A 71103-nucleotide genomic window follows, 5' to 3' on the forward strand; every position below is an offset into this window, starting at 1 on the left:
TTAAAATTAAAAGGGAAACAAGTAAGTGGGAAACTTTTTTGTAGTTTTTCTCATTAAGGTCTCATATTTAAGATATATAAGTTATTGATTAAAATTTAGAAGATTAAGAACCATTCCCAGGCTTGCAATTATCATCCTTAACTCCTTACTCTCACTTCCTATATCCAGTCTATTGCTGAGTGAGACCTTCTAGCTTTAGACCTATTGTAACATCTCTTGCATACACTCCGTTCTTTCATCTGGCACCACCACCAGCCTGGTACTGGCCCTCATCTCCTCACATCTGGACCATTGCAATAGGTTGCTAATTGGTCTCCCTTTTTCAAGTCTCTCCCCTCTTAACTCTCAAAGTGATCTTACCATGTCACCTACCCCCGGTTCAATAAACTCCACTTACCTCCCATCACCTCCAGGATCAAATATAAAATCCTCTGTTGGTCATCCAAAGTCCTTAATGATCTGCATCCTCCACCTTTCTAGTCTCATACCCTTTTCTCCACCTACTTTGTGATCCAATGACCCTGGGCCCCTTGTTGTTGTTTTTTTTTTTTTAAGCAAGACACTCCATTTCCTGACTCCAAGCATTTTCACTAGCTGTGCCCCATGCTTGGAATGCCCTCCCTCCCCATCTTTACCTCCTGGCTTCCCTTTTTTTCTTTCAGTCCCAGTTAAAATCTCACCTTCTAAAGGAGGCCTTTCCCAATTCCCCTTAATTCTAGTGACTTCCCTCTGCCAATTATTCTCTATTTGCCCTGCACATAGCTTGTTTTTGTATAGCTATTCACATGTCTCTCACCCATTAAACTGTCGGCTCCTTGACAGAAGGAACTGCTTTTACCCTTTTTTGGCATCCTTAACATTTAGTACAGTGCCAGAAACCTAGTAGGCATTTAATAAATGTTTATTGACTGACTAAGTGGTCAAAGGCTATGAGCAGGCAGTCTTCAAAGAAAGAATTACAAGCTATCCTAGTCACTAACAATCAAAGGAATGTGAATTACAGCAGCTCTGAGGATCTACCTCCCACCCATCAGATTAGTGAAAATTACTCCCCACAAGGCAAATAGTGGAAAGCCTGTGGGGAAACAGGCATGTGAAAGCATCGGTGGCGAGGCTGTAGATTAGTTTAGCTATTCTGGAAAGTAATTTAGAACTGTATCTTCAAAGTTATTCATCCATGCAATCCTTTGACCCATCTATACTTCTGCCAGGCATGTACCCCACAAGAGAGCAGAGGCAGAGGAAAAAGATCAGGACGTGCAAAAACATTTTGGACAGTTTTTTTTTCTTGGAAACTAAAGAAGGTGCCCACCTATTGGAGAAAGGCTAAACAAATTGTGGAGAGATGATAAGTGTCTGTAAAAGTAGTTTATATGTGTGTGTGTGTGTGTGTGTGTATACACACATATACATGCATATATGTGTGTGTATATACGTATATACATGTACACACATGAGCATATGTCATGATAAGGGGTGTGTTTGGCTTCAGTACATTAGATTGATAATGAGCAGATTCCTTAGGAATGGAAACAAACTGCTCATTCCACCGGCATGGAAATAAGATAGAGAAATTTGAGCTCAGCTCACCATCTAGTGGTTTATGCAGATATTACACCCTGCGGTCCAGTACTGTTTAATTAATTAATTTTTGAGACTAGGTCTCCTTATTTCACCCAAGGTAGAAATGCAGTGGGCATTCACAGGTCTGATCCCACTACTGATTGGGATGGAAACTCTGATCCACTCCATTTCCATCCTGGACCTTTTAAACCCTCTTTAGGCAGCCTAGTGGCACCTTGTTTCTAAGGGCTCATAATATTGGTGCCAAATTTAGTAAGGACATCCAAATAGCTTTAACTCTACTGCATCTCAGAACTCTTGAACTCAAGTGGGCAACCAGCCTCAGCCTCCCCTAATATCGTGGATTATAGCCATGTACCACCATCACACCAGGACAACACTGAGTGATTGACAGTTACCTGTTCCAAACCTCCATGTAGGCAGGGAAAACCGAGATCCCCATGAAAGGGCCCCATGAACTGCTTATTCTGTCTCTTCCCTTTCTCTCAATCCTATCCTTTCCTTATCTCTTCTGGCACCTTGACCCATTTATCATTCATTGTCCTTCTTATCTTCAGTCTCTTGAGGTCCATTGACTCCTTCCCTACTGCCTATTTGTGTCTACCCTATCCTTTACTATGCTTCACCTTCATTTGACCTTGACATCCCCCTCAATATATACTTTCTGACCTCCTTGGCTCTACAGATTCGATCTGGCTAGTTTTCTTGCCTTCTTCCACTCAATGAGAATGAGGGCCAGAGATCTGTGAAAGCCGAGGCTCTGCTGTCCCCAACCACCAGCCTCTCCTGGGCCCCTAGCTGGGGCATCCGAAAAAGACCACAATTGCCTTTGCCCTCCAGAGCATCAAAGAGTCTTGCCTCTAACCCCTGTTGACTCTGAAATCTGAGCTGTAGCTCTGAATGGTTTTCCTGGGACTATCCCATAGGTTATTTGGTCTCTTAGGGATCATAAGAGATATCTGGGAAACTGAGCAGCCATTGGAGCTGATGCACATATCTGTTCTTATTTACTTTTTGTATATACTAGCAATGGTTTGTATGTTACCTGGGAGAATTTTGCCGCATTGTCACCGCATTGCTGCATCTCCTAAAGGTCTGAGTGATCCCAAGAAAGGAACAAAGTAAGATGGATAGATTCTGGGTCATTTCTGCCATAGGTAAGTGACCCAGAGGGTCATATTAACCACTATCCAACCTACACCACCCATGACAGAAGACGCTATAAAAGGAGAGTGACTATGACTTCATAGCCATCAGCAGAGATGAGCTGATATGAAGGCAGCCCACAGGAGAGGATGTTATCAGGACCACAGAGGGCAGACCTCAGACTTAGAAGAGGAGAAAAAATGAAAAAGGTGCTACCACAGCCATCTGTTACCCAGAACCTGTGGATGACCATGAATAGTTGTATAGTGTCCCCATGTAGCCTTTGGTTGGGCACAGATTGGGTATCTCAGTTTGACGGAGGCAAGACCGATTCAGTGATTATGGCTAGGTTGCCTCAGTCAAACTGGAACCTGGGAAAGACCTTAGACTTAAAAAGGCCAAGGTCTCCCACTGCATCTAGGGCCATCTCCAGTTGTCTTGATTTATATCTTGCCACTGGACCCAGATGACTCTGAAGGAGAATGTGAGGCTGCTGACTTTGCACGGCCCACCCTCACTTAAATCCAATTCACTTGCATCACCTTCCTGATGTCATAGTCCTCTTCAAGAACAAAGGACAAACAACAACAGATTGGTTGACTGGTGACAGATCTTACTCCTCCTCCATCTTTATTAGTGGAGAACACTGCCCACATCCTCCCTCTTCCTCACACTCCTTGAGCCACAGGAATGAATAGGAAACACAGAAGAACCAGAGGGGGCTGGAAGAAAGACCTTGGTGATGTCTTTCCCTGCTGCAGGAGGAGACAGCATCATTTTTCTTTGACATTTTTTGTCCATATTAAACTACAGTCACCTATGCCTATTTGAATTCATTGCATACAGAGAGGTAAGAAATGAAGAGAGAGAAGGTTCCAGGCAGTGTAGGATGAACCAAGAGAATTGAAACAATTGACATTTTAATATTAATTCTTATTATTCCTCATAGTCACTCCTTAGATGTCAACATTGGAAACTGCTGTGGAAATGACAGAACAAAAATGGCTAAAAGCTATTCCGTACCCAAGATAAGTAAGGAAATAGTGAGAGGACCTAGTTGGCCTTGATGAATCAAGACATGAACTACATCCTTAGGTCTTGAACAGCCTGACAGGTGTGCTGGATAAGATGCTTTCAGTAATAGCTGAAAGATCATGAAAGACAAGAGAGGGACCACAAAACTGAAGTAGGACAGATGATCCCATTTGCAAAGAGGAAAGTGTACAGCTTATAGACTACTGAGCTTGACTTTAATTTAGGGGAAAATTCTAAAATGCATCATAAAAGAGATGGTTAGTGAACATCTGGAAAGGGAAGGAAGTGGTAATTACAAAGAAGCAGCCAGCCTGACTTCATCTAGAATGGGTCATTCCCGACAAAACTTAATTCTTTTTTTGACAGGGTGACTGAGGGGAATGTCGTAGACATAATATATCTAGATTTTAGCAAAGCATGTGATAAACTATCTCATATTCTTCTTGTTAGAGGCAAAGGAGTAGCAGAGTGGATAAAGCCTCAGGCTCAGAGTCAGGAAGACCTGAGTTCAAATCCCACCTCAGACACTTACTAGCTATGTGACCTAGGCAAGTCACTTAGCCTCTGTTTGCCTCAGTTTCTTCATCTGAAAAATGTAGATAATAATAGCACCTATCTCCCAGGGTTGTTGTGTAGCTTAAATGAGATAATAATTGTAAGCATTTAGCACAGTGCCTGGCACATAGAAAGTGCTACATAAATGTTAACTATTGTTGTCGAGAAGATGGAGAGATATGGACAAGATGATAATCCCATTAGATGGATTCAACTGGTTCAACAGCCAGATGCAAAGAGTATGTCTATGTGGAAAGGTGTCTTCAGTGGTATGCTCCAGGGAATCTGTGCTTGATCCTATGCTGTTTGATATTTTTGTCAAGGACTTAGATAAAGACATCAATGGGATAATAATTAAATTTGCAGTTTGACAAAACTGGGGAAAATGGCCAATACACTGATGATGGTCTGACTCCAAGAAGATCTCCAAAGGGTAGGGCACTTCCTGAATCTAATGAAATGAAAGTCAACAGAGATGTTGCAGTCTTACATTGTGGCTCAAAACCCAAATTTACAAGTATAGAGTAGGGGAGGCAGAAGTTTGACAAAGACCTAGGTAGTAAACTACCAAATCAGTATGAGTCAACATACTGCAACGTGGAAGCCAAAAAAAGGTAAGATATTCTTGGGCTACATTCAGAAAGATATGGCTTCCAGAAGAAAGTCCCAATCCTTGCACTCTATTGTCCCCAGGCCTCAGTTGGATATTCTGTTCAGTTCTGGGCACCACAGTTTAAGAAGCATATTGAGAAATTGGAGAATATCCAGAGGAAAGCACCCAGGATGGTGAAGGGTCTTGAGTCCATGGCATGTGAGAATATGTTTAAGGCCCTTGGGACATTTAGGTTGGAGAAAACTCAAGGAGGACAAGATAGGCTATCTTTAAATATTTGGAGGAATTCACTTGGAAAAAGGATGAAACTTGTTCTATTTGGCTCCAGAAGACAGAACCAGGAGTGATGAGTAGAAGTTACAAAAATATAGAGATACGAAGAGAGATTTTCATTCTAGGAGTCAATGCTGAGGGTGGAAATAAGGATGTTTGATGGGAGCTGAAAGAGATTTGGGGAAATCCAAGGCATCAAATACATAAAGGAAACTAGCACCCAGTCTTGAGTGTGTGTGTGTGTGTGTGTGTGAAAGAGAGAGAGAGAGAGAAAGAGAGAGAGAGAGAGAGAGAGAGAGAGAGAGAGAGAGAGAGAGAGAGAGAAAGAGAGAGAGAGAGAGAAAGAGAGAGAGAGAGAGAGAGAGAGAAGTGGAGAGGAGAGGAGAAGAAAGGAGAGAAGGAGAGAGGAGAGGAGACTTGCCAGAAACAGGTGATCATTTCAAAATTATTCCTGATATTATCTAAGTAGGAGTCAGTTCTTAGAAGCTTGTTGCTCAATCTTCTTCTGAAAAGGAGGAGGAGTTTAAACAATGGTAACTCTTAATGAAAAGATATCTTACATTAGAAACAACTGGACTGGAAAACAGATCAAGGAAAGATAATTTAAGAATTGAGGAAAGAGAGAGGTGGAAACAAGAAGGCCTGAACTCTCTCCCAAATCCCTTCAAATCCCTTTAAATAATGACTAAACAAATTCTAAAGCAGCAGAACCCACAAAAAGACAACTTAGAAGGTTGGTAGGAAAAGTCTGTTACACCAGGGTGAGAGAGGAGCACAGTCCAATGCAGGCCATGCCAACACAAGCCAAGACCCAGCAAGCCTGGAGCAGGCCTTAGGAGTGACTGAATCAGAAGCAGCAGCAGCAGTGGCAGTGACTGCTTCCAGAGCTCTGAGCCCACAGATGGTAAGGTGATCAAACAACTGGTCAGAAGGAGATTACAAGGGTCTCTTTGCTAGCACTAGGGGCAGGACTCTGTTGCTTTGCCCACACTCAGATCTGGGTCACAGTTCTAGGTGGCAGTCCCAGAGCAAGGAAGAGTACTAGCACACCAGAACTTGCAGCTGCAGGGGCAGCTAGGTGACGCAGTGAGTAGAGCACTGGCCCTGGAGTCAGGAGGACCTGAGCTCAAATCCGATCTCAGACACTTGACACACTTACTAGCTGTGTGACCTTGGGCAAGTCCAATTGCCCTGCCTTCCTCCCTCCAAAAAAAAAATTTAAAAATAACTTGCAGCTGCAGTGAAGTGGGGACTCTCCTCACAATTCCAGGGCAGGAAAGAGTGCTTGTGGTCACTCATAGACCAGAGTGCAGGCCAGGAAAGTAGTAAACACATCCCTCCTTAGATCATATCATGTTGGAAGAACTAAAAACTTACAGGTCCCTAGAGGTATCTCAGGAAAACAGCTTCACAAAACCCCTAAATCTTGGGATAATACACCCTAAAAGTCCCGTAATAGGCTGGGAAAATGAGCAAACAACAGAAAACAATTTTGACTATAGAAAGTTACTATGGTGACAAGGAAGATAAAGACATACACTCAGAAGAAGACAACAAAATCAAAACTCTCAAAAGCCTCCAAGAAAAATATGAATTGGTCTGAGGCCATGGAAGAGCTCAAAAAGAATTTGGAAAATCAAGTAAGAGAGGAAGAAGAAAAATTGGGAAGAGGAATGAGAGTGAGGCAAGAAAATAATGAAAAAAAAAAGTTAACATCTTGGTAAAGGAGACACAAAAAAAAGTCCTGAAAAAAATAACACCTTAAAAAATAAACTAGGCTAAATGGTAAAAGAGGTACAAAAACCAATGAGGAGAAGAATATCTTAAAAAGCAGAATTGACCAAATGGAAAAGGAGGTACAAAAACTCACTGAAGAAAATAATTCATCAAAAATTAGAATGGAGCAAATGGAAGCTAATGACTTTATGAGAAATCAAGAAACAATGTAACAAAATCAAAAGAATGAAAAATTAGAAGACAACATGAGATATCTCATTGGAAAAACAATGAACCTGGAAAATAGGTCCAGGAGAGATAATTTAAAAATTATTGAACTACCTGAAAGCTATGATCAAAAAAAGAACCTAGACATCAACTTTCAAGAAATTATCAAGGAAAATGCCCTTGATATTCTAGAACCAGAGGGTAAACTAGAAATTGAAAGAATACACCAATTACCTCCTGAATGAAATCCCCAAATGAAAACTGCCAGGAATATTATAGCCAAATTCCAGAGCTCCCAAGTCAAAAAGGAAATATTGCAAGCAGCCAGAAAGAAACAATTCAAGTACCATGGAGCCACAGACCAGATAACACAAGATTTAGCAGCTTCTACGTTAAAAGATCAGAGGGCTTGGAATGTGATATTCTGGAGGGCAAAGGAGCTAGGATTATAACTAAGAATCACCTATGCAGCAAAACTGAGTATAATCCTTCAGGCGAAAAAAAAGTATACTCAATGAAAGAAGACTTTCAAGCATTCTTGATGAAAAGACCAGAGCTGAATAGAAAATTTGACTTTCAAATACAAGACTCAAGAGAAGCATAAAAAGAGAAACAGGAAAGGAGAATCATAAGGGACTCAATAAGGTTAAACTGTTTATCATTCCTATATAGGAAGATGATACGTATGACTCATAAGGACTTTCTCATTATTAGGGCAGTTAGAAGGGGTGTAGATAGACAGAAGGCACAGGTGTGAGTTGAATATGATAGAACAATATCTAAAAAAAAAAAATTAGAGTGAGAGAGGAATGTACCAGGAGAAAGGGAAAGGGAGAGGTAGAATGTGGTAAATTATCTCACATAAAAAGAGGCAAGAAAGAGTTTTTATAGTGGAGAGGAAATGGGAGGAGGTGAGGGAGAGAGAATGGACCTTACTCTCATCAGAATTGGCTCAAAGAGGAAATAACCTACACAATTGGGTATAGAAATCTATCTTACCCTACAGGAAAGTAGGAGGGGAAGGGAATAAGAGAAAGGGGGGGGCAATAGAAAGGAAGACAGATTGGGGGCAGTCAGGGGGTAGTCAGGGTAGTCAGAAGCAAAACACTTTTGAGGAGGGACAGGGTGAAAGGAGAGAGAGAATTGAATAAACAAGGGTGGGGTAGGATGGAGGGAAATACAGTTAGCAAAAGTAATTGGGAAAAAATTTTAAAGCAAGTTTCTCTAATAAATGCCTCATTTCTCAAACATATGGAGAACTGAGTCAAATTTATAAAAATGAGAGCCATTCCCCAACTGATAAAAGATTAAAAGATATGAAGTCAGTTTTCAGATGAAGTAATCAAAGCTATATATATATAGACAGAGAGAGAGCGCGAAAGATGTGTGTGTGTGTGTGTGTGTGTGTGTAGTAATTGCACCTGTATGTTCAGTCATTTGCCTTTCTTATTTTCTATCACTTTTATTTTTATTTTCTTAAATGCTAATGGCTGCAGGTATAATTACTACATATGCCTATCAGTTATACTAATATATACATGCATTTTTTATATCTTTTTCCATTTGACCACTTCTTTTTTTTAAGGCTTTCTTCTCTTCATTAGATTTTTGTGCCTCTTTTACCATTTAGCCCATTCTGTTTTTTAAAATGTTGTTTTCTTCAGTACCTTTTTCGTGCCTCCTTTACCAAGCCATTGTTTTGCCGTTGTCTAATTTTGATTTATTTGCTTTTGTGTGAATGGTATCCATGTATCATTACAACTTAATATACATATCATGTGTGAAGAACATATCACATGCACATCACATATGTGCATGTGATAAATTCTTCATATAATGTCAATATTTAGTCACTGAAGTAGTTCTACGAAATGAACCTTTGTATTGTGCTATGCTTTCTTCATGTAATGTTAAACCAAATGTTATATAAATGTAAGATAATTGTTCTAGGTATATTGAATCTAAGGTTTATCAAAATGTTTGCAATGTCTATCTGTAGATGTTCAAGCACACCTTGAGTAATTTTGCAGGGATTGCAACATCTTTAATTTGGGAGGAGGAGCTGTGCAGAGGAGAAGAAGGGAAGAGGAGAATACCTATTTATATAGGCACCATTTGCATGTTTAATCCTTTCCCCTCCCTCTTTCACCTTATATAGTACTTACTATGTGTCAGGCACTATGCAGAGTGCTTTTATACAGATGGTCTCAGTTGATCTTCACATTAACCCTGGGAGAAAAATTCTATTATTATCCTCATTTTACAGTTGAGGAGACAGCAGCAAACAGAGGCTAAGTGATTTGCCCAGGGTCACATAGCTAGTAAATGTCTGAGGCTAGATTTGAATTCAGATCATCCTGGTTCCAGACCTGGTACTATATCCACCAACTGCCTCTAAATAAGAAGAATGCTATCTGGGAGAAGTTTGTTTTATTGTATGCCTCTCTGGATCTCCCAAGGGCCAAAGTGATTAAGTAAGATGAAAAGGGCTAGATAGATTGTGGAATATTTCTAAAAAGACCACCTTGGGGTGAAGGATCAGGCTTATCTCTCCCCACCCCCTACTAGAATAGAGAATATTTAAAAAGGAAGGTTTTTGTGACTCTACCTCCATGGATATTTATGGCCATAGATGAATTGATATCAGAGGAACCAGAGAAGAAGCTTAGTAGGACCATCTAGGGCCAGAGCCTAGTCTCAGGAGAAAAAAAGATGTCCCTTATTACTAACCATCAGACCTTATTGAGAGCCATGAATGGTTATGTTGCATCTGACCTAGCAATCTGTTGGGATAAAACTGAATGAGTCTCGAGACTTTCCTCCACCTTCTTTGTCTTTGGGAAACACTGCCTGTACCTCCCCCTTCCCCCATACTCCATGAGCTTTGGGAATGGAGGGGAAATCCCCAGTATCAAAGAACTAATGCAGGGCGGAAGAAAGAAAGAAGTAGAGATGCTTATCTCAGCTCGAGATGTTTGCAGATGCATGCACAGTTTACTTTCACTTCTATTTTTACTCACATTAAATTGCTGTAATGTGGGCATACTAATGCACTGTTGGGTAGCTATGGATTGGTCTGACTATTTTGGAAAGAACTGACAATTATTCACAGAAAGTGACCAAAATGTCCATACCCTTTGATACAGAAGTTCCACTGCTTGGCATTTATCTCAAGGTCAATGATTTTTTTTGAAAGGCCTTATATTTACCAAAATATTCATAAAGACACTTTTTATGATAGCAAAGAAATGGACACTAAGAGGATTATCTACTGGATAAACAAGTTGTGGTACATGAATGTTATGGAATTCTACTGTGCTGTAAGAAATGATGAATATAAAATGAATACAACAGGAAGACTGATAGCAATTAATGCAAAGTCAAGCAAGCAGAAGGAAAAAATATATACGATGACTATAACTATATAATGGAAAGAAAAACCACAAAACTGAAGGCTATGAAATTATACTGACTAGACTTGGACCCAAAGAAGAGTTATGAAAGGTACTTTCCTCCCTTCCTTGTAGAGGTGAACAGCCCCAAGTGTGAAGCAATGAAGATAGTATCAGACTTGACAATGTGTTGGTTAGTTTTGCTAAACTTGTTTTGGTTTTTGTTCTTCTTTTTCTCTGCTCTTTGTTTTAAGAGATGGTTTTCTGGAAGAGAAAGGGAAATACACTGGGAGATTTAGATGAAGTTAATAAATATCAGTTAGGAAATGTTTAGAACTTTAAAAAAAACTATCTAAAAAAACAAGTTGCGGTAACTTACATACTGCCTGCCTGAATTTATTGAGTATAGAGGGGAGAGAAATTAACAGGGAATTATACCATGGGGTGGGAGTGGGGTGAGCCAAAATAAGTCAGTCAATAAACATTTATTAAGCACCTACTATGTGCCAAACACCGACTAGCTGTTTGATCTTGGGCAAGTTGCTTAACCCTGTTTCTTCATCTGTAAAATGAGCTGGAGAAGGAAACGGCAAACAGTTCTAGTATCTTTGCCAAGAAAACCCCAAATGGGGTCACAAAGAGTAGGTCACAACTGAAATGACTGAACAACAAATGTTCCAGGCACTGTGCTAAGCACTAGGGATAGAAAAGGAGACAGTCCCTGTCCTCAAGGAGCTTAGAGTTTAATGGGGTGGGGGGAGGGGGGAGACAACCAAACAAATATGTATCAACAAACCATATGCAGGGTAAATAGGAAATAATTAACAAAGGGAAGGTGGTAGAATTAAAAGGGGTTGGGAAAGGCTTCCTGTAGAAGGTGAGATTTTAGTTGAGCCTCAAAGTAAGCTAGAGAAGCCAGGAGGTATAGATGAAGAGGAATGGCATTCCAGGCGTGGGGGACAGCCAGGGGAAAGGAAGGGAGTGGGGAGATGGAGTGTCTTGTTTGTGGAACAGCCAGGAGGCCAGTGCCACTGGATCGAAGAGTTCATGGTGGGGAGTAAAAAGGAAGAAGACTAGAAAGGTGGAGGTGGGGTGGGGTGTTATGTTATGAAAGGCCTTTGAACACCAAACAGAGGACTTTGTATTGGATCTTGGAGGTGATAAGGAAACACTGGAGTTTAGAGGAGAAGGGAGATATGGCCAGACTCACAAAAATAACTGTAACAATTTACTGTGCTTAATAATAAGTTGGGTGTCCTGAGGAAGGTGTTTGTGCATCCCAGACGAGAAGGTAGGAGACAGAACATGGAGCTTGAGAGACAGCTTGTTGTCCAAGAGTGCTAGAATACAAAGGTGTGGAGGTGATGTGGAACTAAGCTGAAAAGCCCAACAGGAGCCAGATTGTGGAAGGTCTTCGATGCCAGCCTAAGGAGTTCATATTTGATCATATGAGCAGCAGGGAAATTCGAATGGATTTTGAGCAGAGGGGTGACTTGGTCAGGCCTGTGCATTAGAAACATTACTTTGACAGATCTGTGGAGGAGGGATGGGAGAGGGGAAAAGACTGGAGGCAGGGAGGCCAATTGATGTTAGTCCAGGTAAGATGTCATGAGGGCCAGTTGGCAGGATGGGTAAGACAGGAGAGGGGGGACAGAACTCCCTCTTTGTGCCTTCCTTGGCTTTCCTGTGACCCAGAGCTAGGTCCTAGACTCATGCCCGTTCCTCCTCATTCCCTCTGCAAGATCTATGGACCAGTGCAGTTTGGAAAGGCCAAGTAACACCTGAAGAACAGGGAGGGTAATTGGGAGGCAGTTGGAGAAATAATTGGGGTTCAGTAATCTAATGTGGCCACATTATGTTTAACGAACGAATAAAAAAGAACATGAATTGTGGCCCTGAGTGGGGCTTTCACAAACAAAGTGCTGGGTTGTTTTGAGGCAACATTCCATAGAGGACTATCTGGATACCACATAGGGCAGACCAGAGAGAAGGAAGGAAGTCTTTATTAAGCACTTACCATGGGCCAGGCCCATAATTATCTCACTGGATCCTCACAACTCTAGAAGATGGTGCTGTTATTATCCCTATTCTACACCTAGGGAACTGAGGTGCACAGAGGTTAGGTGACTTGGCTAGGACCACCTAGTTAGTAAGTGTCTGCGGTCACATTTGAACTTAGGTCTTTCTGACTCGAGGCCACTGCACCACCTAGTTGCCTCTGAGATGGCCCTTCTAAGTGGGAACGAGAGGATGGGAGGAGAGGGCTGGAGATAATTTTCTCTGAAATGGGGAGTGACTGTTAAGTACAGGGATGGAGAGAGAAACGGGAGAAGCCCCAGGGCTAAGTAGTGAGTAGCAGATGAGTAGAGAAGCCCACAGTTTCCAAAGAATGATGCAGAGAGATCTGTCCAGTCCGGGTTGGTTCCACATCTGAGGTGGCTGGTGGAGAGGTCAGAGGGCTGGGGGTGGGCTGTGCCAGTCCTCTACGCCCCTCTGTCCCTTTCCTTCTGGGGGACCAGACTGTAGCCTGGCCTGGGTCTGGCTTCTGGCTCTATCTTTTTATGTCTCCATTAAGCTTCAACATCCTCTAGGTCACTATCTTAAGATTCCTTTCAGTTCGGATTTCTGGGTGCTCCTCTGAGGTGTGCGTCTATTGGCTGGGCGCGGTGGTGCTCACTTCCAATCTGTTCTTTTGGAGATGCTGAGCCGGATGGATCCCTTCAGCATGAGAGTTTTAAGCTGTAGTGGGCTGTGCAGAGCAGGTGTCCACGGGAGCAGGAATATGACAAACCCCCAGGAGGAGGGGGACCACCAGTCTGCCTAAGGAGGGTATAAACTAGTCCAGGTTGGAAATGGAGTGGCCCAAAGCTTCCATGACCATCAGCAATGGGATCAGTCCTGAAAGCAGCCCCTGCACTTCCAACCTGGGCCAGATGGGGAGATCCAGGCTTTAAAAAGTGGGGGAGGGGCGGGAAGTATATAATTCCCACAATCTCCGATCATGAGGGTCCTCCCCCAACCCAAACTGGGCCAGGTCTACCTCAAGAGAATAGGTAAGAGCTAAGGTTGTAGTATGGAAGAATTTGGGTACCAGAAGACCTTAGACAACTCCCTTTATTTGGTGCTGGCCCCAAGGAAGGAGATGGGATGAACCAGTAGGAACCAAGGGGAAGGCAGGGGAAGGAGTTCTGCTTACTTAGTGAAAGATTGTATTCAGAACACTGGAAGTACTGAGGACTTTTTGAGTGTGAACTGTTCTTTCTTCCCAGACTGCCTAGCCCCTTAAGCCTGGTCTGTGTCCTACACATTAGGGCCCATGTTAAGGGGAACAAGTGTCAGGCCTTGGGAATAGGCCTTGAATCTTCCTGGGGGAATCTGAGAACAACTGTCTCCTCTGCCTATGCAGAAGGCCGAGTAGATGTGGGTTGTCAGAGGAGGGACTCATTCTGGAGGGCCTAGGCTAGAGGCCAGAATTCAGGGGTCCCCTTCTAGTCCAGCTGCTCTGAGATCCTGAATCCTCAAAACCTTGGCCTACCTTGGATTAAGATTGTAGTCACCCTTGGGAAGCGGCTACTTTGAAGGTACCAGGGGACAGACAGCAGGTGAGGTCTTTCCCTCCCCATGAGTAGTGGCGGTGGGGATGGGAGGGTCAGTAGTAGAGTTAACAAATGCCAGAAATGGGGAGATAAACTTCTGAGAAATTTGAAAAAAGACAAAAACAAAACTAGGTCATGGGTAAAGATTGAGGTGTAGAGACAGTGGCAGGGGACGGTCTAAGCGCTGAGGTGTCCTCAATTGCCTCCCCTCAAGCCCTCCTCTGGTGCATGGTCTTGCCACACCACCCACTTCCTTTGCACAGCCACCTCCTTCAGCAGGACATAGGAACAGGGTGTGTGGTGGTGGTGGGGGGGTGGTTTGGGGTCTTCTGAGCCTATAGGGCCCCTGCCCATCCTATGACCTCCCAGTCCCAGGGTAGGGGTGGCCCCCTCCCTCAGATGCCCCAAAGAAGTTTTTTTTTTTTCCTTTTTTAACAGTTCAATAGTCTGGGGCTGGGGAACAGCTCAGTGGCAGGCGGCCTCCTCCCAGTAGCATCAGCGGAAGTTTCCTGCACACGCTCCTACTTGGTGGCTGAGGCTTTATAAATAGACAGACCATCCTCCCCACCACAGAAATGGGGAGATGGGGGAGGGAGGAGGCAGAGGAGAAGGAAATAAAGGAGGGGGCCAGAACCCAGGAGCCTAGAGTCATCCTGCACACCCCACATACCTCTCCTCCATCGGAAAGAATGTGGGGCTGGGTAGTCTGGGGTCTCAGGTTTTCGCCCTGACTCAGATGCTGACTCACTGTAGCTTCATAAAGTCATTTCCCCTTCTACATCTCACTTTCCCCATCTGTAAAACAGCTAGATTAATACTTGCCCACTCTCCCTCCAGAGTGGAGGTTTAAATGATGTAATAGGACATGGAACTTGGAACACAGATCTTCTGACCTGAAAGGGACTACAACCTACCTTTCCAGCCAGCTGTCCTCCCACCCCTTGTTTCCCAGACTTTCCCTTCCACCTCCTGCCTCCATGTGATGGAGCCATCTTCTCACCTGGACCAAACTTCCTTCCTCACCTTCACGTCTTGGTCTTTCTTCAAGGCTTGGCTCAGGCAGGACAGCTTTCCTTCCCTGATGGCCCCAAGGCCTGGGGTTCTCTTTCCCACCCTAAACTATCCTGTATTTGCTTATCTGACTCCCTGTCCCATCCATCTGTAAACCAAAGGTCCCTTGGAGGCAGGAATTGTTCAGATTTCTGACTTTGGATCCCCTAAACCTAAGCTAGTGACTAAGCCTTTGCTAAATCGAATTAGACCTCGGAAGACGGAGTGATCTACTTAAAACCCTTGATTTTCTACATAGGAAGACTGAGGCCTAAGAAGGAGAAACTAGTTCAAGTTCAGAGGGCCAGATAAAGTATTACTATGATAGTATCATTGATTCATTTAATTTGTATGTATACTCATTGAAGTCCCTTCTATGGTTGAAAGCTAAGAGATGGAAAGGGGGAAGAGATCCCTGCTTTCCCCTACCCCATGATAAATACCCCATAATAAATGATTATTTGGGTATTTTGCATTTTATTTCTCTGCAGCTGTGCTTCAGTTCCAATCTATGAAGCATTTACTGAGTGTCTTCTGTGTGCCAGGCACTGTGCTGGGCCCTGGGGGTGGAATGCCCTCAAGGATCTTCCATTCAGCTGCTCATGAGAGAGTGGCATGTGCCCTGTGCTCCATGTCCCCACCGAGGCTGGCAATGGAACTCTCCTTCCTCTGTCACTGGTTGGGCAAGGATATGGTTTGGGGAGGAACAAGGCCTGAGCATACCACAGGGGAATGCCCCGAAAACTGGGGTGAGTACCCTCACCTCAAGGGAAACCAGCATCTAGCCACAATTCTGTGACTGCCTTGCTTTGTGACTTTGAGAAAGTCCTTTTCTCTCTTTTGGTCTCAATGTTCTCATCTGTAAAAGGGGGATATCATCTATCTCCACTTACACTACACATGTTTCCCTGGGCCAGGTCATCCTGTCTGTTTTTCTGCCTCTATATCTTGGTGTTATCAGACAAGGTCCTCCTTCCTCTAGGGCTTAGTTTTTTTCTCCTTTCGTCCTCCTCAGTCCTTCCAACTACAAACGTGGGTTAGAGATACGTCCTGCTGTTTCTCAGGAAAAGCTGTTCCTTTCTCATTTAACCCTCTCTCGCTCCCAAGGGTCACTTCAACCATCGGGATTCTAATTTTACTCCTCCTCAAACCCAATCACCCCCCACTAAGACCCCCAGTGTCTGTCTATGCGCTCCCAACTGGTTTCCTATATTCCCTCAAACAAACCAAAGATAGCAGCCCGTGCCCAGGTAAGCATTTTGCTTTTTATTTCAGAGTTGATAGGTCCAGGATCAGTTGAGGGCCCTGGGCTTGAGACTTTCACTCTCCACCCAGACCCCACAGTTGTTGCAGGAAGTGTGTGTGTGTATGTATGTGTCTGTGTCTGTGTGTGTGTGTGTCTGTGTGTGTGTGTGTGAGAGAGAGAGAGAGAGATAGACAGACAGAGACAGCGAGACAGAGACATAGACAGACAGAGAGACAGAGACATAGAGAGACAGAGAAGAAAAAGAGGAAAGAGAAAGAGACACACGCAGAATTGTGTGACGCTGGGTGTATTCATGTGTGACTGTGTGATTGTGTAAGAGAGGTGTGACTGTGACTTTTTTAAAGCTTTATTCATGTGCAACTCTAAGATGTATGTGATTTTGGGTCAGAGTGTATGTAGCTGTGTAAGCATGTGTGTGTCATTGCGGGACTATTTCCTTGTGTGCATTTTTGTGTGTGATATCTCTGATATCCCTGAGGTGACTCTCTGTGTGTGTGTACACACACACACATATGTATGTATCTATTTCTATATGACTGTATGTGTATCGTACTGTGTTTGTATAGACTACAGTAGGTGAGTTTCAAGCTTTGGACAGGATCCCCTCACCTGCTTTCCCCTACCCCACGATAAATACCCCATGACTCCCCAAACCCCATCCTGAATATCAGGAAATTCAGCATCACTTCCAGGTTTTTTAGCTAGCCCTCAGGCCATTGCTGGTGCCTTGAATGGACAGACCAGTCCTTTGTCTTACCATGTACTCTGACTTCCACCTACTAACTCTCTGTCTAGTCTTGGAAGCATCCTCTGTATCCCCCAAGTTAACTGCCTGGACCAGGTCTTCAGACATAGTTCATAAAATTGAGAGCTTGGAAGGATCTTAGAGACCATGTAGTATAATCCTTCCATCTTACAGATGGGAAAAACTGAGGTCCAGAGAGGCAGCAATTTGCCCAAGGTCACACATCTAAGATAACAGGATCATTGGATTGAGAGTTGGAAGAAAGCATAGAGATTATCTAATCCAAATCCCTTGTTTTGTAGATGGAAAAACTGAGGCACCTTAAACCATGAAGGCCCCAAAATAGGAGCGGGTCCCATCCTTGACCCTGACCAGTCTCTCTTCTAGCACTCGGACAAAGACTTCCTCACCAGCTTCAAGGTGGACCACACCACCCAGGAAACTGCTGTCCCACCAGACCCTGGCCGAGTCCCCCGCCCAGCCACAGGAGGACCGACGGCTGACCAGCAGCTCCAGCTCCTCGGGGTATCGGGGTGTGCGCTTGTAGAGCCCGTGGGTAACAGGTCCACCAGTCGCTGACCCTTCTGGACATCCAACACCGCCAAGCTGCACCTTTGAGTAGATGTAATAGTAGCCAGGCTGGGTGCACACCAGTGATCCTGCTCGATAGTCCAGATCTCGAAGAAAAGCTAGGCCCAAATGGGCCTCCCAGAGCAGTGGTCCACCCCTCACTGCCAGGCTTGAGTTGGCCCCTGGAGAGACGAAAGAGAAAGAAAATCAGAGAGAGAGAGAGAGAGAGAGAGAGATACGAACATACATAGAGTATAAGTGTATATGTGGTGAGGGAAGAAGAAGGAAGGATGTTGTTATATTCCCCTGGCAAGTAGGGCAGTTTAACTAAGCCCTCTTAGGTAGGAGGACTCAGTATCCATTAGTGGAAAGAGGCTGTGATTTGGAGTCCGAAGACTCAGAAGAGCAGATTTCCAACCCGCCTGTCTGCCTGTGTGTGGATTTGGAGTCAGGGACCTCAAGTAAGTCATTTCACAGATCTGGGTCTTAACATAAAATGAGGTGTTCAGACTAGACAATCTCTAGAGTCATTGGCAATACTGAGATTCTACGATATTAAGGAGGGGGAAGAAATCTAGAAAAATAGAAAGTACCAAGGAGGAATAAGGGATTGTGGGAGGTTTGGGGGAAGTTTGGGGGTTGGTTGGTTGGTTTTCGGCTTAGACTTGTGATTTCATCAGTGTAGGAAATTCCTGGTGTGGAAACTCTCTGTAATTGATGTAGTCTGGAATTTGCTGGGTACCCGGCAGTTATGTGACTTACCCATGGTCACACAGCTAGCATACCTCAGAGGCAGGTCTTGAACCCAGACCTTTCTGACAATAAGGCTGGCCCCTTGTTATTGGTCCCACTATTAATGACCACATTGCGTCTCAAAGGGTTATCTACAGGATCACAAAATCCCAAGGTAGAAAGGACCTTAAAGGTCAACTAATCCAACTTTCTGTTTTACAGTTGAGGAAACTGAGTCACAGAGGAAGGGGATCTCTAAGTCCAGATCCAGTGTTCTTTCCCCACTCTGTACCACTTGTGGGCCTGCCTAGGGAATGTATCCATCCATACTCCTTAGTATGATTGACCCATCTCCCTATCTTTTTCCTATGGGCCTTGGAATTTCTGGAGCAAGTATGTGAGCATAGGAACCTCTGAGGGCACATACTTAGTCCCACACCCAGTCTAGGCCCGCTGGGACCACTTCTCCTCCCCTTCTGCCCTTTCTGCCCCCAGCTCCTTACCTGTGAGGTGAGCTGCTGGCTTGTTCTGATAGGATCTCCGCTCTAGGAAGAGATAGAGGTCAGAAGTCAAAGGTTGGGGCTACAGGTAGCATCTCCAACTTCTTTCTTAGAGCCCCTGTGGGACGCTCCTCCTAATCCCCTCCCCTCTGGGGTCACAGCCAACCCCAGATCCTGAGGTCAGAGGATCACAAGAGCCTAACTCTAGAACTGGACAAGATCGCCAAGTCTTCATTTTACAGGTGAGGAGACGGAGACACAAGGAGATGAGACTGACCAGCCCAGAACCACACAGGTGGTAAGCAGCAGAGCTGAGATTTGAACCCAGGTCATTGGACCCCAAATTCAGTTCCTGCACTTCAGCTCTGAGTAGGGATAAGGTATATTATCTGTTTACCACCCACACTCTCCTACACCCCCCCCAACCCCAACACACACACTCATAACCCTGGGTTATGCAAACTCCATTGGGCAATAGTGTTCCTAGGCTTGGAGGGGGGAGGAAGGAGGAGCACCAATGCAGAAGGGAAGCTGGACGTGGGGGCTGGGGAGGGAGAAGAAAGACAGAAGTCAAGTTGGGAGGGAGGAGGATGGGGGTGGGAAGACTGTGGTCTGAGAACCAGCCTAGGCATGACGGAAGACAGGATGACACTTGGTTGAAGAGCTTGGGTGACCCCTCCCCCTGGACAGTGCTGGCCTTTCTGTCCCTATCCCTTCCTTTAAACTTACCCTGAACCAGCTTCTCCAAGGAGCCCTCCTCTTTCTGAAAAACAGAAACGCAGTGTGACTATGGAAACCACCAGACAAGTGGCACACGCATGCGCACACGCACACACACACATACACACGCACACACCCCACATACACATGCACATGCACATACAGAGGCATGTATATATAGACCTGTGTGTGCCATGTGTCCACACAGAAGCACATACATGTTCACACAAATGCACGTTTGCTCACACAGGTACACACATGGGCACATAAACTGAGCTTGCTCACTCACCGGTAGCCGAAGGCTGAGGGCCATCAGGTCCCAATGGAATCTCCATAGGAAATACCCTTCGATAGCTACACCAGCCAACGCCAGTAGCAGTAGGAGCCCCAGGCACAGCTGTGTTCTCTGACATGTCCGCTGCCTGCTCCCTCCCCGCCGGGGGAGGGGCACATCTGTCTGTCCATCCACAATGAACACTGATGGATGAATCACTGGATCTCCCATGGCTCTTCTGCTCTCTGGAACCACAGCTACTGAGTAAGTCTCCAGCTTTGGTGCCCAATCTTAATGCCCAGGAACCTGCCCAGGCTCAATTCTTAGGAATCTTACTTGGCCTCCAGCCCAGGAAAGGGCCAGTTCTTGTGGCCAGCTCTAATGCCCAAGTAGTGAGGGCCTGGAAAGTACCTGATGTGCGACTTAGAGGAAGCCTGTGATGGTGACGGTGTGGGTATCCTGTTGGCTGTCTGATGAATGCACTGGCACGACCCTGGGGCTATAGGTTCTTAAGAGGAAACCAGCTGCTTACCACATGTGCTCTGGCTAGGCCTCCCTGACAGGTGGGCAGGCAAACCGAGGCTGCTCTGGTCCCAGCCTTCACCCCAAGAGCCTCTTGAAGCCACTCTGCCCCGCCCCGTTCCCCCGGCCGCCCCCTTCCTGCCCCAGTGGCTGGTGGGTGGGTAGGGCTGATGTACTCACACTTTCCGATTTTCCAAGACCATGTGGAACCTGGGTGACCCCTCTCTGGGAAAGCTATTAAAGTATGTGTGCCCCAAGGGCCTGAGGGACACCAAAGAGGGGGCCCAAAGGAAGCCAGGTAGTGGGGCTCATCAAGCAGCAAGTCTGAGGAGGAAGCAGGACTAACAAAGATCATCTGAATGGGAAACGTAATCAAGGCAGAGGACTTTAGAGATGAAAGGGATCTGAGAGTTCCTCAGGCAGCATGGTGAGGGTGGCTAGGCAGCTATGCTTGGCGTCAGGGATACCTGGGCTTATTCCTGCCTGACATATTTACTAGCTGTGTGACCTTGGGTCATTGTCCCCCTACGGGCCTTAGTTTCTTCTTCTGTTAGGTAAGTTATATTAAATGATCTCTAAGATCTCTCTAACCTTATTTCTATGATCCTATGACAGTCCCGCATTGCACCCCGAAACTCAGGATCTTTAGAGACCAGGCTAAGAGGGATTTGAGTTGGATGGAGGGTTGAGGAGTAGTCACAATGTGGTCTCCATTATCAATTCCCATGGGTCAGACATGGGCCTTTTCAAGTGTGGTGGCTATGTACATGAGTATGTATGAATGTGGCAAGTGTGGGGTAGGGGGAGAGGAGATGCAGATGTGGAAGAGTCAGGTGGGAAATGAGGGTTGAATATGTAAGCTTTATTGATGATCTCCAAGTATGTATTCCCCATCTTGGTTTGGAGACAGTGTACAGTGGGAATGGGGCAGCTAAGTGATTCTGTGGATGGAGCGCCAGGCCTGGAGTCAGAAAGACTCATCTTTCTGAGTTCAAATCCAGCCTCAGACACTTACTAGCTAGGTGACCCTGGGCAAGTCACTTAACCCTGTTTGTCTCAGTTTCCTCATCTGCAAAATGGACTGGAGAAGGAAATGGCAAACCACTCCAGCATCTTTGCCAAGAAAACCCCACAAAACAGAGTCATGAACAGTCAGACATGACTGACAAACAGCTGAACAATAACACGGAGGGAGGGAGATCCAAGGGTCCAGTGTCTAGAGCCCTTGGGGTTGGGGATATGTTATGGTCCTTCCAAAGTCTCCCAGCGACCTTAGAGTCTCTGTGTTCAGCCCCGTACTCCTTTCACCCCGACCCAAGGCCAGAGTTGAACTGCAAATCACAAAACCCCCAAACCAAAGATGTTTCCTGGACTCTCTGGCTGGGGACCCGAATACCTGAGGGCTCCAACTGCCCTGTCTCTCACCCATCCACACCCTGTCCCTCCTCAGAGGGTCCTCTATGGGATATGTGTCTTTTCAAGAACCACTTATTAATCACCTGCTGCATGCAGGGCCCTGTGATTGCTGCTGAGGAAGTTTGAAGGGCTTGCTAGGGAGTGCAGGTGGGTGGGTCGGTGCTGACAGTGTTCTACTCTGAGCAGTCATCTTCTGGTTTCTATGCCTCCTCCCACCACTGCCTATAACACCTCTTGTCCAGGCCAGCCCTCCCTACCTCCTTTGAGTCAGCCAGCCAGCCAGGAAAAGTGGGCGATGAGGGAATGATAGAAGGGTTCAAATTCACTCTGCTCTTTGTTACCCATTACTTGAGTAAGCCCTTCCCCCCTCCTTCAAGGTCTCACCTTTGCAATCTGTAAAGTTGGACCACATAATCTCTTGGGGCCCTTCTGGTTCTGACATGACGATCCTCAAGGACCAGAATAGAAGGATGGGGCTTGGTCCCCAAGCCAAACCAACACCTCGAGATGTCCATGAGTATTTGGCCTTTTTAATAATTATAATCCCAACACCCCACATTACAACAGAACTTTGGGATTCTCTGATGATCATTCACCATTCAGACAGAGATGATTACCCTCATTTCTATACATCAAGAAACTGAGGATGAGAGCACAGAAGGAACTTTCCCAGGGCATAGCTGGGATCTGAACCTGACCACCTGCCTCCAACTTCAGTGATGTCTCCATGCATGGTGTTCTCTTGTGGTCTCTCCTCCACCCCTACCCCCTAGGTCTGGGGTTCTGTTCTCTGATTCCCCAAGGATCTCCAAGCACCACACAAGGTGAGTTCATTAAATCCTTGAAAAAAGAGTCTTTATTTAGAAATAAGGTGGGACCTGGCTAAGGCCAAGGATGGGTCATCATTTGAATCCATGGATGGGGGTCAGGTTGCAGCCAGGTTAGTTGGGGCAGCCAAAGGAGAGCATGCCTTCAGAAAAGATCTCCAAATCCTCACACAGTTTCTGGTTTTCTTCATCCTGACATTCATCTTCTTGTGGCCACCACTCCACCCAAGTGTCCTTGCCAATGATGTAATTAAGCCTGGGGGCACAGAGAGGTACACTTAGTGGAGGAGGGATGTCCCTAGCTACAGGACTAGTGGGTGGATGGAGTGACCCGGAGTGGGGAGGGGGAGGGGAATAAGTGTTCTCTAAACCAAGAAGGGGGATCGATGGAATGACCTGGACTAAGGAGGGGGATAGGCAGAATGATATGAAATCTGGTGAACCAGATGGAACAGGGAGATGGTCAGAGAAACCCAGGGTAAGCAGGGGGAGAAGGTGATGGTAAACAGAATAACCCAAAGAAGGGATAAGCAGAATGACTCAGACTGGTCAGGGAATGAGCAGGATAACCTTGACCAGGTAGGGAGATGGAGAAAGAACTTGGACTGGGGGAAACAGATGGACCCTGGCTCTTACTCTGAGTTCATTTTCCATAGGTCAGAGGAGATGCCCCAGATCAGGTAATCCTTGCCCTCCTTTAGCAGGAGGGCTTCACGGCACTTCACATGGCTGATGAATGTTCTACTCTTGCCTTGAGGATTCTCATCTGAGCCTGAGGGGCAAGGTGGAGAATGCAACATGAGGAAAGAATAGCCTTGGGAGGGGGAGGTCGCAGGAAAAGGTCTGAGGGTCTGGGCATGGGACAGGGATGGGGCCACTCACCAGATTTAATGACCTGTTTGACGAACATCTGGTATTCATCAAAGCTGTCAGACTGCTTGATCTTTTCCACCTTAACCTTATATACTGAGGGCAGAGACCAGAGGAGTCAATGTGAGGCAGGAGCACAGAAGCATACACAGATAGGTATGCCACGTACGTGTACGTGGGCACAGAGAGACATGTTTAGTCAGACACAGAAAGACTTTTTTAGTCAGACACAGAGATCCAGAAACACACAAGAATTCACAGGATCAGCCTCCCAATTATACCCACCATAGTCCACTCCAGGCTCACAGGCCTCCTCAGTTCTCTGTTGCCTTGCAAGCTTCTCCTCTCTATGTAGGAAGCAGTTTTCTGCGGGGAGGAGGGAGAGAAGGAGACGGGTTCAGCAGCTAGCCAAGAGAGGGCTTAGATCCCCGAGCCAGGCCATGTCCAACAGCCCTCAGCTGGCTTGGCACTCACCCTCAGCACAGCGGCACACGTCTTTGTGGCAGATTTTATTAAGCAGACCACCTTCTTTAGTTGTATGGTAGAACTTGGTGCAGGTTTCCTCTAAGGAGGGGAGAGGGGGAATAAGAAAGAAGGATCAGAGGCTTCAGCCCCAAGACTCCGAAGCTCAAGGACATGAGCTGGGAGTGAGAGCCAGGGCCCCCTTATTTACTCCAGCCCTTGAACCTGAGACCTTTGGGCTCCAAACTTCAGATACGTCCCGAGACTCTAAGAACTCAGCACACCACAATTCAGACTGGGAAGTCCTCGAGATCTTGCTTCCTGCTCGATGTTCCCATTTCCCCCTCCCTAGCCCCCAACACAGAGGACTCACTGACCCAAGTTGTAGTAGGAGTACACCTTGACGGCCCCAGGCTGGATGAGTCCCACTTCAAAGTATTTGTGAATCTTGAAGCTCAAACATTCCTCTTCCTTGTTGGAAATCTGAGAGGAGGAAGGAAAGGGAGGAATGGGTGTTCATGCAGACTAAGGAGGGGCCAGAGGGAGACCAAGACAAATCGTGAAGAAGAAGGGGAGGGTGAGAAGAGAAGGAAGGTCATAGCGAGGAGGAACAGAGAGAATGAGAGGAATCTAAGAATGGGTTAAAAAGGAAGTGGGGTAAAAGGAGGGAGAGAGAAGGAAGGAGAGGGAAGGAAAGGGAGAGAGGGAGGGAGGGGTAGGGAGGAAGAGAGAAGGAGGGAGGGACAGAGGGAAAGAGAGAGAGAGAGGGAGAGAGAAAGAGAGGGAGGGAGGGAGAGAGAAAGAGATGGAGGGAGGGAGAAAGAAAGAGAAGGGGGGAAGGGGAGGGAGAGAGAGAGGGGAGGGAGAGAGAAAGAGAAGGAGGGAGAGAGAAAGAGATGGAGGGAGGGAGAAAGAAAGAGAAGGGGAAAGGGGAGGGAGAGAGAGAGGGGAGGGAGAGAGAAAGAGAGGGAGGGAGGGAGAGAAAGAGGAAAAGAGAGGGAGGAAGAGAGGAAGGGAGAGAGACAGGCAAACCTGTCAGAGAAGGCAGAAAGGAGGAACAGTGGACAAAATTCGGAGTGGGGATGGGAAGTGGCGAGGATTTGGTTCACTGCTCACCTTGTCCAGGTAAATTATAAGAGTGTTCTTGTCAGACACAGCCTGGCCCAGTTCATACTTGGAGATGTATCTGTCCTTGCCCTTGAGCAGCTTGGGAGGGAGGCAAAGATAATGTGAGAGCCTGGAGCACTTGTCAGGACTCAGTCCTCCCCCTCCCCCGCCCCAGCCAGCCCCGTCCTTGACTCTTCACCCGCATCCTGGCCTCCCTCCCCAGTTTCCTTACTGAATTCAGATCTTTTGTGTCTGGGGAAAAGCCAGTCATCATGGAGACATCCAGAATTGACATAGTTGCATCGGTTTCTCCTTGGTACCTGGATGGGGCAGAACCAAAAGGGGCCCAGGGGAATCAGAGCGGGGGCAGAGGGCCAGAGGGTAAGCCTAAGATTGGGGTTTTGGCCTCTAGCTGTGGCAGGCAGCTGTTGGAAACAGGTTAGACTTCCAAGATGCGCTTCCCTGGAGGATCTTGGGATGAGGGAATAGGGGAGGGCAGAAGCGGCTAGAAGGGAGGAGAAAGAACATTGGTAACAGAAGTGATCCAGGACCTAAACTGGGCCCTTCCTCCAGGCAAGGGGGGAAGACGATTCCCAATGGCCTTCACTCTCCTGGACTCACCTAGTACAGATATCAAGGAACACGCTGTCCTTGGCATCCTCAGGCACCCTTTCTGAAAACAGGTAGGAGAGAACATGTGAGGGTAAGAACTCCTGGTCTGATCCCTACTCCAGTGGAGAAAGGGTATGGGGGGTGGGCATTAGAACTGGAGTAAGGGTGGGTAAGAACTGGAGAAAGGGATCAGAGCCAAGATTTGGAAGAGAGAAAAGGGAAGAGATTAGGATTCTGGGCCTGGGAAGGGGGAGGAGGGCATCTTACCATTTGCTGGGACTGGTCGAGTGGACACTCTCAGGTCAAACATCTTACACTTTATACTGTCTTTTAACTTGGCATTATACACTGTCACAACCTGGAAGTCAGAAGAAAGGAGGTCAGAGTGGACCACAGCAGGAACAGGTAAAATGTATTCTTTGAGTAAGAGGGTTGTGGGGGTCAGGACTGGGGCTGGGATTAGAGCCCAGGCTTGGGTCAAGGTCAGGGGGAGGTTAGGAAGGGGAGATCAGGCTAGACTTAGGTCAAGGGCTAGAGCCTTCTCACCGACAGTGTGCCTTGTCCTTTTCCTTTGACCGTTACGCTAAAGTCTTCGTTTATCTTGGTCTATAGAAAGGAGAATTCAGTTCAACAGGCAATTATTAAACTTCAAGTGCTGGGCATTTTGCTAGGCATTTGGGGATACAAGGATTGAAATAAGATAATCTCTGCCCTTTGGGAATTCACAGTGGGGGGAAATCAGCATGTACACATCTGAATACAAAAAAAGCATACAAAATAAATACAAATTAATTTTGGGAAGGGGAGGCAGAACTACAAATGGGTAAATTGGGAAAGGCCTCTTAGAGGAGGTGAGATTTAATTAATAAATCAACATTTATTAAGCACCTACTATGCACCAGGCACTATGCTAAGCTCTAAGGATACAAAAAGAGGCAAAAGACAGTCCCTGCCCTCAAGGAACTCACAATCTAATAGGGAACATAACATGCAAACAAGCTATACAGGATGAATAGCAAGTAATTAACCAGGGGAAGGTACTGGAATTAAGAGGGGTTAAAGCTATTGCGAGTCACTAATATGTCATGCTCAGACCTGTGTTTTAGGAATATCATTTGGCAGTTGATTGGAGGATGGGTTGGAGAGGGGAGAGAGTAGAAACAGGGAGACAATCATAATAGTCCCAGATTAAAGGCGACAAAGGCCCGAGGTAAGGTGGTGTCTGTTTGATTGAAGAGAAGGGGACAAATGGGAGAGATTTCATGGAGGGAGGATTCATAAGACTCAGCAACCAATTAGATATAGGAGTTCAGGATGAAGGAAGAGACCAGAATGACTCAGAGGTTGAGAACCTGGGTGACTGGAAGGATGATGGTGTCCTCCAGAGAAACAGGGAAGTTAGAAGGAAGAGGAAGGTTAGGGAGAAAGATCATCAGTTCTGTTTTAGAGATGTTGAGCTTGAGTGCTCTATGGAACACCCAGGTGGACAGATCCTCTAAGCAGTTGGTGATATGAGATGGGAGTTCAGTAGAGAGATAGGCTGAATCTGGAGATGTGGGTGCCATTGATGGAGAGATGATGGTTGTCACCGTGACATAGAAAAGAGGAGAGGACCTAGCACAGAGCCCTGGAGTACATTGTACATGGGGGAAGAACAGACAATGATTCTGCAAAGGAGACAGGTAAGAAGAAAACCATAACAGGGCAGTGTCATGGAAATCCAGGGGAGAAAGTATTCAGGAGAAGGGGGTGGCCAGCAGTGTCGAAGGCTGCAGAAAGGTCAAAAAATAGGAGGACAGAGAGAAGTCCATTGGATTTAGCAATAGAGAGATCTCTGGCAACTTTGGAGGGATTGTTTCAGTTGAGTTTGGGGTAAAAAATAACTGATTTCAGGTTGAAAATTGAGTGGAATGTGAGGAAGTAGAGATAACAAGTATGGAAAGTTTTTTTTTCTAGGAGTACGGCTATAAAATGGATGAGAGATACAAGAATGTCACTTAAGGAAATGTTAGGATCACATGAAAGTTTTATAAAGTTGATTGGGAAAGTCCGGGCATGTTTACAGGAAGCAGGAAAGGAGCTGGTGGATAAGGAGAGGTGGGAGATGATCAAATTCCCAAAGGAGGTGAGATAGGATGGGATGTAGAACACAAGAAGAAGGAACTTTGGGGAGGAATCTTGCCATTTCTTCTTCAGAGATTATTGCAAAGAAAGACAGAACGGGGGATGATGTTGAGGTAATCTGAAGTACAGAACTGGAGAGAATTTTTTTTTTGGTAGAGTATGAAGCAAGGTTTACTACAGAGAATGGGGAGCAGCATAGGAGACCTGAGGAAGGAAGAGAAGGTTTGGAACAAATGCTGTGGGGAATGTAGTAGAGAGGCAGTAGAAGGTTGGGTGTGTACCAATGAGGACCCAATTGTGTTTGGATAACATAAATCTGTCGTGAACAAGTCTGCATAGTTGTGGATTCTAGCAGGTTCAGCAGCATAAGAATAGAAGCAGAGAAGGCAAACGAAGGCAAATAATAGAGGGTTGGGTTTGGAATGTAGTGAGTAGCCACAGGACACCGACAAGGGATTCAAGGGGAGAGACCAGTGTAAAGTTGATCATATAGTAAACTATATGGGAAAGATTTCAAAGTGGGGCAGTGAGGCCTAGAACCTGGACAATCAGGAAGGGATAGAGTGACTGGAGCAGGGGTGGGGAACCTGCGGCCTTAAGGCCACATGCAGTCAAAAGGCTGCACTTAAGGACCTAGAAGGCCACATGTGGCCTTAAGGCTGAAGGTTCCCCACCTCTGGACTGGAGGTTGCAGTGGGAACAGAGCATAAATTTGGGAGGCATGGGACAGGGAGAGATGGGCAGATAAGAAGTTATGGTCAGGGAGGAATCTTAGAGTTCTGGATCACGAAGGTAGAACACTTTGGGGCGATGATGTGATGGTGGCTATGAGCATTCCTATATCTGACTGAGGTGGAGTGAAAGTTCACATCATGGGAGTGGAGGAGGCACAGAAATGAGGAAGCAAGGGCATTCAAAGGGATATCAGTGTGTATCCTGAAGCTCCCTAGTACAAAGGCAGGGGTTAGGGTAGAGAGGACTAGAACATCTTCAGGAAGGACACAGAATGACCGGAAGGTCTGAAGATCATTGCCACCAGGATCTGAATAGGGGGTGGATGTCTTCAAGGAAGAGAAGTTGCTGAATGGTGGTGGTAGGGGGAGAGTCTAGAGGTAACAGTGATAAGCTCAGAGCATACCTACTCCTCATCCTGACCCAAGGTGCTGGGGTGGGGATGGGCAAAGGTATAGCCAGAACTGGCCAGGATGGTTAGGAATGCAGTATCTTTTGGAGGAGGCCATGTTTCCATTATTGTAGGAAGATGGAAGGAATGTGAGAGACAGGAAAGGAGAGGGGAGGGGAGGGGAGAGGAAGGGAAAGAGGAGAGAGAAGAGGGGAGGAGAGGGGAAGGGAGAGGAAGAGAAGATAGGAGGAGGAGAGGGGAGAAGAGGGGAGAAGGGAAGAGAAGAGAGGAAGAGAGGGGAGGAGAGTGGAAGGGAGGGGAAGAGAAGAGAGGAGAAGAGAGGAGGAGAGGGGAGGAGAGGGGAAGGCAGGGAGGGAAGAGGAGGGGAGGGGAGAAGAGAGGAAAGGAGGGGGAGGAGAAGAGGAGAGAGGAGGAGAGGAGAAAGGAGGGGAGGGGAGGAGACAGGAGGGAGTAGAGAAAAAGGGGGAGGAGATGGGAAGGAAGGGGAAGGCAGAGCAGGGGAGAGGAGAGGAGAGGAAAGGAGAGGGGAAGGAGGAGAAGAGGAGAGCAGAGGGGAAGGGAGGAGAAGAGAGGAGAGGAGAAGAAAGGGGAGTAGAGAAGAGCGAGAGGAGAGGAGAATGGGGAGGAAGAAGAGAAAGGGGTAGAAATATAAGGAGGAAGAAAATGATAAAGAAGGAAGAGGAGATAGAGAATGAAAGAAGGTAAAGAATTAGAAGAGAAGAGAAAGAGAACAAAAGGAGAAAAGATAGTAAAAGTGAAGCCTCTCCCCATGGTTAGGACCTTTCTTCATCTCACAGAGAGCCTTGGGGTTGGGAGGAGGTGACAGGCAGCCATCATCAGGCCAGCATCGTTCTAGGCTTTACAGCATTGATAGTTCCTCTGGTCCCTTTCACTGTGATTCTCTCTCCCTCATCTTGTCCTTCTCCCAGAGGAAGAAGAAAGGTGACTCCACTGTGGTAGGCTGGAGTGAGGGTAGAACTAAGCATGGCAATCCCCTTTATCTGGGGTACAGTGGCTACAGTGAGTAGGGTGCCTCACGTCAGGGAGTGCCTTACATCAGCTGACCGCAACAAGCTGGCCGACTCGTAATTGATGCGGTAGGTGAGAGCTGAGCTCCTACTGGGCAGATGAACAGAAATATCCAGGTTTAGCTCTTCATGATCCGGCACCTCCTGCTGGTACTGCGCCAGAGCCTGGAACACCATGAAGGTAGCCTAGAACACAAACCAGGAAGGGAAAAAGAGGGTGTCACAAGAGAGCCCAGAAAACCTAGAAAGCAATAGAGGTGACCTAGAACCCACCCAAGGGGGCCAGAATACCATTGACATGACCTAGAACCCAACCAGAAAAGAATGAGAGGGTCACAAGACACCTGAGAATATCAACAAGGCCACCTAGAACCCTTGACAGTGACGCTGTGGCAGAGCCTAGAGCACCATGAAAGTAATCTAGAAGCACAGAATCTTCCATTGGAATTGGCCATTTGCCTAACTCATGTCTGAAAAAGAAATCGTGGTTAGCCAGCCTTTGCTTAAAGACCTCGAAGGAGGAGGAGTCCCCTACCTCCCAAGGCAATCCATTCCACTTTGGAATAGCATGAAGGAAATTGTTCCTGATGTCAAGTCTAAATTGGCCTCTTTTTAGCTTCTACCTGTTCCTTCTAGTCCTGCCCTCTGGGACCAAACTGACCCCATCGAATTCCTTTTCCAGATTAGAGACCTCCAAGAGCTCAAAGATAGTTATCATGTTTCTCCAACAATCCCAGTTCTTTCAACAGAACCTTGTGTGATATGTACTTGAGGCCCTTCATCATCTCGGTTGCCTTCCTTTGGATGCTCTCTAGACTGACAATCCTGAAATGTGGTGTCTAGCACTCAGTATAGTACCCCAGCTGTGATCTGACCAGAGCTGAAGACAGTGGTACCATCACTCCCTGTGTGTATTTCAGAAAACTATGAGTCTTAATGTAACTAGGGTAACCTAGAACCAGGGGGGCTGCTCAAGCCAGCTCATACTGGCTTTCGAGGGCAGATTGTTAAATGTTTATTGTGAACATTTACACCATAGAAATCAGCAAATGCTACAAATTGGGTTTGATTTATTGTTTTGTTGATCATCTAGACATAGGAAAGTCATGGAGAAAAGGCTAATAGTGTAGATTAAATTTAAGTGTCATGTGTGCACCCCCCCCCCCCGATGGAGAGCTGGTTGTTAAATATTTGCCTTACTTAGAACTTGGAAAGAGAGAGGGCCACAACAGAGTTGGAAATGTGAACAACCGAGGTGACCTAGAACCCCCATAAGGGAAAGAGAATGGTGTGAGATCCTAGACCATCAAGGGGACATGGAATATACCCAGAGACTGGTCCCCCTGGAGTCCAGAACTCTACCAAGGAGGCCTAGAACCTATGAAGGGAAGGAAGGGTTATGCCAGAGCCTAAAATCCACTAGAACCCACCAAAAACCAAAAACTAAGCAAACCACTTCAGATTGAGACAGAATTGCAACAAAGCCAAAAAACAATAATCATCAAAGTATACTAGAATCCGGCAGGGGAAGAAATACAAAATATGACCCTGGAGCCTAGAACATCAGCAAGAAGTTTTAGAACCCACTTGAGAAATCAAAATTGCCTTTTGATAGACTCAGCTCTTCTCAGCAATGCAAGGACCTAAGACAACTCCAAAAGACTCATGATGGAACATGCCATCCACATCCAGAGGAAGGATTATGGAGTTGGAATGCAGATGGAAGCAGACTATTTGCCCTCTCATTTTTTTGTTTGTTTGTTTCTTCTTTCTCGTGGTTTCTTCCATTGGTTCTAATTCTTCTTTACAACATAACTAATGGGAAAATGGGTTTAATATGGATGTACATGTAGAGCCTCTATCAAATTATATGCCATTTTGGGGTGGGGGGAGGGGAGAGATGGGGAGAAAATTTGGAACTCAAAATCTTATGGAAGTGAATGTTGAAAACTAAAAAATAATTAATTAAAAAAGATTTTTAAAAAAGAGGTGGAAGACACCATTTAAAGCTTAAAAAAAAGAAAAGAAAAAGAAATCAAAGTTGCTTCAGAGCCCTCTCTCATCCTGGCCCTGTGTCAAGAGCTCAGACAAAGTACGGGGCTGAAGGCAATCCCAGCATTCCCCTGCTGTGCCTGGTTGAAGAAGCCCCAGCTGTTTGCTACCCTTCTCCCCAGTAGTAAAAGCTGTGCATTCCTCTCCATGAGGGAAAGGAAGCTCTAAGGCTGAGAGGGGAAGGAGGGAAACACCCGAGGTTAACCCCACCACTATGGAGGCAATATGCAGGACTCCCAGAGTGGGAGTCAAGCGACCCGGTCCTGGCCTTAGTTGTGCCACTGATTTGCTAATTCTCTGCGTGATTCCCCTTTCCAGGCCTTAGTTCACCATCTGTAAAAGAAGGCGGTAGGTAATCTCTGAGTTTTGACATTCTCTATTCTATGTTCTAATGTCTCCTCTGGGAAACTGAATGCCATAGTGGGTAGAAGTAAGAAAGTCCTGAGTTTGAGTCTCGTCTCTGACATATACTGTGTGATCATAGGGAAAGCCCTTAGCTTCTCACTCCAAGGCCCCCCCCCCGCCCCATATCACCTCCAAGGGCAAATACAAAATTCTCTATGTGGTGTTCAAATCCCTTCACAGCCAGCTTCCCACCCCCATCAATTTCCAGTCTTCTTATTCCTTACGTTCCCCTCTGCCCTCCTCCCAGTCTTTGATGACACAGGCCTCCTTGCTCTTCCTCTACCAAAGACAATCCAGCCCCCAACTCCAGGCTTTTCTCCTGATTTTCCCCCATGCCCGGAACATTCTCTCTCCCCATCTCCACCTCCTGGTTTCCTTCAAGTCCCAGCTAAAATCCCAGCTTCTAAAGGAAACCTTTTCTGATGCACCTTAATTCTATTGCTTTCCCTCAACTGATTATCTCCAGTTTATCCCATGGGGCAGCTAGGTGGCATAGTAGATAGAGCACCAGGCCTGGAGTCAGGAAGATCAGAACAGGAAGATCGCTCATTTACTGACTGTGTGACCCTGAGAAAGTCACTCGACCCCCATTTGCCTCAATGCCTCATCTGTAAAGTGGGGACCTACTGGAGAAGGAAATGGCAAAGCATTCCAGTATCTTTGCCAAGAAGAAAACACCATGGACTTTTGTCCACGGGCTCACATAGAGTCGGACACAACTGAACAGCGACAACAAATTTATCCCATCTATAGCTTATCTGTAGAGTTATTTACATGTTGTGTCTCCACCATCAGACTGTGAGCTCCTTGAAAGCAGGAACTATCTTTCGAGTTTCTTTGCATCCCCAGTGTTTAGCACAGCACCTGGCATGTAGTAGGCACTTAATTGATGTTTACTGACTAACTGACTCCTAGGCAAATCTCCAGGACTATAAATTACAGATGAATTTATGATGAACATTGGTGGAGGGAATTTCCACAAAAGGAGTTCCTTATACCTGTAGAATCATAGAGCTGGACCTCCCCCCACCAAAAAAAAGTCCCTCCCAGCTCTGACATCCCATTCTGTACCCCAAGGACCTCCCCAGCTCTGACATTCCTTGCTCTAAGGACCTCCCCAGCTCTGACATCCCTTGCTCTAAGGACCTCCCCAGCTCTGACATTCCTTGCTCTAAGGACCTCCCCAGCTCTGACATCCCTTGCTCTAAGGATCTCCCCAGCTCTGACATTCTGTGCTCTAAGGATCCCAGACATTCTACATGCTAAAGCTCCAGCTCTTACATTCATAGGTTGTGTGGGGTAGTACCTGGCACAAGCACATATTAGGTGCCTAATAAATATATGCTAAAGTAAATTGGGGGCTTAGAGTTATGTAATTCTATCTGATATTTCAAAGTATTTGGTCTTCTGTTAACAATAATATCACAACTAGGAATGGCTGCAGATGGGATTACAAGTAATGATAATATTAATGATTAATTATAAAGGAAGCATGGCATAGGGGATAGATAGCCAGTTACAAAGTCAGTAAGAGCCGAGTCCAAGTCTAACCCCTAACTAGCAATGTGACCTTGAAAAAGTGACTTAATTTCTCAGGGCTCCAGTAATTCCCTGAAACTATAAATTGCAGATCAGGTGCCAAATTGTATTGGTAAGAGGGAGTTTTCTCACTGGGAGTGCCCTTTACCAATGGAAAAAACAACAGGTCTCAAGGTCCATGCTTACAATTTTTCTGTCCTCTATATTATGCAGTTCTCTAAGATTCTGCTTCTGATGCATAGACAGTTGGAGAGAAGGGGCTGACCTCTCCGTGGATGGGATGATGGCCACAACCAATGCTATTCAGGACTCAGGATGAAAGGAGAGTCGGAGTATGGTTGCCATGCCCCTCTCCACAGACAGCCTGTGGATACTTCCTCTAGGAAGGCCACTGGAGAACTCTGTGTGTGTATGTGTATGTATGTATGTATATATGTATGCATGTATGTGTGTGTATGTGTCTGTGTGTCTGTGTGTGTACGTGTGTATGTGTGCTTGTATGTATGTGTGTATGTATGTATGTATGTGAATGTGTGTGTGTCCCCTGCCTGCCAGGCCTGGGCACCACTTACCTGGGTGGACCCATAACCACCTCCATAGTATCTCTGCTCATTGAGCCATCGGACTACTTCGGGGACTGTGTCATAGTCCTTCAGTGTCAGTAGGGTCAGAAGGGCATAGGATGTGGCTTCCACATTGTACAGCTTCTGGCCTTCCTCCTGCCAGCTGTTGCCATCTGTGGGGGAAAGAAAGCTTAGACATGCTGACTGGCTGTCCCCAGCCTGGAGACTTCCCAGCGTCCTTTTCTTTGCCCCTCCTTCCCTACTCCAAGGGGACTTGCTCACCCGTGGCTGCACTCAGGAACTTCTCCACTTTGGGTTCATCGAGCCTCTCCAGCAGGCTCAGGGCATATCCAGCCATGGCCACAGTGTAGGACCGAGTCAGGGCCTGGTATTTGAAGGCCAGGAAGTCTCCTGCTTTGTTGATACTGCCTTCCAGACTCTGTGGGAAGAAGATCCCGACCCTGCTCAGGCTGGCACTGTGGGGCCCTTCATGCCATATCCTCCTCCCCTGGCAGGTACCACAGACTACCTAGCATGCCCTCTGGCCTTGGAAAGCCATCTTTTATTCCCCAAGAACCAGAGAAGAGGTTTGAGGCAGTAAGGGAAACTTGAATGTTGGGGCACAGATCATAAGACTAAATGGATGTCGAGGACTAGGAGGTTTGGGGAGAGTCTAAGGCAAGGGTACTGGGCACTGGAGAAGGACCAGGACACACAAAGAGATTGGTAAGGGGGAGTCACTTACATTGACTTGGCCCGCACAGATATCTTTTGCTTCATGCAGGGCAATGAGCACAAAGGCTGTGAGGGAGACATCAGCCTCCCCACCCCTGAAGCCACCCTGAGGGGAGAAAAGACCAGGTTATGCACTGAGTTTGAGTCTTCTCAGCCTCTAAACTCTCATTTCTCCTAGAAAGTCTCAGTTCCCCCTGGATTAGACTTTCTGATCCATTAGACTAAGAACTTCCTGAGGACAAAAGCTGCGTCCTCCCTCAGACCCTGAGCTGATACTAACAGGTGAGGGTTGGGGACAATGAGGGGACTGACAAGGTGAGGGTAAATTGTACCCTTCTATCTCATCAGAGGAGATGATACCAGGCCCAGCCTCTGCCATGCAGGCTGCTGTATACTGTAGCTCATGATCTCAACCCCTACTTCCCAATGACCCAGAGCAAGGCTTTTCATGCTATGAATGCCTCCATCCCTCTGGCCTCCTCCTCCAATTGATGAGTTCCTTCTCAGAACTTCTGATTTGAAGAAGCACCAGCACCAGTAATGCCAACTTCCAATCCAGACCAGTCCATGCACGACCTCCACAGGCCATCTTGCTTCCCCTCTCCTACACTTCTCAGCTCCCTTTTGTATGTGGTCTTCTCCCACTAGAATGTAAGCCCCTTGAGGGAAGGAACCTTTTTTTTTTTTTTTGCTTCTGATTGCATTCCCAGTGCTTAACACAGTGCCTGGTAAGTCTTTAGGAAATGCCATGTCTATTTTATGTCTATTTATCTACCTACTTATCTATGTACTGCTAACTATCATCTCTAATTATCTACCCACTCATCCAACTCCCTATCAATCTATCAGTCTCTCTAATATCTGTCCCTTATATCTACTCTATTTGGACTGTCCTACTCTATCTACATCCACCAATCATCTCTCTATCTACTCACCCAGCTATCCACCCATCTAGTGATCTATCATGCTATTATCTGTATGTCTCTCTACTTTATCTATTCTATCTACCTCCATAGCTAGCTATCTAGATATCTGTCCATCTTTTCTACTTATATCTATCCATCCATCTATCTAGCATATATCTCAATTTTATCTACCTCTATCTATCTACCTCTTTCTATCCTACTCTATAAACATCTATTATCTGTCTCTCTGTTTTTATCTGTATCTATCTTCTATTATTTCTTCCCTCTCTCCTGCTCTCTCTCTCCCTCCCTCCATCTCTTCATCTCTCTCTCTCTCTCTCCCTCTTTTCCTCTCTCCCTCCTTCCTCCTCCTCCTCCTCCATCATCTTCTTCTTCTTCTTCCTCTCTGTGTCTTTCTATCTTTCTGTCTTTCTCTCTGTTTCTGTCTCTCTCTGTCTCTCTCTCCCTCCCTCCACCCCCAACCTGGGGAGTCTAACCTTCCTGTCACTGCTGCCTTACCACATTCTGTCTCCCTCTGACCTCCCTAGGTGGAAGGTAGGGGCCTTACAATCATCTCCTGGTGTATCACTGGACCATCCTCTTGGAACATTCCATCTGGTCTCTGCTTTTCCAAGATGAGCCACTTGACCGCACCACAGAGGACCTGGGCATCAATTGCTATGAGGTTGGTGGCCATGGAGAACACCTTTACAACGTAGGCTGTCAGCCTGGGAGACAAGGTCATGATGTCAGCTCACCATGTGAACTTTCTCCTCACAGAGGCACAGAGTTCATCTGGTCTAATCTGCCTTCTAGAGAGGGTGAAATTGAGACCCAGAGGGGTACACAGAGCCCATAAGCGGCAGTCAGGATTTGAACCCAGGGTATCCTGACTACAGTGATCAGGGTATACTAGAAAGACCATTGGACTTGGAGTCAAAAGATCTGGATTCAAGTCTCAGTTCTGCTATTGGCTATGTGGCTTTGAGCACATCATATGACTTCTCTGAGTCTGTTTCTTCATCTGTAAAATGAAAGCATTGGACTAGATGATCTCAAAGAACCCTTTTGATTCTATCACTCTGTGTTCTAAAGTCCCTGCCAGCATCTTTAATATTGTCTATTCTAAGGTCTCTTCCAGCTCAGACATTTTATGTCCTAAGGACACTCATATCTCTGACATTCTCTATCCTAAGGGCCCTCCCCCCTCCCAGCTCCGACATTCTCTGTTCTAAGGGCCCTCCCAGCTCTGACATTCTGTGTCCTAAGGGCCCTCCCAGCTCTGACATTCTCTGTTCTAAGGGCCCTCCCAGCTCTGACATTCTGTGTCCTAAGGGCCCTCCCAGCTCTGACATTCTCTGTTCTAAGGGCCCTCCCAGATCTGACATTCTCTGTCCTAAGGGCCCTCCCAGATCCCACATTCTCTGTTCTAAAGGCTCTCCCAGCTCTGACATTCTGTGTCCCAAGGGCCCTCCCAGCTCTGACATTCTCTATTCTAAGGGCCCTCACAACTCTGACATTCAGTTGGAGGTCTATGCTCTCAATCTTAGGCACCCAAGGGGTACTGCAAAGATCACTGGATTTGGGGCTGGAGGACCTGGGTTCAAATACCAGCTTTGCAACCTTGGGTAAGTCACTTGACCTCTGTGTACTTCAGTCTCCTTATTTGTAAAATGGAGATAAGAAGATTTATACCATTTAATTCCCAAAGATACTGGCAAGTGCTTTGTCCACATAAAGTGTCCCATATGAAGCTATAATTATAATCACTGTTATAGATTGCTGTTACTATAATCTCTGAAGTCACTCCCCTTCTCTAGTCTCAGTGTCTTTGTAACATGAGAGGAATGGACACTACAGGCCCTTTCCACTCCAACAACCTCTGAATTTCTCCACAGTGGGCTAGGAGAGGGAAAAAGACTTCCCTGAGGTCCATCCCAGGCTTACCATGTGCTGGATGGTCGGTGTATAAAGGCAGCATAGGAGAAGTCTCCCTTCTTAAAGGCCAGCTGTTGTACATACCCTGTGGGGAGGGAAAGCGGGTATGGTTTGGTCAGAAAGGGACCATGGGATCATGGAAACAGGTTCTGGGAGAGGCTAGAAACAGGTTAGGGAGTCCGGGGACCTCACCCTTCTTGATAAGTTCTAAGGCTTCCAATCGCTTTTCTGCCCCAAACTTTTCCCACTGATCTGTGGCATCAAGATAGTGGATAGCAATAATCGTGGGAGTCATTCCAATCATGTTCTGCTCGCCACAGCCCGATGGTGTCACAATCAGGTGCTTCAGCTTGCTACCATCTATGGCGTCCTCAACCATCTGGGCCACAGGCGTTCCTGCAGATAGGGTAGAGATCCTTCAGAAGCTCCTTCAAGAGCAGGCCCTTGGCCACTGGGGCTCCCTTTTCCTTTACCCCATAACCCAATATCTAAAGCTGTGCTTTAGAAGGAAGGAAAGAAGGAAGGAAGGAAGGAAGGAAGGAAGGAAGGAAGGAAGGAAGGAAGGAAGGAAGGAAGGAAGGAGGGAAGGAAGATGTCTCCCCCAGGGAAGAAGTGAGGAATCCCTGGACACGCTACCTTGAAATTGGATATTAGTTTCTGATTCAGTTCCTGGAACAATGTCACTGATGTCTGCTGCAGGAATGTCTTCCCTCTGCACTCCATCTGATGGAGGGGGTAGAAGGTTGGGAGATTATGGAGGGTTCTCTCTCCAGTTCCCTTACCCTCTTCCCCCCTGCAGTTCCATTCAGGTTTCCCCACCTTCCTTCCCAAACCCCAACTCACTTTGGCCACGGTTCACCGGGTCCAGGGTTCGAGTGGTCACGGCCTTTGACACTTTCATCCCTTCCGGCTTTGTGGGGGGTAGTAGGGAGGAGATAACTGTCATCCCCAGAATGGGCTTTCTCTCCCATTCTGGGGACAACTGAGACTGGTTCTAGAGGATTTGGGGTGGGTGGGTAGGGGATTCTAGGGCCCTACAGTTCTTGTATTTGAAGGTTCTTGGACTCTAAAATTCTTGTAATCTAAGGTTCTGGAGTCTAAGAGTCTAAACTTCAGAGGTTTTGGGATCCTGCAGTCCTGAGAGGGTGGAATTCCATGGATTCTAGGATCCTCCAGTTCTGAACAGCTAAGATTTCCGAGGCTTTCTCCAAAAGAGGGGTCCATCTAACGTGGACTCCAGGGGAGTGTGCAGGTGAGGGTGGACAAGGCCTTCTCCCCCAAAACTTACCACGACCTTCAGTTTCTTTTTGACACCATCGCTGATAAACTGGTTGTAGACAGCAGCCTTGACTTCAACGTCATGGTTGCCGATTTTCAGGGGCACGATGACAAAAGGTACAGCTAAAGAAGACTTGGCTGGGATGTTCACTATCTGTTGGTAGCGTTTCTTGGAGGTGGCGGCGCTGCAGATGACGGGGTTGTAGAGCAGCTCAACACGTACCTGGTGAGGTGGGAGAGGAGCCTCCAAATGACACTGACCCCTCCAAAGAATGATCTTCCTGTCCCCTGCTCTGCTCAAGAACCCGCCATGGCTCCCAATGTTCTCTGAACCTGGTTTCAAATCCTGGCCTTGCACTTACTGCCTGTGCGACCCTGGACAAACCACTTCTGCTGCCTAGACATGCCCCTCCTCTGTGAAATGAGGAGATATAGAGGATTGCTAAGTTCCTTCTAGCTGTGACATTCAATGCTCCAGGGTCAAACAATCAGAGAAAGTCTGCATTAGAAAGAATCTCAGAGGCCACCTAGCCCACCAACCCAACCTATATCTGAACAATCATCCCTACCATATTCTCCCCACTAAGTGCTCTATTTGCTGAAGCCTTTGCTTAAAGACCTCCAGAAAGCACTTAGCACAAGTGCCAGACACATAGTAGGTACTTAATAAGTGCTTATTTGTGACATAGGCTTTACATTCATTAAGCAGGCACTGAATAAATATTGACTGACTGAGGGAAAACTCCCTCTCCATTAAGATTTCACTTTGGGGCAACTCTAAATCCTAGGAAGTTTGATCTTACATCAAGCCCAAATCGACACCTCTGCAACTTCCATTCAGGGTCAGGTGACACATAGAATAGAGCCCTGGACCCAGAGTCAGGAAAATCTAAGTTCAAATCCTGCCTCAGACACTTGCTAGCTGTGTGACCCTGGGCAAGTCAGTTAACCCTGTTTGCCTCAGTTTCCTCATCTGTAAAATGAGCTGGAGAAGGAAATGGCAAACTACTCCAGTATCTTTGCTAAGAAAAGTCTAAATGGGGTCATGAAGAGTAGGACACCACTGAACAATGACTGAATTGTTATTATTAATCCTAGCTTTGCTTATGGAACCAGCTAGAAAAAGTCCAAGCATTCCATATGATTGTCCTGCAGATTCTTGGAGCTAGCAATCATTTCTTCCCTAGGTTAAGCATCCCCAGTTCTTTCAACCAGTCCTCAGATGGTCTATCCTTGAGGCCCTTCACCGGTCCTGGTTGCCTTCCCCTGGATTTACACACACAAAGCTGCGACATTCTATGTTCCCAAAGTCCCCCTGATATTCTTTGTTTTGTTTTAAGGCCTCACCCCTCTCTGTTATTTTGTGATGTTGTATATGTTTTCTCCTCCTATCTCCACCCCTACCCCTACCTCCTCCCTGAAAGATCTGGCACACTTTGTTAGGAAATGGGGCAGCTGGGGGTGGGGGGGTGGTGGAGGGAGGGCAGTGGGCAGGGTCAGTGAGGTCTCATTGAATGAGTCATCCATTGATGAAGAAGCTCACATACTTCTCCCCCCAACTTGGGAGACAGTAACAAGTGAGGTCGAGGGTGGGGACAGGGAGAAGGAGTGAGAATGGGGAGGGGGAATCCAGGCAGGGCTATCTACGGCCCCTCACCTTGAGCGGGTTCTCTCCATAGTTGTAGAGAAGGGCTCGGATCTCCACCTGTTCGTTGCGTACCACAGAGTACGGCAGGCGAAGGTCGATAAAGAAGTCTTGCATCACAGTGATCTCGTATGGGTCAGCCACACAGATCCCTGCCCGAGTAGGGAACAGGAACAGGGACTAAACAGGCAGCTGGAAGGGGGTGGGGAGCCCTGGCCCAAGAGTCACTAACTCACCCTGTGTCCTTGAGTCAATCTAGCAACCGTCAACAAGTACATATAAACACCTACTATGTGCCAAGCATTGTGCTGGGCATTGAGGATACAAGAGCAAAGAATGGAATAATCCCTCTTCTCAAGGACTTTACAGTTGTTTGTATATGTGTGTATGTATGTATGTATGTATGTATGTACGTACGTATGTATGTATGCGTGCATGTATGTGTATATGCATATATACACATTCATTAGATGCATATACACACATGTATTATATGTACACATGCTATATACTTACTATATATGTATTATGCATATCTAGTATGTACACATTTACTATACGTATTCATTTATATACATGTATGTTTGTACATATATACACATATATAGAGGCACATATACCTACATGTCAGTACATGCTTACATATATAATCCCTATTCCCAAGGACTTTATAGTTGTATGTATGTATGTATGTATGTATGTATGTATGTATGTATGTATATGCATGCATGCATGTATGTGTGGGTATACACATATACATTATCATATACATATATGCATTGTTGTATGTACACATTGTACACATACTATATACGTACTGTGCATATATAGTATGTATACATTATATGTACACATTTATCTATGTGTATTCGTACACGCATATACGTGTGTGTACATACACATACAATCCCTATTCCCAAGGACTTACAGTTGTTCATATGGATGCATATATGTGTGTGTATATATAGATACGCACATATACACGTTCATTATATGCATACATGCATGCATTGTATGTGCACATACTGCACACTTATTATTTATAGATTATGCATATATGGTATGTACACATTTGTATACATGTATGTTTGTACACATGTATGTATACACAGGTATATACATAGATACCTACATGTGTATGTACATGCTTACACATACAATCCCTATTCCCAAGGACTTCATAGTTGTTTGTATGTGTGTATGTATAGATGTATGTACAGATACACACATATATGCAGTCATCATATGCATATCCACACTCATGCATTGTATGCATACATGTCATACACTTACTATACGTGTATTGTGCATATATAGTATGTACACATTTCGTATGTGTACACATTTCTATATACATGCATGTTTATGCTCATGTATCCACATATCCACATATGTATATGCACACATATGTTTGTGCATTCTTACATACACAATTCCTATTCCCAAAGGCTTTATAGTTGTAGTACGTATGTATGTATGAATAAATAGACAGTATACACACACATACACATTCATTATATGCATATGCACAATGCATTATATGTATATACACTGTACACACTTAATATATATAGTTTGTACACATTTACTATATATGTATACATTTATACATATGCATGTTTGTACACACATATATGTACCATATACATATGCTCCTTCTCCCCACCCCCAACCCCACTTCTGCCTTTTCCCTCTCAGTCCTGGCCTCACCTTTGGTGTCTGACAAACTAATAGCCAGAATCTCCCAGGTTGTGATGGAGTCTTTGAGGAACACAGTGAGGGACTTTGTAGAGATTCTGGGAGGGAGGAAAAGAGAGAGGACTAAGAGGGAAGTACTGAGGGGAGGGGGTACCTGTCTCCAGGGCAGGCTGGAGATCTTGAGACTGAGGGAAGGGCGTTGGCATCATCTCGCCAGAAGGAGATGAAATGAGTTCAGAATGACAACTTGGGGATTGTGGAAAGGGAGCTGGGGGCCAGGATCATCTCAGGGGGTCTCAGACTTACCCATACTTGTCGGGTTTCTCTCTCAGTGCCTCCACACTCCATAGCCAGCTCTCTGGGAACTGGCTTCTGGAGATGATGTCTTCTTCTGGCATAAAGTTCTCATCTAGGTCACCTAGGGAGGTGGGACAGGGTGGGGTCATGGGCTTAGAGTAGTAGCCTCTTCTCTACCCTGGGCCCCTGACCTCCTATCTACCCAAACCTCTCCACTCAGGCTGGGGGCCTGGACCTGGAACTCTCCCTCAATCTTGAGCCCTGGGGCTGTGTCTCTCCCTCAGTCTGGGGCCCCAGATTGCTATGCCTCCCCTTCAATCTGGGGCCCTGAGGCTGTACCTCACCTTCAATCTGGGGCCCCGAGGCTGTGCCTCCCCTTCAATCTGGGGCCCTGAGGCTGTGCCTCCCCTTCAATCTGGGGCCCTGAGGCTGTGCCTCCCCTTCAATCTGGGGCCCTGTGCCCATGTCTTCCCTTAGGCTGAAGCTGTGTCTCCTCCAATAGCCCAGGCCCCATCTCCCCGTATCTGTGACAGTCCATTCTTCTACTTCCCATGACCCACTTCCATGTGGTCCTCCACAGGCACAGGGACACTTACTTCGGGACAGGCTGAGGACGTTTTCTCTCTGTTTCTCCAGACGAACCTTGGTGATGTAGTTACAGCAGTCTAGGAAGGCCTTGACACATTCCTCACTCTCTAAAATGTACTTTGTCCTTCTTTCGCAGGAGTAGCCCATGGGGTTCAGCTGCATGCCATCCTCACAGCAAGTCCTCAAGTTTTTATCCTTATACTGGCCAGCTGCAAGAGTCCCACCCCAGGACCCTCAGTTTCTTTTAGGGCCATCCCAGAAACCAGGCAAGATATGGTCTGAGCTTCCCTTCCATTGGATGGGACTAGTGTGGGGCAAGGGAGGGGTCTTCCTGCTGGCAGTGTGGGCCTGATGGGCCCTATCCCCTCACCTTTGTCATTCCTTATCTCCATGAGCTGGACAGAGCGGCGCCGACGCTTGGCTGGCTTCGGGCACTCGGGGTCTGCAAGTGAAGGAGAGATAAGGTGTGAAGAAGAACACAAGATAATCCAGGAAGATTTTGTTGGATCCCCGTCTCTCTGCTCTTCGCTCCCTCACCAGTCAGTATCGGGTCCTGAAGGGGGCCTTTCTGTGTGACTTCCCTCCCAGACAAGCCTTATGGACAATCTGTCTAGACCTTTTACTCCCTCAAGGCACTGTCTACACATACCCCTCCTCCCTTCCCTCAGCCTCACCAGACCGCTGGGCTGTCTGAAGTTTCTTGTTGGTCTGAAGAGCAAGCCCAGCATCTGCAAACACTCCAGCATAGTCCTGTCCGCTGCCTGGAGTACAGCCAATGTCTCCTTTCTCCACTGTGTCCCAGACCTGGTGGCAGAGACAAGTCTAGGCAGGGGCTGAGTGAGGGGCTGGGAATCACTGAGGAGCACGGCGAAGTAGCTGGGGAAAGATTCAATGAGTGGGGGAAGGAAGCTCTGTGAGAGATGGAGTTGGTTCAGTGCAGATGACGATGATGATGATAGCATTTGAATGGCATCTACTGTGTGCCATACTAAGCATTTTACAAATATCCCAATCAATTCTCACAACTCTAGGAGGTAGGTGCTTTTATTATCCCCATTTTACAGTTGAGGAAGCTGAGGCAAATGAAGGTTAAGCGACTTGCCCAGGGTCATGCAGCTAGGAAGTATATGAAGCCAGATTTTAATGTGGGGTCTTTCTGGTTCCAGGCCCAGCATTTTATCTACTGCACCAACTAACTGGGCTTCGTGAGGGGGGTGAAGGGAACTTTGAGGGATGCAGGGGATTCAGTGTGGAAGATGGAAGAGGTTCAGTGAGGGGGACAGATGAGGTTCAATGAGGGGGAGGGAGAGGCTTCAGTGAGGGGAAGGGAGGGGGTTCAATGAGGGGAATGGAGGGGTCTCAATGAGGGGACTGGAGGGGGATTCAGTTGGAGATGGAGGGGCTTCAGTGAGGGGATGTTTCTGCCACAGTCCCAGACCCACCTTGCTCTGGGTCAGTTTATTCTTCTTGTTCAGAACAAACACCCCCTTGTCCACAGCCACAAGCCCCACGAAGGCTCCGGCATCACCCTCGATCTTCAGTGTGGCCTGTTTCCCAGGCTGGTGTGTTCTCTCAGCATTCCCTGCTCCTTTCACCACCAGCTAAGAGGCAGAGAGGAAATTCAGTCATGCTCAGAGGTGTGAAATTGGATATGTCCAGGTCCCCTCCCCAGCAGAGAACCAACAAGGAGGTCGAGTAACAGCCAGCTAGTCCTTGGAGACCTCTGGAGATGGGGAATTCACAAGTTCTGGAGGTGGCCCATTCAACTTTTGAATAGAAACCAAGGGAGACATAAACAGAGAAAGAGGGAAGAAAGAGGTGGAGAATGAAAGTCAAAACAGACAAGAAAAGAGCTAAGACACATGTAGCAGGAGAGAGAGAGAGAGAGAGAGAGAGAGAGAGAGAGAGAGAGAGAGAGAAATACAGAAAAAATGGAAAGAATGGGGGAGAGATGAGGACAGAGATGAAAAGCAAAGAGACTCATGATTGGATAGACAGAGATGAGAGAAAGACAGACAAAGAAGTAGAGACAAAAACAGAGAAAGAGACTTGACACAAAGAGACAGAGAAAGAAACTTCAGGAAAGAAAAACACAGAAAGGCACATTTTCTTCAAATTTTCCTATATTGCTTTGACCAATATCTCCTTTCCCCACTTACACCCATCTTTTATTATAGTCATCTGTGTAGGAATTCTATACCCCTAATAGAATAGGAACTCCCTGAAGGCAGGAACAAGACTCTGTTTTGTTTTTATTTCCTACTCTCAGAACAGGGCCTGACACATAGTAGGATCACAGGATCAGAGGTATAGAGATGAAAGGGACCTCTGAGACCATTTGGTCTATCCCATTCATTTTTCAGCAGAGAAAATTGAGGCCCAGTGAGGTTCATTGATTTGCCTGAGGCCAAACAGGTTGTAGGGGAAAGAGTCGGAATTTGAAAACAGGTCCTCTAACTCCAAATCCAATAAGTACTAAACCAATGTTTATTGAACTAAACTGAGGCAGAAAAAACAGAGGCACAAATAAGACAGAAAAAGAAACAAAAGAAATGACAGACATAACACACAGAGATGGGCAGAGAAAAGCACAGAGATATATCAAGAGAGGTAAAGACAGACACACAGACACAGAGAAAAAGACAGAGAGAGAGACAGAGAGACAGAAAGAGAGAGACAGAGACAGAGAGAGAGAAAGGCTCACAGAGAATCATGGAATCTCACATTTGGAAGGCATTTCAGAAATCATCTAGTGGCTATACAGGGCCACAGGAATTCAAGGTGGAAAGAACTTAAAGACCACCCATAGAATGCCCTCATTTTATGGAAGAAAGCCTGATCAAGAATGATCTCTATAAAGTCCTCAATAAGAGGTCATTTAGCTATTCCTTAAATACCTCTGGAGATAGGAAGATCATTAGCTCTAGAAGCAAGCATGGAACACAGATAGACCCAAGGCTGAGAAGCCAAGGCTAGTGTGAGGCTCACCTTGCCCATGCAAGTATCCTTGACATCCACCCATACAGAGTCAGACACCAGCACCTTCTGGCCATTCAGAGTTAAATGGTAATAGGCCACCACTCGGAAGGAGGGGATGTAGTCAGGCGTGAGGGGTAGCGAGAGCACCACCACATCCTGGCCCTGCTGCCTCAGCTGCCGCCCAGCTTTCAACACCAGCCCCTTGTTCATGATCTGGGAACGACACAGATTGTGGAGGGGTAGGGCCAGCTGACTTTGCTTTCCCAGTAACAGCAGACTGGGGTGGTGGGGGGGGAGTTCTGGGATGAGGAGCAAGGGAGAAGTAGCCAAGAGGGAACAAGGGTGGGGAACAAGGGTGGGGAAGAGAAAGTGGGAGAAGGAAATCGAAGGAGATTGAGGGAGAAGGACCCGATGAGAACTAGGGAAAGAGAGTGATTAAAAGAGGAGAGTCTGGACAAATGGAATAAGCGAAGGGGACCAAGGAAAGGAGGATCTGGAAGATGAACAGGGATATTATGATAATGACACTAATAATAATGATAACTTTTTATAGTAATTCGAAGTTTGCAAAGCAAGTAAGTATAAGAGATAGGATCTGAATGCAGGTCTTCCTGACTTCAAGCTCAGCCCTCTATCAAGTACACCATAGTTCCTTTCATTACAGATGAAGGGGACTCCAGAAGGATGGTGGAGATGGAAGCTGGGAGGAGGGGAAAGGATCTGAGGGTTTGGAGGGGAAAGAAGGGGAAAGCAAGAAGAATCAGAGCAAGGGGGGACCTGGGAGATGGGGAGAGGAAAAAGAAGAATGGGGTCAGGAATTACACTGGGGATATACCACATAGGTGAAGTATTTGATTTGCTGGTTCACAGCAGGCCCGTCTGTTCGCAAATGGAAGTTGATGTTCAGGTTCTCGCCGACCTTGAGTTCGGCTGAGGGCACAGACAGGTGCAGGTAATTGTTGGAGCCAGCTGCGGTTTGATAGGGCTGAGCTACCATTTGCTGAGATGCCTGGCGATTCACAGGGAGGCCTTCCTTGTCTGTCCTCACCTGAGGGTAGGAAGGAAATAAAACCTTAGTCCACAGCACACATTTGCTTTGCATGTGCAAATGAATTTTTTCAGGATCAGATCATTTATAGCCAGGAAAATAGACAGGATGACTTCTGGTCAGGACCATCCAGGAAGCCCACAGAAGACTGGTACTTGTCCAGAGTAAGAAAAGGGCTGGGGTGGTGGGATACTTCAAAACCACAAGAGAAGAGGGCAGTCTGTGTGGAAGAGACATATATACACAGAGGCAGAAGCAGAGAGAGACACAGAGAAAGCCAGAGAAGGGGGAGAGAGAGAGAGAGAGAGAGAGAAAGACAGAGGGAGGGACAGAGGGAGGGAGAGAGGGAGGGAGAGGGAGAAGGAGAAGGAGAGAGAGAGGGGAAAAGGGAGAGGGAGACAGAGAGACAGAGAGAGAGAGAAGAGTGAAGGCGGGAGAAAAAGAGAGGACAGGAGAAGGGGAGAAGACAGGGAGAGAGAGAAAGGAGAGATATAGAGGTACAAAAATGGACAGAAAGAAGAGGGAAGAGAGATAGAGAGAGGGGAAAGATGGAGAGAGAAAGGAGGAGAAAGAGAGAGAGGGAAAGAGGTGGAGAGAGAGAAAAAGAGACAGAGAGAGAAAAAGAGATGGAGAGAGGTGGAGGGAAAGAGAGAGAGAAGTGGGGGGTGTGGAGGAAGGAATCAGCTTTTGCTGTCTCTGGAAAACTGCCAGTAGCATGGGGCGTGGGGCAGGGAGGGAGGGAGAGAGAAGACTATGCAGTATTCCTTATTTACCGCTAGGACATTAACAACAGGAAGAGCCCTAGGTTATAATGGTCTGGGTTTCTCCATCTGCAAAATAGGTAGATGTTGAAAACCTATATAGATAACTAACAGAAATATATCAGACTGAAAGCCATTCCCCAAAAGAGAAATTATCAAAGGATACGAACACAGAGTTTTCTACAAACTATTAGCAACCAAATGAAAGAATGATTCAAATCACTAACAATAAGAAATGAAAAATCAAAAGACCCTGAGTTTTCACCTCCCAACCAGCAAAGTGATAAAGATGACTGCAAATAGAAATAGTTGATATTGGAAGGGATATGGAAAGATGGACACATCGATGCATTAATGGAACTGTGATTGAGTATGATCATTCTGGAATGCACTTTGGAATTATGCAGAGAGTGACTAAAACATCCATATCCTTTGACCCAGAGATCCCATGTCCACTGGTAGGATGATACCCCAAGGAAGTCAATGACAAAAAGAAAGACCAAAATACACCAAAGTATGTATAGCAGCATTTTTCAAGGTAGCAAAGAAACGGATTTCAAAGCCTACTGATTAAGAAACACCTAAATAAATTGTGACACATGAACATAATAGAATATTACTGGGCTGTAAGAAAGGATGAATATGGTGAACGCGGAGAAGCTTGAGAAGACATTATCTGGTGAAGTGAAATAAGCAGAGTCAGTAAAATATCTACAATGACCGTAGCAAGCTGAGTGGACACAACAACAACAAAACAATTGAAATTAAATGCCAAAAAATGATACAATGACCAAGCTTGGTCTGAGACAGGTAAGAGAAGACACCTTTCCCTGTTTCTTTGTGGAAGTGAGCAATCGGGGCTGTGGAACACTACATATGACATCAGACTTTTTTTTAAACCACGTTGGTTAGCTTTGCTGAAGGTTTTCCTTTTCTTCTTTTTAAAAATTCTTTATTATGAGAGCTGACTCTTTGAGAGGGAGTGGGGAGAGAGATGCAGTGGCAAATGGAGGAGATGTACAAACAAAAGACATCCATACAAATTTAAAAAAAAAAACATAAAAAGACCCCTCTTTTCTCCAAACCATGAGCCTTGGTTCTATGTGAGCAAAACCCCCATTAGGCAAGTAAGAGAAGCCTATCATTTCAGGCAAAAGATAAAACCTCAACTATTTAAACAACAGAACTGTGACTATGCCGAGGAAAGACTCTGATTATCCAAATGATAGAACCCCAACAGTGCAGATGGCCGGATCCCAGCACTACATGGGTTCCCAAGATTACTCACTCTGATGGACAAAGGACCACGGCTATTGGGTGTGTTGATTCTCAACTTGACCAGACCATCTTCTTGAGTCATAGACTTGACCTGAGAGTCTAGGACCACCACCGGAATATGAGAGGCTGGGGATCCATCTGGATTAGTCACAAAAACCTGGGAGGTCACAGAACAGAGAATATCTGTGAATGACCTCCTTGAGAGCCATTCTTTATCAGCTATCCCTTCCTCTAGGCCAAGGAAAGTGGCTCTGACCATAACTGCAATAGAAGGCAGTGAGGCTACACCTAAAGGAAGGACTTCCTCCCCACCCCCACCCCCACCCCCACTATCAGCCTTGGGACAGGTGACCTAGCAGGGAAATGAAAAACGTTCCCTACAAAGAAGGAGGGCCTGTGCATTCTATGGGTCTCACCGTGAGATCAAAAGGCATAGCTGGCTTAAAGTGCTTAGGGGTCTTGGTAAAGTGGATTTGGTAAGGAGATGTCACAATAGGGATCCCAGTGTATTCGGCCTCAACCATGTCACTCCCTGTAGAGGGAAAGGAAATGTGAGAATAGAAGGAAAGAGAGAGGGGGCCCAAAGTACACACACACACACACACACACACACACACACAATCTCCCCCATCACTCACCAGTCTGCAGTATAACTGTGACTGACACATACAAGGACTTTCCCACCAAGTTTTGGCCTGGGAACTGTTTGATCAGAGCATTCCGGGTCAGTTTAACCTCTCCATTACCATCTTCAATCTGTGTGTGGTATAGCCCAGAGAGAAATGCTCAGGCTTAATGAAGAGTAGAGAAACTCATAAAAAAGAGGCAGACATGGGTACAAGAAGGGTAAAGGGGGCACAGTGAGGAGGAGAGGGGCTCCCTGAAGAGAACAGAAGACCAATGAAAGGGATATTGGCTCTGTAAGGGTGTAGGCAACACTGTGAATGGGATCACAACTCAGAGAGGAGCATAGTATAGAGGGGGTGGGGTGATCAGGGAGGACATGGGGGCCTAGAGGAATTGGAGCCCAGTAAAGGAAATCAAAACTCAGTGAAGGGGATGGCAGTCCAGTGATGGAATTATGGCTCCACATGGGTGAAAGGGACACAGTAAAGGGATGGGGGTCTGGGTTTGGAGGGTCACATACCACAACCCGGGTAAGTGATTCAGGAATGCTACGCTTAGTTCCTTCATCCAGGATTCCAAAGATGGCAAAGGCAGTGCCCTCCACCATCTTTCCATACAGGAACCTGTGCAGGGAGAGGGGAAGTGGTTTGATTGATTCATCCTTCCCATTGCTTCTAGGAAGAATTGGCCATCCTCTGGGACTCCTCACCTTCCTTCTGACTCAGAAAATACCACCTGGTATCTGGTGGATGAATCTCAATAACCCAGAATTATACTGAGCCCTCCCAAGATCCTCCCTTACCCTGGATTCCGTAACTTAGCATTCACACAGTTCTCTTCCTACCTCTCTCACCATTTCTTTGCTGTCTGTTTCACTGTCTCTTCAATCCACCTCTTGCCTATTTAACACAAATATTCCCCAGTGCAGGGCTCTGTGTTAGGATATCTCTATTTCTGACCTTTCTCCCCTGAGCTCTGGTCCCATATTACCAACTACTTGCAGAAAATTTCTACCAGGCTGTCCCACTGACCTCAAACTCAGCACGTCCCAAACTAAGCTCATCATCTTTCCCTAAACCAGCCTTTACCCACCTTCCTTATTTCTTTTCTGGAGAGGGGAAGGCAAGGCAATTGGGGTTAAGTGACTTGCCCAAAGTCACACAGGTAGTAAGAGTCAAGTGTCTGAGGCTGGATTTGAACTCAGGTCCTCCTGACTCCAGCGCCGGTACTCTACTCACTGCACCACCTTCCTGCCCACCCCCTTCCTTATTTCTATGGATGGTAGTTCACCCAAGCTAGAATCTTGGGAGTCACCTTTGACTTTTCCCTCCTCCTCATCCACCACATTCAATCAAGTGTCAAGTCTTTTCATTCCTACAGACACATCTCTCACATCTCACTCATTCTTTCCCCTCCCATTGCCACTGCCCATCTTTCATCTGGATTGTAATAATTAAGGAGTGGCTCTGTCTCTAGTCTCTCCCCTTTCCTTCCTTCATACCAATGCCTGGGTCATCTTCTTAGTGCACTGCTATGACCACGACCCTCCTCAAACACTTCCAAGGGCTCCCTACTACACACAGAATAGACACCTTACACCATGACTCAAAGCTGTTCCACAGCTTGACTCCAACCAACTTTTCCAACCTTATCTCAAACTGCTCTTCATGCACTCTGTGTTCCAGACAAACCAGACAGGTCTTCCTCCCAGTCTTGCCTTGCATTTGCATGGTTGATGGTCTTCCATCCTTCGAGGCTTATCTCAGGTACTTCCTCTTCCTTGAAGCTTTCCATGGCTCCCTTCCCCACTCTTCCCAAACTCCCTCTACAAATGTTGTATCTCTTCTCTAGTCTCTCTTCCAACTTCTATTATAATTATTTGTTCACATGTCATATGCCCACCAGAGATCACTAAGCTCCTTCTGGACAGAAGCTTTACCATTCCACAGCCCAGAGTAGGTGCTTTCCACAGCACAAAGTAGGTTCTTGATCAATATTTGTCAAGCTGAATTCTGCATGCTATGTGCTGGGCACTCAGTCCTTCTCCTAGCATGGCCAACCACAACCCTACTCAGTGGTGGGAGTCAAATAAATTAACAACCGGTTCTCTACCAGAACTGATCTCAGGCTCTGATGACCAGGTACAGGCCTCACCTCCACTAACAGCCTGTTCTCAGAACTCAACCTAAAATTAAGTACCTAATTAACTAATTAATTAAGTACCTAATTAACTAATTAATTAGGTACTTAATTAACTAATTAATTAGGTACCTAGTTAATAAAGATTAACTAATTAGGTACCTATTAATGAAGATTAATTAATTAGGTACCTAATTAATAAAAAATTAGGTCCTACCAAACCTGTATGAACTGGCTGAATCCCACCACCAACCCTACTACCCCAAATCTTTCCTTGGCATGCCTCATTGCCCCTTTCCCTCAATCCCTAAATCCTTCACAAGCCCCTACCTGGCTGTGATGGAGACTGTCAGACCATCAGGATTGTCAATGTAGAAGAATTTTTCCTCTGGGTGCAGCTTTACCTCAAAGCTTGGCAACACTGGGGTGGGAATAAGGACACCATACTGTGAGTTGTGTGGGTCCAGGCAGGGAGACACTGGGAGCTATTCTGAGGGCTCTGGGTCTGGGAGGAGACACTGGGACCATTCTTGGGGGATTGGGTCTAGAAGGAGGCACTGGGGACACTCTGAGGGGTCTGAGTCTAAATGAGCATATATTGAGGCATGTTCTGAGGGCTCTGGATCTGGGGGGCAGTGGGATATTGCGAGCATATGAGGGCTATACATCCTTGGAGAAAGACATTCTGAAGGGTCTGGGTTTAAGTGGAAAGACCATGGAGGACATTCTTGGGGGTCAGAGTTTGAGGGGAGAAATATAGGAAAACATTCTGAGGGGGTCTGGATCTGGGGGAGATACTGGGTGATAGTCTAATAGGGCTGGGTATGGAAGGAAAAGCCTGGGGGCATTCTGCTATTGTACCCTAGAGACCAAGGGGCCTCTTTATCTTGCTCTACAGCAGAGCCCCCCCTTTAGAATGTGAGCTCCCTGAGGGCAGGGATTGACTTGTTTTACTGTTTGTATCCCCAATGATTAGTTCAGTGCCTGACACTTCATTCATTCATTCTGAGAGATCTGAGTCTGAGATAGGGGAGACTGGGGGAAATTCTTAGGGGTCATGGGGATGGACACCAAGGTGATATTTAGAGATTCCTGAGTAAAAGACACTGAGGGAGACCCTCTGAAAGGTCTGCGTCAGTGATAAGACAATGTGAAGGAGGTAGAATTGTGAGGGATCTAAGTCTGAGGAGAACACGGGGGTGGGTTGGGGTACACACTGGGGGCATTGGAGAGACCTGACGAAAAAAACAGTGAAGGGGCGCTTTAAGGGGCCTGCTTTGGGGAGCTGGCAGGCACCAGGAAGGCATTCTGATAGGAATACTGGGGGCTAAAACTGGGGGACATCCAGAAGGACCTGAGGAACTTTCTTGGGGAACACTGGAAGGGAGGCATACTGGGGGGAAATCTCATCCTTTTTATCTCTAACACCCACTACCCTCCTTACCATACTCCTTCACTTCAAAGTCAGCAGAGAAGTTTTTATGGGGGGAATCGTCATAGTAAGCCACAATTTTCCACTGGCCCAAGCTGGAAAGGAGAAGAGACAGAGACAAGACTGAGAGTAGCCTAGCCTAGGGGGTGGGGGTGGTCTGTCCTAGGGGGCACTCACTGTTAGAAGATGATCAGAGGATTTGGAGGGGACCTCAGAAGTCTAGTACAAACTCCCTCATTTTAATATGAACAAACAGAGGCTTGGAGGAATCAAGTGACTTCTCCAAAGTCACAAAGCAAGTCAGTAGCAGTCAGGACTCCAACCCAGATGCCCTGAATCTGGGTCCAGGATTTTTTTTTTACTCCCCCTCCCCAAACTGAAGCATCTCAGGAGCAGGTCAGGTGGACATGGAACAGACCCAAATCAGGGCTCAGAGTGGATCATCGGGAGAAAAGCTGCCCATGTCCCCCTAAAAGGCTTCCCTCTGGGGCTTGGCCCCCAAGAAGCATAGAGAGACAGACACACAGACAGATGTGCAAGAGTGTGCGAACAGGCACGCACATGCGCACACACACATACACACACACACACACACACACACAGGATTTGGGTCAAGCCACCTACATGGCAAGCTCAGGAATAACCCAGGACTGGCTCAGTATACCATTCTTGTTCTGAGAGGACAGTGGGTCCTTCTTAATGATGACACCATCAGGAGTCTGTGGGCAAAGAGCTTAGGTTAAGGGGCGGTCCAACTGGTCCCTTCAGCCCTGAGCTCCAGGCCCCCTCTCCTCCACCTATGTGTGGATAAGTCTGTGTGTACCCATGTGTCTGTGTTTGTGGTGGCTCTCCAAGCACTGTGGTGGGTGAGTGGGGCATCCTATGAGTGAATATTTGTATATGTGTATGTCCATGTCTGTGTGTGCCTGGGTGTCCGTGAAGGGCTGTGTTTGTGTTTTTGTGTCATTGTGTGCGTGCGTGCGTGCGTGTGCGTGTGTGTGTGTGTGTGTGTGTGTGTGTGTGTGTGTGTGTGTGTGTCCTGGGCCCTGTTACCTGGATGCTGACAGTCAGAGTTTTGGCCACAGGCTGAAGCTTGTGGCCCACAGTGAAGATCCGGTACTGAACTGAAAGGGGAAGGGGAGAGAGACTCATGAGCCCAAGCTGTCTCTGCTCTGTCCGTTTTCCCCTCCCCACCTCCCTCCCACCCCCACTACACCCCAGCATCACCAACAGGGGAGGGGTGGGCCTCTGCCTGGGAGTGCACAACCAGGGCCTGAGCTCCGGCTCAGGATCACTGCAGAGGCAGGGGATTTGCCCCAGGCTGGCGTTCCTACCTGAGCCTAACTAGGTGGGAGCTCACCTGTGGAACCGGGTGTGTAAATGGTTTTGTCCGTCTGGATGAACAGGTAGCCGCTATGGAGAGTCACCAGCACCACTTTCTCTACTTTTTCCTTGTTAAACGTGGCCACGATACTGACGAACTTGTGGTCTTTCTTATTCTGGAAGTTCTGGGCTGGGATCTGGAAGGGAGTGGGGTGGGGCAGTCCCCCTCAGTGATCCATCCACCTGCCAGCATACCCTCCTACTTCCTTAGACTCACACCCCAATGCTCTCCTAGTTCAGCTCAAGCTCTTCCTCCTCCAGAAAGTATTCCCTGATTCTTGAAATTTGCAGGGGTGTCAGCCTCCCTTCTGGGCCTAGGAAGGTCCCACAACTGGGGAACTCCAGTTCACAAATTTTTCCTGAAATCTCCTGAGTTCATGGCCCCGGGCTCAACCATACTTGGGGGGCAGGGGGAGGGAAAGAAGCAGATCAGTCTATGCTTGGGCATCTGCTGGGGAGAGGTTCAGGTCACCAGAGTTGTGGGAAGCCCATGGGACAGAAATAAATTATTATGGTTGAGATGGTTATTAGTTATTATAATTAATAATCATTAATATAATTATTATAGCACTTTTCTACAGGACTTAAAAATTTACAGCACAGTAGGTCCATTGAATTGAACCGAATTTACAGAGCATTTTCCCTGCCATCTCTATGCAATATAGAGAGAACAAGTATTATTAACCATAGAACCGTAAGTCTAGAGATGGAAGTGACCTTAGAAGTCATCTAGCGCAACCCCTTCATTTTACAGTTAGAGAAACTGAGGCTCAGACAGGTGAAAGTGTTTTGCCCTATATGTTTCCTGAGGCCAAACTGAAAAAGCTTAAGCCCTCTTCCAGATAACAAGTCCTTCAAATACTTGGAGACAGTCATTTTCTACACCCTCTTTTCTTCTCTGGGCTAAAAACATCTCCAGTTCCTTCAAAGGATCCTCTCATGTGGCCTGAGCATTAGGCCCTTCTTCACCATCCTGAATCTTGAATGTCTCCTCCAGATTGAATATTGATTCTGAACGACACAGTCAGAAATCAAAAAGATCTTGACTGGCACAAACATTGGGCAAGCTCTAATTAGATTAAATCTAATTAGATGAAATTAATAGGAAAAGATTTTAATTAGATGAAATCTAATAGGAATAAATGCAAAGTCTTAGATAGGTATTGTGCTGTAGATAGCAAAGAAAAAGCTAGCCAGGAAGAAAGTCAGGAAGATCTGGATTCAAATTCTGCCTCTGACACATATTATCTGTGTGACCGTGGGCAAATCCAGGGGTGTACTGAAGCCACCTCTAAGTATTTATACCTTGGGTTTCAGGGCTTGGTTTATTGGGTTTTTGGGGTTGTCAGGACTTAGGAAAGTGGGGGCAGCTAGGTGGTTCAGTGGTTAGAGCACCAGGCCTGAGGTTAGGAAGACTCATCTTCCTGAGTTCAAATCCAGCCTCAGAAACTTACTAGCTATGTGACCCAGGGCAAGTCACTTAACCAACCCTGTTTGTCTCACTTTCCTCATCTGTAAAATAAGCTGGAGGAGGAAATGGCAAACCACTCCAGTGTCCTTGCCAAGAAAACCCCAAATGGGGTCACAAAGAGTCAGACACAACTGAAAATGACTCAAAAGCTTGAGAAAGTGATGGTGAATATATTAATAATTCAGATGAAACTTAAAAGTGTGTCCTGCTCATATTTGGAGAAATTGTTAAACATTTACCAGCACATCTCTCGAAGTCCCTTAACCTCTTCATACCTTCAGGCAAGTCTTCAAACTTCTTAGGTAGAGGAAATTTCCTCACCTAAGTTGCCCACACTGAAGAAATCACTTATCTAGATCAGGGGTGGGGAACTACGGCCTCTCTTCTAGGTCCTCGGGTGCAGTCTTTTAACTGAGTTCAAGTTTTACAGAACAAATCCTTTTTATTAGGGGAATTTGTTCTGTGAGGGTTAGATTCAGTCAAAGGGCTGTACTCGAGGACCTAGGGGGCCACATGTGGCCTTGAAGCTGAAGGTTCCCTACCCCTGATTAATTCAATTCAGATGTAGAGTCTTATACTTGTGTCAAAAAAAAAAATCCACTTTACAAATACAAGACAGGGTAATCGAATTTAAATCTGGGAGCTTTAATGGACCAAGCAAAGTCTGAGTAAACAGTGTGATTATTACAGCTAGAAAAGTAATCTTTGGCTGTACTGACAAGCTTAGTGTCCTAGACCTCTGCCCTGGTTAGAGTATTGTATTTAGCTCTGAGTGCCACATTTTAGGAAAGCCTCTAAGAAGCTAGAGAACATTCAGAAGAAGGCAGACAGGATAGCGTAAAAAAGCTTTTTGTTTTTTAGTTGTTTCAGTCGAGTATGACTCTGTCCACTGAATCACCTAGCTGCCCCCACTTTCTTAAGTCCTGACAATCAAAAAAACCCAATAAACCAAGCCTTCAGTGTCGAAATACTCAGAGCCGGTTTAGGGTGAAGCACCTTGCCCATGGTCACAAAGGTAGTTAAGTGTCTGTGGCCAGATTTGAACTCAGGAAGCTGAGTCTTCCAGACTCCAGGCCTGGCACTCTATCCCCTCCACCACCTAGCAACCTTGAAAAAGCTCTAAGACCATGCATACCACAATAGGGCTTTTTGAAGGAAATGGCGAATCTTAAAGTGATGAAAACTTAGTGGTGGTTGTTTTCAATTATTTGAAGGGAAGAGGTATTAAGGAGTGCTCAGACTTGGTCAGCTTAGCCCCAGAAGGTAGAATTGGAATCGGTGGTGGAGGTTGCAAAGATACAAATTTAGACTCAACCTAAGGAAAAGCATCCTGACAATGACCGCTGCCCCAAAGTCAAGTGGACTTCCTTGTGAGGAGGTGTGCTCTCCCCTCTCAGGAGATCCTCAAGAAAGCTCTGAATGAATGACCTTTTGTCAGCTTAGGGTGGAGAAAGGGTTCTGGTTCAGGTAGAGTGGGGAGGCTCTTTCCAACTCTGAGCTTCTGCAATTCTACAAAATACCCAGATCTTTTTGAGAAGAACCACTTGCTAGCCGTGCCTCTTTCAGACTGAACTGGTTTTTTTTTTGTTTGTTTGTTTTGTTTTGTACTCGGGTTTTTTGTTTGTTTTGTTTTTAACCCAAGTGCAAGACTTCACATTATTTCTAATCAAATTTCTTGCTACTGGACTTGGCCCAATAATCTAGCCTGCCAAGAGAACTTCAGAGCACAACTGCCCTCTGGTGTATTAGCTGTCCCTCTTAGCTTTGTGCCATCTACAGATCGGATGCGCTTGGCATCTATGGTTTAAAGTCATTCTGATTGGGGTTGGAAGGCACGGGAAGTCCTAGAGGGGGAGTATGGTGTAGTGGAAACAGTAGCTGACCTTTACATCGAAAATTTAGACTAGAGTTTCATCTCTGTCCCCTTAATACCTGCATGCACTTGGGCAGAACACTCCTTTGGCTTCAGTTTCTTCATCTGTAAAACTGCTTAGTATTAAACTTGAAGGTTTGCAAAGCCCTTTGCACGTCATCTCACTGGAACTCACAACAGCCCCATGAGGCTGGTATTATTATTATCTCCACTTACAGGTGAACAAACTGAGATTAAGTGCCTTGCCCAGGGTCACACGGCTAGTCAGGAAGACCTGAATTGGAATCCTGATTGAGGCAGGATTCAAATTCAGGTCTGCCTGACTCCAAGTGCAACTGTATCACCCAGCTGCCCTGTAAGGAGGGGCTTGACCTAGATGGTCTGTAAAGACCTCTTCTAACTTTGAAATTTTGTCATCCTGATAGTGGGTAATGTCTAGGGCAGTCAGAGCAGACTTTGTGTAGGCTTCACATATAGAAATAGGATAGTTGGACAGATTGGCCAGAGGGTCAAGATAGCTCATAGGAAGCCCTATACTCACCTTAACAGTGACAGTGCCCAGGTAATTGTTGGCATTGTTCAGTGTGATCTCCTCCAAATAAAGGACTTGCTTCTTTAGAGGGAAGTCGTGGATGGAGACCTCAACAGGGACGTTACCTTCCACCCCATGGGCCTCCAGGACCAGCTGCTCCTCGCTTTCCAGTCTCAAGACATTGGGAGTGAGCAGGACATAGCTGAGGAGGGTTGGGTAGATGGGAGAAGAAGTCATTGCTAGACCTAGACAACCAGTGCCCACTGACCCCTACCCCTTGGAGCTGAGGTGGTCCCACCCAAAAAAGCAGGCATTAGCTGAAAGCTCTCGAGGAGAAGGCTCCTGAACCTCATTAATGCTCGGCCGTAACATCTATGTTCTTGGTACTGCTCCACTCTATCCTCTGTCCCTGGGATCCTGGTGCAGTCTGATGCCACCATTTCAGCCCCTTCCAGTTCCCCAGAGCTAGTTGCACCAAAACCTGATTCTATCTGTAGTCCATATCCAAGAATGTCTACATTCCTTAGCTGGCAACTGAGCTTGGCCAGAAATGTCACCCAAATCGCTTTCCTTCTTTCTGACCCAGGGCAAATGATCCCTGGATCCCACAGGTATCCCCCCAACTGCTACAGATATAACCTGCATCCTATGGATGTCCCCAAATCCTATAGACATTTGGGTCCCACAGAGGTCTCCTAGACCCTCTAATTGTCTCCAAAATTCTAGGCTCACCCCTCATGTCCATGGTTGCCCAAATTCCGTAGATATTACATGTCTTCCAGCCTCTAAGACCCAGGAATTCTTAACTTGGATTCCATGAACTTATTTTCAAAAATATTTTGATAATTATATTGCAATATAATTGATTTCCTTCATACTCCAATGTATTTAATTTTTGCACTTAAAAACATTATTCTGAGAAGGAGTCTATAGGATTCACAGTATTTCCAAATGGGTCCATGACAAAAAAGGTAAAGAACCTTTAATCCAAGAGTGAGGAACCTGCTGCCTTGAGGCAAACTTCAAAGTTTGGATTACCTCAAAGGTCCGCACTTGAGGACCTGGAGGCCAACATGCGGTCTCAGGCGGCAGGTTCCACACCCCTGTTAGCATTCCTCAATCCCACAGCTATCCTTGGGTCCCAGGTCCCCCCAGCTCAATGCACAAAATCCCTACAAATCTAGGGCCCCAAGGGAGGAAGTTGGGAGGAGGGTTCCCCACTACTCACAGTGGATCCCCTTGAGCCAGAGTCACCCAACTGAGAGCCAGCAGGACAACCAGTGGTCCCATGGCTCTGGACTGGAACTGAGGGAGCAGGACAAGCAAGATCAGCCCAGGGAGAGGAGGGAGAGGGAAAGGGAAAGGAGTGAGCAGAACCCTGGAGATAGCTTCTTATCCTGGGGCTCAGAGACAGCCCCCCAAACCCTCCCCTGGGAGGGGCGGGCCTGGGGATTTCTCAATCTGGGATAGTCCCCGTCCAGCCAAGGGGAGGGCCGGAACTCTTTGTTTCCTTCTTCATTTGTCTGGGTTTTAACTCTTCTGAGGGATTCAAGGCCAGGCCCTGGAGGACAGGGTATGAACTAGCCTGAACATCTGCCTTAATAATCCCACACATCTGTATTAATATGCCTGAACATCTGCTTAATAATCCCACACATCTCTATTAATATGCCTGAACATCTGCAGTAATGAGCCAACACAAGTGTGTTAAGAAGTCCATAAGTCTGTATTAATACATCAATTCGACTACATTAATAGGCCTACTTAACAGATCAGAAAAGGAACAGCCAAGGAAGGGAAGGAAATTACTAGCCCGGTCTCACACAGTCAGTTAAATTTGGACCTGAGACCGGACTGCCAATACAGCTTTTTCCCACTACATATACCCAGGGGCCTCACTGTAGTGGAACAAGCCCAGACAGGAGTCCGACCCGGTTCAAATCTTACTACCTGTGTAGGCTTGGACAAGTCATAACCATTTGGGGGCTTCATTTTCCTCTCCTCCACAATGAGGGGACTTTAAAATGAGGAACTTAGGTAAATGATCCCTAAGGCTCCTTCAGGTTCTAACCTAAAGAATGCTTACATAGGGTGTGGCTGGGATTCTGAGTTGTAACTTAACTATAGGTTAACTGAGGCAGCAAAAAAGTACCTCTAGGGACAACCACACCACTTTCTACAGCCTCATTTCCTTGTTGTCTTTCCTTCTGGATCTCCTCTCTCTGTCTCTCTGCAATCGGGGTTAAGTGACTTGCCCAGGGTCACTCAGCTAGTAGGTGCCTAAGGTTGAATTTGAACTCAGGGCCCGTGCTCTGTCTACTGTGCCACCTAGTAACTGACCCCCTCCCCACTCCTACCCTCACCCTACCCCACCACTGGCAAAAATCCTCTTCAAGGCCCCTGGAATGGAAAAAATATTGTGGGGGAGAAGAGAAGGAAGAGGGTCTCTCGAGTGCTGGACACATATCAGCCTGCTGAGATTCCATGCTCTGGAGTCACCTAGAAACAGTGACTGCGTTATGATGCTAGGATGGGTGCCTTGTGTCCCCAAGACTCCCTCCACACCCCAGGTCTTGTTTTCACTTGGAATGGGGGTGGGGGGATAGGAGATGGTGAGGGTGGCAGCAATTATATTGTAACTTGCTTCCTTCAAGGCTCAACTCAAGTGGTTTCCACTCAAGTCCTACCCTGATCCACCAAGCTGCTAAGGTCTTCCTCTCCTCCTGTATTCACTTTCTTCACACTTCGCTTTTATTTATCTGTTTACATGTTGTTCTCTTCCCACCCCCTATCCCACAAATATAAACTCAGTGAGGGCTGGGACTGTATAGTTTTTGTATCCTGGGCACCCAGCCTAGTGCTTGGCTCATAGTAGATGATTAATTCCATGCAATAACATGGAATTAAGTGGAGCACATGGCAGCCCCTTCCTCTCCAATATCTCCATCCTCATTGCACCTGGTTGGTACAAACTTCTTCAGCTCTTGGAGTAGGTAATGCTCAGAGAGAGAGTAATTCATTTGCCCAGGGACACACAGCAACCCTGCACAAGGGTCCCAATTCCCAGAAGCAAAAACATCAGCCCTGCCCCCTCTGCACCACTCCCCATCCCAACCTCCCTGCCCCCCTGCTTAAGGGGAATACTGGCTTAGTTTCCCGGTAAGCCCCACCTCTTTCTTGGCACTGATTTAGGCTGGCAACAGAATGGAAAGATTAGGAGAAAACAGACCTGACCTCCATCTCCCCCTCCACGTATTGCAACATGGTGCCTTTGTGGGGAAAGTGAACTCAGAGCTCCAGCTGACTATTAGAGCCAGGAGGGCACTTAGAGATCCTTTGGCACATTAGAAAACTGAGACCCAGGGAGATGAAGCCACTTGCTTGGAGTCATTTGACAAATCAGATCTCCTGATTTCTAAGCCCAGGGGTCCTTATATCATAAGGAACACTCTCATGATTCTCAAGAATTGGGGGAGAAGGGTGAGGGAATGAGGGAGGAGAGTTTACCCTGGGGAAGAGAAATAGCAGGAAAAAAAATTCCCAAAGAGTCCCTCCTCCATTCTTCCTTCAAGATTCTTCCTTGGTCTTCTCGCCCACCAAATTTCTGCATTTCGAGCCTTCCAAGGCTAACCCTGCTCCTCCTGTACTATGGATTGCCATGAGTGTGAAAGTTATAAGTCGATTGCCTATTATGTAAATAAGGTTAATGCGAAGGTATATGTAGAACCTATATTGGATTACATGCCGTCTTGTGGAGGGGAAGGAGGCTAGAGGAGAGGGAGGGAGAGAAAATTTGGAACTCAAAAACCTGTGGAGCTGAGTGTTGTAAACTAAAAATAAAAAATAAATTTAAAAAAAGAAAGTTATAAGTTGGGACTTCAGAAGGCCCAGTGTGGAGGAACCATAGAGTCATTGGCTATAGTTCCAACCCTAGGCTGGTAGAGAGAATTTATACCCCACTCATTTTATAGATTGAGTAAACTGAAGCCAAGAGACAGGAAGGGATTTGCCCAAAATCATGTAGGAAATGATGAGATTTGAACTCATGTTCTCTGACTATCCCTGGAGTCCTTGGCTGCTGACGGGTGGGACTGGAATCAGACTTAGGAAGAGAGGGATAAAGGTCAGATTTTGCAGGGATTTTCCAGTATTAGGAAGGGGGATGATGAAGAACAGGAGTAAAGGTTCTTGGGAAGGGGGGGAGGACAACTCAAAGACCTCATGCCCAAAGGCAGGAATGGACCAATTAGGGACCAAGCAGGAGCTGGGGAGGCAGGATCCAGGGTTCAGTCTAGAGGACACTGTACGAGAGTCAGGTCTTTGACCCCTCCTCCCACATGGATACATTCCCGTCAATAAGCAAACGCCATCCTCTGGAAAGGCGGACCAGGAGATAATACAGGCCGGATCAATATATACTGTCCTCACCTGCTTATGGGAAGATAAGGCTGACTCTCGCTCATGGGGGCTCCGTCTTGCGACACTCATCTCCCCTGAGCTTGATCAGTGTTCAGCTCATCTTGGTTCTACCTTCCTCCACTCTTCCCTGTTCCTTAATTCCCCATTTCTGGGGCTCGGGGCCAAATTAAGCCATGCTTATCTTTTCAGATCCAGCCTTCCCCATCTCTGTGGAGCCTCCTTTCAACTAGGCTCCACCCTTCACCTCCCAGAGGAGAAGAAAAGGCTGGCAGTGGGGGCATGAGAAGCTTGGGAAAACCTAGAACACAGGACGCCCCCACTGCTGGCCTTTTCCTCGGAAAGGCAGGGGGAACAAATATATATTAAGCACCTACTGTTTACCAGGCATTGTACTATGGGTTTCCCAAATATTATGATATTTTATCCCCAAAACAACCCTGGGAATAAAGTGCTATTATGATCCCCATTTTATAGTTGAAATTGAAACACATAGAAGTTAAGTGATTTGCCCAGGGTCACGCAGACCATCAGTGTCCTCAGATCGTCATGGTTGACTTCAGGCCCAGCACTCTGTTTGCTGCACCGCTGAGCTGCCACCTAGTCCCACCTTCCTCACCTCCCCCCTTATTATACGAAGAAAGAAACTGAAGCTCAGAGAGAGGAATGACCCACTCTAAGTCACACAGCAAGTAATAGAACCAAACAATCTCGGAATTTGAAGGGGCCATCTTGGTCTAACCCACACTGAAGCCAGAAATCACTGTTATACACCTGACACCCAGTCTCTGATTCTAGATGCCATTCATTCTCCCTCACTATAGCTCTGTTAGGATTTTTTTTCTTACATCAGAGCCAGAAATTAATTTCAAATCCACAAATGTGACCACTATCTCAAAATATTGGCTACTTTTGTCTCCCGTGAAAAGGGAAGAGGAGAGAGAGTCTTGCTTGGGGTGAGCTCTTCCTCCCCACATCCATGTTGTTTGGAAACTCATCCAGGAAGGAATATCCCCAGAACCAACCAGACTTTTCCCCCAGCTAGTTCTCTGAGCATCTCTGGACATCTCTAAGCACACTAAAGGTCAAATGGATCTTCTCCACCCCAGCTCCTTGAACTTCGATTATTCATTAACTCCCTAATGTCCCTGACCCAGTTATAAAGCTCATAGCTTTAGCCAAAAAGGTTCCCACTTTATCCTTCTCCCAATTGGTGGCAAAGGTTTCTGCTTCTTCTAAAAGAGACATACCTAGAGGGAGTATATAATCTTTAAGCTAAAAGGGCATGGCAGCATTCACTCTTCCCTTGAGAGATCACCAAAAATTTCAGCTAAGCCAGAGGGAGCAGAGCAGTGCCCAGCAGAACCTCATCTAGTGAACACTACAAATACAGATAGCCAAGTAGCATGCGTAAGGGACTGGGGAGGGGGGGGGGGTGGCGAGAAAGAAGGCCCTTAGGCATCTGAGGTATGACTTATCCCTCCACATGTGTTCTGGAATGTTTACCTCTACACATCTCCTCAGGTGGGAGAAGGAACCAAACATTCCTCTGATGTCTCTTTTTGTGCCTTCCATCTCCTGATGGGTGCAGCATGACCCCTGAAGGGACCTGCCAAGGTGTCTCCCATCCTTTCATTAAGTCTACCACTTTCTGTTGCTACCTCAGCCTCTTCAAGTGAGAGAAGAGCCAAACCTTCCCCTGTCTGGCCTTTAATTTCCTGATGGGTTCAGCAGATTCCCTGAGGGAAGGTGGAAAGAGGACTGGCCACATGTCCACATGTCTTCCATCTGTGACAGAACAAAGGGATTTCCACCCATTGCCACCAGCTCTGTCTCCCAGTAAGGATGTGGAGGATCTCAGGTAACAAAGAGTGCAACCTTTCCTTTGACCTCAGGCCATCTGTCTCCTGAGGCAAGAGGAAAGTTGGTGGGGAACAGGATTTCTTTCTCCTGTTGTGCAAGGTTGATTTCTACCTTCTGCTGCACCCTTTTCCTGCCTGATCTCCACCCTTCAGAGGGGAAAGGACTAATGAAGCAGGGCCACTCTGTCCTCCTCTCCCCATCTTGGATCTTTGGTGAATGAGTTCAACTCTACACTGTCTTCTCCTCTTGAATTTCTAGCTCCTCTTACCATTTTGCTAATTATACCCTGCCTAGCTTCAACCTTGGATCACTCCCCCATTCCTTGCCTCCTCCCCTACACAGGTGCTGCTGAATGAAGGTATAGAAAATCATGTGACCATTCTGACTGGGTCTACTATAAATTTATATTGAATAACCTCAACTGGGCTCTCACTGCTGCTAGGCAATCCTACCATACTATACCATACTATTAACTCATTATCTCTCTCACTCACCAGGGCAGCTCTTTCAAACTTTGTCATCCCTCCTCAAGGCTTCCTGTGGCTCCTCCTCCCTCCAGTCTTTCAACTGAGAGCCTTGCTTATATTTTACTGAAAAAATTAAGGCCATTCACCATGAATTCCCTCTTCTTCCCTCTTCCTCATCTCCTATCACTCAGGTGCCTTCTGCCACTCTCTCCTTCACCCTGTCTCACATGATGAAGTGGCCTTATTCCTTACCAAGGCCAACCCCTCTACTTATTCAAGTGACCCCATTGCATTGCATCTCCTCCAACACATTGCTGCCTCTGTCACCCTCACCCTATTACTTATTTTCAGTCTCTCCCTGCCTACTGGCTCATTCCCTGCAGCCTACGAACAGGCCCAAATCGCCCTTCACTTGATCCTTCCATCCCTGCTAACTATTGTCCTCTATCTCTTCTGCCTTTGTAGCTGAAGTCCTCAAAAAGGCCATCTATGCTAGATGTGGACTTCACTTCCTCTCCTCCGCTTCTATTCTTAACTCTACCCCCAGTGCCACAGAGTAGAAAAAGTTTGGGTTCTCATAAAAGGCAGCTGTTAGGATTGCACTGGGTTGTGTACCCTTGTGGGGCTTTTAAAAGAGTGTATGTACTCTTGAGAGCACAGCTATAGCACTGGTAAAGATACATAAATGACCACTTAGCTGGCCTGAGGGGAAATCGGAGTGAGCTCGTGGAAGCACCAAGTGACTGAACCACCCTCTGGTTTCCGGTTGTGCCCACCACACATTAGGGTGAAATAGAGAGAAGGAAGTTGACTTCATGGGTGGCCCAGGGCCAGCCTGCTGAATTATTGACAGCCTGCTGGGGCCCAAGGCTGAGCAATAGATTGACTTGGCTGGCAACTGGCTAGAAAATGAATGTAGTTTCTTCAAAAGCTTCAAGATGGAATGAGTTTGATCATGCTGGGATTCCCCTTCCCTCCTCGACTTTGAAGTAGGGTACTTCTCTGGTGTAGTCTTTGGGTTCATCTGTCTCTCCTTCACCTGGGAAAATGGAAAGGTGGGATACAGAAGACATTATAGGGGAGTTGAAAATTCAGCTTTATAAAGAGTAGGTATACCCAACTGCCCCCAAATCTTATTGTTTTATAATGAGGGCCTTGGACTGTTTTATTTTATAAATTAATTATTTTATAATTTATAATTATTTATACATTATTTTGTAATTTATAATTAATTATAAATTGGCTTGCAATTTATTTATAACTTATAATTATTCATAAATTATTTTCTAATGGATCAGACACCCTGCATCCCCTATAGCATGAGTGCGGGAAACCTCCTTTGATTGGTTATATAGCCAAAAGGCTACATCTTTAAAACTTACCAGACTGGGGCAGATTGCTTGACTAAGAGATATTTGGTAAACTTGGTAAAATGCTTATTTTGTTGAATCCATACAACTTTGTATTGGGGATAATTGTGATTTTCATCTGTACACGTGGGATTGCATATGATCATATGACATTGGCTGTTTTGAGACTTTACTGCATGACGTTGAGGAAGCAAGTGAATGTTCATTGCTCATGCCAAGTCCTCCCTTCCCCTACTCCACTCCCCAACTGTTCGAATCACTCTGCTGCTGCATCTGGAGAGGGGAGATCACAGCTGGGCACCATGGGGGAGGGAGGATACCTTCCTACTCCCTCTCTTTTACTTTGGGTCTGAGAAATGGGCAGGCATTTGTTTCTTTTCAATTTCAGGTGCCACTGAGACTCTGGAGCCTGGATTCCAGGGGGAACATGATAGCCAGCACCCCTGGAGAAGTCAGGATGCCTGGGACTTTAAGGTGAGGTTTGAAGCTCAAGCTTAGGTACAGGTTTGTTATTTTACCTTTGAAACAAATTTCTTTGTAAAAGAAATGTTAGCTCAGGGGACCTCCTCTACACTTGAAGGAACACCATTGGCGGAAGCAAGAACCACTGGCAGAGAGAGCACCGGCCACATTCCAGTCCCTTTAAGGATACCAGAGAACCGTGGGGGAGGGATGAAATCTAACTCAGTTTGGGGTGGGGCGGGGGGCAGGGGGGGAGAGGTTCCTATTACAGTTACATTTTACTTTTGTCTTCTGTGTAGTAAATACGATTTAGCTTCGATGCAGGGGTATGCTGGTAAATGTTTTAACAGCTCCCAGAAAAAAATATACAAGACCCATTTTTAGTTTAATCTGCATCATTTATATTTTCTCTATCACTTTCTAAAATCTAAACAACCAACAAAACCACACATCAAGCCCTGATCTGTAGCATTTGCTGATTTCTGAGGTGTCAGTACTCACTGAAAACTTATCAGTTTGGCTGATTGGCTCCAGCATACCCCTGACAATATGTTGTAACAAGAGTGGGCCCCACATGTGAAGGGAAGCCCACCGGTGTTCAGGGTTCTCCTTGTGTGACTTGCAGGGAGACCCAGTGGACATCTCTAGCCTCTTCTCCTCCCCACCTTCTCCAACGAAAATTTTAATTCCTACCAGAAAAGGAAGCAGGGACTGGAGGCTACTACTCTGCTCCCCTCAGAAAGGTGGAGGGGAGGAGTTACTGGGCAGGAATTATATCTTTCTGCTCACTTAAATATTATTAGTCAAGGGCAACGGTGGGGAACCTGCAGCCTTGAGGCCCCATGTGGCCCTCTAGGCCCCAACTGCAGCCCTTGTTAGAATTCCCTCAAAGAGCTGCACTTGGGGACCTAGAGGGCCACATGTGGCCTTGAGGCCATAGGTTCCCCACACCTGGTCAAGGGGATATGGCTGAGTTCCATCTAATTTCTGATCGCTTTGTCATTTTGAGGGGAAGGAGGATCCCAAACTCTGTATCCAAGGCTTGACCCCTTTGCTATCAAATGCCAGCTCTACGATGAACACATGTAGCAAATAGCAAAGAAATCCATTTATCCAAATCATAGCAAAATAGAAATCAGAGAGGGTACACATAGGAGAATATATACCAGAGAAAACAAAGGGAAGGAGTTCTTCTCTTGGGAACAAGATAACTTAGTACAACCAAGAGAGAGGGTTCTGAATCTCATCCAAGGGGAAACTCTTCTAAATCTCTAGATAGCAAGCTGGAGATGGGAGACGTGATGGCGATTGCCAGCTACTTTCATGTCTTCCTAGAGACTTTCCTTCAGCAACCTGAGGTGGGGTTGGCCTCTTACCTTATCCTTCTTGAGGCTGGAGCACCCAACTCTACCATAAAAAAAGTCTCAAAGGCGGGCTGGACAAAATTAGAGCTTTTCTGCTGTTATCAACTCCATCTGGCCCCTCACATAAGGGAGAGCATTCATCTCCATCAATAAGGAGAGTCCCAGGCCAAAGGGATTTGGGACAGGGGTTACCATGCCATTTGAATAAGTTCTTCAGGGACACACTGAGACAGAGAAAGAATGGGAAACAGTAGTGAGTGGGTGGGGACATGAACTGAATGAGTTATGAATCACTATTTAAATATACATACCTCTAGATGGAAATGCTGAACCTAGAAAGCAGTAGGAGGAAAAGATGGATATATGGGGATAGCTAGTAACTTTCTGTATGTGTAGATACAGTATTCCAAGCAACTACTACAAACCATGCTGCCTAGGAAGCAGTTAAGTGGCACAGAGGATAGAGTGTTGGGCCTAGAGTCAGAAAGACCTGAGCTCAAATGCAGCCTCAGTTACTTACTAGCTTGTGACCCTGAGCAAATCACTTAACCTCGTTTGGCTCGGTTTCCTCAACTGTAAATGAGGATCCTACCTCAAAGGGTTGTTGTGAGGCTCAAATGAGATCATATTTTTAAAGCCTGGCACGTAGTAGGCACTATATAAAAACTTATTCCTTTCCCCATGGGGAAACGTCCTATGTGGAGGCAAAAGTATTTCATGATGAAATAATAGAGTGAGAAAAATGACAATGCAACATTTTCTCCATAAACCTGGGGTACTGCTTCTGGTAATGTCATCATGTTGCTTTCTTCCGGGCCTGCTCCCAATGCATCGCGTCTCTGTGTTTCTGTGTCTCTGTTTCTCCTCCCCTCCCATCTCTGCTGCATTCTTCTTGCTGCTACCATCTACTAGGCCTCCGCTGTAGTCCAAAGTGAAGTGGGGTTCGGGGGGCTTAATCATCTTCCCTGCCACACAGCAGTGAATAGTTTCTAAATGAGCACCTTTCGTGTGGTGAATGAGCGGCCACAGCAGGAAATGAAAAACAAACCACAAAATTGATGAATCTGTAGACAACTACAATGAAAGATATTTTAGGGGTATAGTAATTGGCCCTTGGTCTCTAGTACATGGGAACTCAGCTACTGATGAGCCTGGAGCGATTCCATTTGGAACATGCTACCCCAGGCTTTGGGCTAGATGTTGATCACACTGGCGGAAGTGGTCACAGCTTTAAGGTAACTCTTAGACCTTTGCAGTAACCTAAAGGTGAGGCCTTCATCTTTCCTTTGTAAGCCAGTTTGAAACCCCCCGCCCCCCACCCCAACCTGAAAAAGGCCTAAAACCTGGATTGGCCAATCAGGAGAAAGACATTTTTGGCCTACTCTGAGCTTAACCTACCATGATGCTTTGTGTGCTCTGGCATAATAAACACGCTTTGCTTTGCTCTCTGAGTGAACTCAAGTTATCCTGCTGGATTTTGCTGACTGGGAACATTCTACCAAGGACCAGGCACCTTGAACGGGACACGATATTGAATAATGGCATTTCTCTTATCTTGTTATTTTGTGGACACTGATATGTTATATCTTGTTATGACATTCATGGTTTATGCCTATGTTTATGGCTGACATATCTGGAGATTTTATCATTTTGGCATCCTGAGGCAGGAAGGGAGAGAGAAGAAAACACATCCTCGCTCTAAGTCTTCTTTAGCTGGCCTTTCTTTGAGCTCATTTTCCCTATATACTCCTGTGTACATATCCATAGGCATGTTTGCCCACTTTGAGAGAAATAAACATATGCATACAGCCTAATTTTGTTTGTCTTTCTTAGTACGAACTCTGTAAAGGTTGCAGTTAACACCTTATATCCAAGAAGGAGGAGTTC

At 46.3% G+C, this 71103-nt stretch overlaps 2 protein-coding genes across 2 annotated transcripts; both read right to left on the reverse strand.

The window, feature by feature from the left end:
• Positions 1-17459: 17459 nt before the first annotated feature.
• On the reverse strand, positions 17460-20579 carry TNFSF14 (TNF superfamily member 14). Its single transcript, XM_036741096.1, has 4 exons — positions 20012-20579; positions 19732-19765; positions 19006-19047; positions 17460-17952 (listed from the first exon to the last, which is right to left on the reverse strand). Exons 1-4 carry the CDS (start codon positions 20225-20227, stop codon positions 17522-17524), a joined length of 723 nt encoding a protein of 240 aa, XP_036596991.1. The 5' UTR covers positions 20228-20579; the 3' UTR covers positions 17460-17521.
• Positions 20580-22763: 2184 nt separating this feature from the next.
• C3 (complement C3) lies at positions 22764-60649 on the reverse strand. The gene is made up of 41 exons (XM_036754273.1): positions 60503-60649; positions 59284-59476; positions 55376-55535; positions 55069-55139; positions 54640-54734; positions 54028-54110; positions 52914-53004; positions 50965-51067; positions 50456-50573; positions 50234-50349; positions 49828-49974; positions 47566-47778; positions 46740-46943; positions 45194-45352; positions 44426-44555; positions 44122-44193; positions 43760-43960; positions 43173-43284; positions 42879-42964; positions 41181-41320; positions 39534-39746; positions 39089-39155; positions 38882-38968; positions 38438-38641; positions 38255-38330; positions 36876-37035; positions 35413-35508; positions 34950-35106; positions 34677-34840; positions 30136-30294; positions 26359-26418; positions 26080-26170; positions 25822-25873; positions 25433-25520; positions 25210-25299; positions 24471-24576; positions 24106-24195; positions 23917-23997; positions 23644-23727; positions 23398-23533; positions 22764-23017 (listed from the first exon to the last, which is right to left on the reverse strand). Exons 1-41 carry the CDS (start codon positions 60562-60564, stop codon positions 22876-22878), a joined length of 4959 nt encoding a protein of 1652 aa, XP_036610168.1. The 5' UTR covers positions 60565-60649; the 3' UTR covers positions 22764-22875.
• Positions 60650-71103: the final 10454 nt, after the last annotated feature.

The sequence above is a fragment of the Trichosurus vulpecula genome, chromosome 1 (genome assembly GCF_011100635.1).
Source record: "Trichosurus vulpecula isolate mTriVul1 chromosome 1, mTriVul1.pri, whole genome shotgun sequence".
NCBI classification, from domain to species: Eukaryota; Metazoa; Chordata; class Mammalia; order Diprotodontia; family Phalangeridae; genus Trichosurus; species Trichosurus vulpecula.

Excerpts from the sequence above, each read along its gene's own strand:
- C3 (XM_036754273.1), bottom strand. The coding sequence starts at position 60,564 with ATGGGACCACTGGTTGTCCTGCTGGCTCTCAGTTGGGTGACTCTGGCT. Across the intron at positions 55,140-55,375 it reads TTACACACCCGGTTCCACAG|TTCAGTACCGGATCTTCACT; the intron begins GTGAGCTCCCAC and ends TTCCCCTTTCAG. Across the intron at positions 53,005-54,027 it reads CTTTGAAGTGAAGGAGTATG|TGTTGCCAAGCTTTGAGGTA; the intron begins GTAAGGAGGGTA and ends TTCCCACCCCAG.
- TNFSF14 (XM_036741096.1), bottom strand. The coding sequence starts at position 20,227 with ATGGGAGATCCAGTGATTCATCCATCAGTGTTCATTGTGGATGGACAG. Across the intron at positions 19,766-20,011 it reads CCCTCAGCCTTCGGCTACCG|AAAGAGGAGGGCTCCTTGGA; the intron begins GTGAGTGAGCAA and ends TCTGTTTTTCAG. Across the intron at positions 17,953-19,005 it reads GCCAGCAGCTCACCTCACAG|GGGCCAACTCAAGCCTGGCA; the intron begins GTAAGGAGCTGG and ends TCGTCTCTCCAG.